The 72,089-nt window shown below is 39.2% G+C and overlaps 1 protein-coding gene and 1 pseudogene across 11 annotated transcripts; one reads left to right on the top strand and one right to left on the bottom strand.

Moving 5' to 3' along the window:
• Window positions 1–29,387: 29,387 nt before the first annotated feature.
• Window positions 29,388–41,887, bottom strand: LOC100973456 (X antigen family member 3-like; annotated as a pseudogene).
• Window positions 41,888–52,583: 10,696 nt separating this feature from the next.
• Window positions 52,584–71,183, top strand: VCF2 (VCP nuclear cofactor family member 2). Of its 11 annotated transcripts, XM_034949800.3 has the most exons (5): window positions 52,592–52,649; window positions 53,239–53,445; window positions 55,354–55,465; window positions 67,980–68,110; window positions 70,414–71,183. In XM_034949800.3, exons 1-5 carry the CDS (start codon window positions 52,612–52,614, stop codon window positions 70,508–70,510), a joined length of 585 nt encoding a protein of 194 aa, XP_034805691.2. In that variant the 5' UTR covers window positions 52,592–52,611; the 3' UTR covers window positions 70,511–71,183. The 11 variants fall into 11 exon arrangements, with proteins under 11 accessions (XP_057157072.1, XP_034805691.2, XP_008957454.4 ...); XM_057301089.2 differs by lacking the exon at window positions 70,414–71,183 and having other exon boundaries at window positions 52,584–52,649; window positions 55,354–55,460; window positions 67,980–68,395; XM_008959206.4 differs by lacking the exon at window positions 52,592–52,649 and having other exon boundaries at window positions 53,241–53,445; window positions 55,354–55,456.
• Window positions 71,184–72,089: the final 906 nt, after the last annotated feature.

The following is a 72,089-nucleotide window of genomic DNA, read 5'->3' as shown; positions in this document are numbered from 1 at the left end:
TGTAACATGGAAAAAAATGATATAATCAGAGTGAATGACTAAACCAAAACTAAAACTAGGCATAGAGCAGAGCCTGAGAGGTTGAACAGTGCTGTAGAAACCAGAGGCTCCTCATTCACAGTGGTAAATATAGGCTTTTTGTAACTTCTGCCCTTAGTTGAGATACTTCTGATGCCGGTCCTTGTGTGCACACACTCCTTTGTGTGATTGTATGAATACCATTTTCACACTTGCTGCATAGGAATTAGAGCACATGCAAAGTATGTTGGCATTCAGATGTGTATCTTTATTTTTCATGATGCATAGTGGTTTATATTGAATACCTAGCTCTTAGTAGAGTCCTCTGACAGGCACTCAACACAGATCATAACATTCTTCTGATGGGACAATTCTGCAGAGTCAATATCCTTATGATGTAATTTCCAACACTGTGTTTTTAGTGACTCATACTACTTTTGTCCCAAAATAAATTATAAAGCTAATTTAACATGGGCTGGAAAGCACCCTTGTGACTTCACCAGAGAAAATGAGACTTAAAATTTACATCCGTCCGTGCATGCAAGAAGTCATGACTCCACCCATCCATCAGTTCAAGAGATATGGTTTGAGATCCTCCATAAGTCATGAACTGAACTAGAGTTCACATCCCATTAAAGGACTACAAAATTACAGTTAGATAGGGAGAATAACTTTAAGAGACCTTGAAAAACGCTGAGAATGGATGTTAAGTGTTCTCACCACAAAACGATAACTATGTGAGGTAATACGATGTTAATTAACTATATTTAACCATTCCATAACATATATGTACTTCAAAATATTATGTTGTGCACAATAAATACATACAATTTTATCTGTCAATTTAAAAATAAATAAATTCACTTGAAAAAAAAAGTCTTCAGCATCAGGGCAAGGGACTCTCTGAAGGGACCTTCTTTCCTAATTTTGAAACTCTGATCCTCTCTTGCCTTCTCTGAGCCCAGTTACTTCCTTTGGATGTTGTTTGACACATTTATCTCCAGCTCATACATAAAATTTCTCAGAGACAACCATGGTTTTTATGCATCTTTTTAGATGGTGTAACAATGAGGTTCTCCCCACTAGCCAAGAGCAAATTACTACAAAATAACCAAAAGACGAAAGTGCTACATATCCACTTGAATGGTGCTTTTCAAACCATAGGCATCCCAGAGCAGGAACTGCAACATCTAAACCCTTGTTTACAATGTAAAATTTTGAGATCAACTTTTTTAATATGTAGGTTGAGCATTTGACTTATTACTAAGCAAATTTCTAGCCCAATTTATCAGAAGACAGGAAATGTCTGTGATTCTTTTTGTTCCTAAATTGCTAGAAATATGGCTGAACTTCTTTCAGGTGAAGTAGGTTTATGGTAGAATTTGCTCTAAATAACTAGTTGTAGATATAGCTCTAAACATAATGTAAATGTCACAATGAGCCTTGGTGGATATCCACATATAAAAAAAATCAATCCAGACACAGTCCTTATACCTTTCATTAAAATGAACTCAAAATGGATCTTAGATTCAAATGGAAAACTGTAAAACTTCTAAAAGACAATGTAGGAGAAAATCTAGGTGACTTTGGGTTTGGTGAGATATATATATACATATATATATCACCAATAAATATATATATATCACCAATAAATATATATATCAACAATAAATATATATATCACCAATAAATATATATATATCACATATATATAAACATATATATATATATATTTTTTTTTTTTTTTAGAGGGAGTCTTGCCCTGTTCCCCAGGCTGGAGTGCAATGGTGCGATCTCAGCTCACTGCAACCTCCGCTTCCCGGGTCCAAACATTCTCCTGCCTCAGCCTCCCGAGTAGCTAGGATTACAGGCGCCTGCCACCACGCCCAGCTAAGTTTTGTATTTTTAGTAGAGACGGGGTTTCACAATGTTGGCCAGGCTGGTCTCGAACTCCTGACTTCGTGATCCACCTGCCTCGGCCTCCCAAAGTGCTGGGATTACAGGCATAAGCCACCACGCCCGGCCTGGTAATGACTTCTTAAAAATAACACAAAAAATACAATCCGTGAAAGAAAAAATACGATAAATTGGACTTTAATACAATTAAATGCTTCTGCTTTCTGAAAGATACTGTTCAGAGAATGAAACAAAATACAGAAGACTGGGAGAAAGTATTTGTAAAACACATGTAATGAAGGACAGGTATCCAAATACACAAAGAATTCTGAAAACTCAACGATAAAAAAAGGAAGAACCCAATTTAAAAATAGGCAAGAGATTTGAACAGACACCTGACCAAAGAGGATATACAGATGGCAAATATGTGCATGAAAAGATGTTCAACATCACGTGTCATTAAGGTACTGCAAATTAAAACAACAATGAGATACAAATACACACCTAGTAGAATAACTAAAATTTAAAATACTGACTATATCAAATTGTCACCGGTAGAGGGTAGTGACAGCAAGTTGTCCAGGTTCTTGGCATTTTGAAAAAAGAATTGGACAAAACGCCCAGCAAAGCACAGAAACAATGAAGAACAAAAAAACGAAAGCAGGGCTTTATTGAAAAAGAAAGTACACTCCACAGTGTGGGAGCAGAGCCGAGCAGTGGCTCAAGGGCCTGAATACGGAATCTTCTTGGGTCCGAATGCCCCCTAAAGTTTCCCATTGGCCACTTCATGCTCACCTTGTAACGAAAGTGGTAGCCCGCAATCAGTCTGATTGGTTGCAGAAAGCAGCCAACCAGAGGCTGAAGTGAAGTTACAAAGGTCACACTCCTGTGCAAACTTCAGAGGCTAGGGTGAAGTTATAAAGTTACACTTCTATGCAAAAGAAGACTCTGCCCGCAATCAGTGTGATTGGTTGTGGACAGCAACCATTCAGAAGCTGGAGTTACAAAGTTGCAAACGAAGACTCGGCCCGCACTCAGTATGATTTGTTGCCGGCAACCAGTTTCCCATCTGCCACGCAGAAAAGGTGAAAGGGAGTAGCCTCTGGTCCTTTTGTTACTTAGGTGTGGAAAGTTAGGGTTTTCCTTTCAATTTAGTTCTAGAAAGTCGGAGTGAAATAGCCTTAGGTTCCCTGCCTCCAGACCCTATTCTCCTGCCTCAAAATGCTGGCAAGGATGTGGAAATTGAAACATCAATGAGATACCAATACACACCTAGTAGAATAACTAAAATCTAAAATACTGATTATACCAAATGATGGTAAGGATGTGGACCAACAGGAACTCTCATTCATTGCTGGTGGAAATGCAAAATGGTACAGCCACTTTGGAAGACAGTTTGGCGTCTTTTTAACAAAACTAAGCAATACAACCCAGAAATCCTGCTCCTTGGTATTTACCCAAATGAGTTGAAAACAATATGTGAGCCAGGCGCGGTGCTCATGCATGTAATCCCAGCACTTTGAGAGGCAAAGGCAGGTGGATCACCTGAGGTCAAGAGTTCAAGACCAGCCTGGCCAACATGGCAAAACCCCATCTCTACTAAAAATACAAAAATATAGTGGGTGTGGTGGCTCACACCTGTAATCCCAGCACTTTGGGAGGCTGAGGTGGGTGGATCACCAGGTCAAGAGATCGAGACCATCCTGGCCAACATGATGAAACCCCTTCTGTACTAAAAATACAAAAAATTAGCCGGACGTGGTAGCAGGTGCCTGTAGTCCTAGCTACTCGGGAGGCTGAGGCAGGAGAATCACTTGAACCCGCGAGGCAGAGCTTACAGTGAGTTGAGATTGCACCACTGCACTCCAGCCTGGTGACTGAGCAAGACTCCGTCTCAAAAAAAATAAAATTAGCCAGGTGTGGTGGTGTGGGCCTGTAGTCCCAGCTACTCGGGAGGCTGAGGCAGAAGAATCGGTTGAACCTGGGAGATGGCAGTTGCAGTGAGCCAAGATTGTGTCATTGCACTCCAGCCTGGGTGACAGAGCGAGACTCCATCTCAAGGAAAAAAAAAAACTTAATATGTGCACAAAACCTACACATAAATGTTTATAGCAACTTTATTAATAATTGCTAAAACTCAGAAGCATTGAAGATATCCCCCAGTGGGTGAATGGATAAACAAACTCTGGTATGTCTGTACAATGGAATATTATTCAATGATAAGAAGAAATGAGCTCTTAAGCCAAAAAAAGATATGGACAAACATTAAGTGTATACTGTTAAGAGAAAAAAAGCCAATCTGAAAAGGCTATATACTGCACCAATCCAACTGTATGACATTCTGGAAAAGGAACAATTTTGGAGACAGTCAAATGATTAGTAGTTGCCAGGGATTTGGAGGAGAAAGACAGGGATAAATGATGATGCACATGAGATGTTTAGGGCAGTGACACTATCCTGTAAGATACTGTAATGGTAGCTACATCTTACATATTTGCCAAAACGCATAGGCTATACAACTTAAAGAGTGAAAACTTAACTATAGACTTTTGTTAATAATTACATATTATTGGCTTATCAATTGTAACAGATTTACCACACTAATGCAAGATGTTGATAACAGAAGAAACTTTGAGGCTGGGGCAAGATGGAATATGGGAAGCATCTGTACCTTCCCTTCATTTTCCTATAAATCTAAAACCACTAAAAATAAGTCTTTAAAAAGAAAGCCTTGGAATAAACAGTACGCAATAATTTTAAAAGATAAGCAGTGCCTCTCTTCCTTTCATGATCTGGCATCTGCCTACATTCGCACATCATCCCTGCCTCTCGCACTTATACCTCATGCCCCAATCAAAGTGCTCCTCTGGGCTGGAAGGAATGTTATGTACATGCTTCTGTGCATTCACAAGGACCCCTGCGACAAGCAAATTTATTGATCCAGCACTGAGGCCTTCCTCCCACCATCTGCCCACTTAGACCTCAGGTGAGACTGGGAATGTGCTTTGCTAATAGCAAGAGGATAAATGTGTGGTAGATGGTTCCAGCAGAGAGGTGAAATCTTGGAACTCCCTAAGAAGGGACTGGGGGAGGGACCCGATTCACCAAGAAAGCCTTCTGTCTAGCATTGAGATCCTAAGAGACAATGATGACAATGAAAGTGCAATAGTTATAACATGTTCTGTGTTTTTCTCCAGCAGTACTCAGTGCTACAACCCAGGCCCTGGGAAATGCAGTCTGTGTTGTTAAAGAACACTGGAGCCTAGCATCACTTGTAAAGGGCAATGATGAGCCTCTAGGAGGCCCTGCTCACTCAGTGACAATGCTCATCAGTTTCTTCATTCTGTGTGTCAGTCTTCTGGTCCTCCCCTCTTTCTGTGCTCTTTTCTGGGGGGTCTTTTATGGGTGGTTAAAATTGTCCTGGGTTAACAGAAAACCATATACTGCATGTTCTCACTTATAAGTGTGAGATAAGCATTGGGTACACATGGACATAAAGATGGGAAAAATACACACTGTGTACTACTAGAGCAGGGGAGACAGGGAGGCGAGCAAGGGCTGAAAAACTACCTATTGGGTACTATGCACACTACCTTAATGACAGAAGCATTCATACCCCAAACTTTAGTATCACCCAATATACCCAGGTAACAAACCTGTACATGTACCCCCTGAGTCTAAAACGAAAGTTGAAATTATTTTTAAAAATTGTCCTGGGAGAATGAATTGATTACTAACTCCATCTCCCATGTGGCATGGCCAGCCTCGTGTCTATTAAACTGTTTCTCTATTACAACATCATGGTCTTTCTTTGTGCAGCAGGCAGGGGAAAAACCCTCAGGTGGTTACAAATTTGGAGGCTCCTTCAGGATCCCCTGCCTATGGCTCATCAGCCCTCTGTCTGCCAGTATGATTGACCCGGAGGTGAGCTCCGCTTATTTAACTGAAGGCCATCTCTGGTACTGTCCCTATTGATGACGTGATATTGACCCATAGTGCTTGGGATTGATTGCAGTGGAGAAATAGTTCCCGGAAAAATACCTTTAAACTGGTCTGGTGGGTATTCTAGGCACTGGCAACACCTCCTGCCTTCCCCACCGCGCCCCCCCCCCCCGCCCCGATCAGTTCATCTCCTTTCTTAGGGCTTGGTTTGGCTCCTTTGGGAGTCTTGGCTGGCTCTCCCTAATTAGTAGGAAGAGTCTTGGTTTGAGAGATTTCTCCTCAACTGGCAGGATTTCAAGGAGATTTCTCAGATGGAGACTAGGAGGTTAGTTTGGAAGAAATACTCTTGAAAATTCTTGGTTAGGAATATTGGTTTGGAAGGCCTTCCATTTGTCTTCTCTTGGTTGTGTGTATTTGTGGAGGGGATCTCTGAAGGAATTGCTGACAGACGTCCAGCAGGCCTAACTCCGAGAACCTTCCTTATTCGTCTGGTCACATTCAGTGAGCTCTGAAGGAATTGTCAGCAGAAAGCTCAACAAGCCTGACTCAGGGTGACTGTCTGCTCATTACCTTGCCCAGAGACCACCTATTGAATTCCTGGTCAGAGGTCATCCCTCCCTACCTTGAGTGGGTCAAAGATGACAAGGACCAACACAGGCAGGTCGATATTGGGTGCAGTGTCTGTTTTGTTATGTGTATTTTGTGTCAGCTGGGATGGAAAATGTTAACTCAGTTCCCCCATGCAGCCCGTTGGGCGGCATCTTGCAAGATTGAGAAGCTTTTGCCTATGCTTCCATGAAACAGAAAAAGGTGATTTTTCTTTGTGATTATGGTGCGGCAAGCAGGGTCACCAGAGCCACTCAGGGAAAGGGACTCCAGGAACCTGGCATGCTGGCAAAAGGGTAAGAATTTCTTACCAGAAAGTCTTTTGGTCTCTCTCTCTCTCTCTCTCTCTCTCTGTGCAAACTGGTAAACCGTAAAAATTCCTGTCTCTAAAAAGGATTTGTGAGGCTAGTCTTAGGCTGTAGCAAATCTGGTGCAATTTGTGCTATGAATTTGTCTTTCTGTGTCGTTCTGTCATAAAGAGAGATACTGCATGATACAGCATGGGCCTAGGACCCTTATCAGCCCACTGTTCAAACCCACCCAGCAGACTGGTCACAAACGTGGCTGTGGGTCCCTGAAACAAAAACCAAATGAGGTTTCCCTCTCATCTTGTTTTATGTCCTTGAGAGCATGACTTTGTGACCATGTGGAGGCACTCTCTCTTGGTCTCCTCCATCCAGTAGGCAGGAATTTTCGAGTTCATGTCAGGTGGCCAGTCCAAGAAGACCTGGAGTCTGAGATGAGTCAGCATATTCTGCCTTCCGAATGTCAAGCCCTTGGGTGACTTTTGTCTTAAAAGGTCTCATCCCTTCGGGGCTTTCGTAGTATTTTGCTATCTTAAGCTCATTTCTGAGAGTGAATTCTTCGGGATCATAAAGATGCCTCCTCTACCCCCTTTCTGGAAATACCTCGTGCTTATATGGTAAAAACCTAGAAAATTACCATCTGGACTTTAACAAGCTTCTTGGATTGAGTTATTATTAGAACTGAGTATACCACTAAAAGAAAAAGGTTAAAAGGAGGACGCATAATAATGACATGGCTAGTGTTAGAAAATTCTCTTGAGCACTTAAAATCTTTTGCATGCTTGAAAATGCTCTATGCTCCTTCTGGGAATGACAATAGCAGTCACCTTTTATCTTAGGTCAGCTGCTAAGGTTTTGCCCTCTCACAATGGTGGCCCAGGGTTCAATTCCTGGCTTTGAGAGTGAATCATTTGTGGTTTAATACCTTTGGAATTTTGCCATTTATTGATTCTTTTCCACTCCATGGACAGCTTCTGATTTCATGCCTTGAATTCTCTTTCCTCTAAACTACCTTTGGGGAGATTCTAGATCTTGTAAAAATCACTTAATATCGCTTTGGAGACACCTTGTGCGTCTGTGGTTGTCATCCCCTTAGTTAAGGCTTATTAATTTCACATAGGAAGTTACTTTAGTACAAAAATATTCAAAAGCCGTAAATATTGACCATTTGTCCTGGCTGAAATCCGGTAATAAAAGATTTTTAAATAATTTTTCTTTTGAGAGCTCTGTAGTTAGAAATCAACTTATTTAAAGCTGATATTTGGCTGTGTACATATGTTGTTTTAAAACTCCTGCTCTCCCTCTAAAAACTTCTCAGTTGACGGAATTTTTTTCATGATTCTGTTTCTCTGTCTCTCTGTGTATCTGTATGTGTTATGTGTGTGATGTTTATATGAAAGAGCTCTAGTTAATTGGCTTAAACAAATATAAGCACTTGAATCAAACATAATGTCGGAAAAATAGAAACATTAATGCCTTTAGTTCACGTGATTCTGATAATCTTTGAAAAATAAAGAAAGTTTAAAGATAATTGGTAAAGTAAAATAAAAACGTCTTCAAAGTTCACACATTTGGTCTACATTAGGCAAGTCAGATACTGTTTGGTAGATGTTTTAAGGGCATAAAATGCTATGACTTTTAGTAATTGTTTGACTTGTCTGTTTTAAAGCCATTAGATTCTAGGTAAGGCCTGGGGTATATGGAGTTAGCCAACTACCTTGGCTAAGCCGAGAAAAGTCATGGGCTCTGCAATCTTATACATTGTTAAAACTGCTTACCTACCAGGTTTTTCACTAAAAGTAAAAGCTGCTAAGAGTTAACATTGTAACACGTGTATCTGAGACTACTGGAAAAACAGGTTTACATGCAAGGTATAGAAGGAAAGTAGAATGTTTTTGGTGGGAGGTTATAAGATGGCATGGGAATATGGTTTTTGTTAAAGGGAATGTAATTTTGTCTAGTTCAGATGTTTTAAAGCATTGTCCTAGCCTAAAAGAGCACTGAGGCAAAACTAAAGGTTGAAGCAAGCTGCAAAGTGTTTGTGAAGGGTTGATCTTGTAAAAGAAGCTCTGTGGGTATGGGCAAGTTAGCTAAGATTTGAAGGGGATTATTTAGTTTTTCTGTAGGTTGAATATTGAAATAAAAGCACATACATGCTGGGTCAGAACCTGGGCCCATGTGACTGAATAACAGGGTTTTCTTAGAGAATTGATTGGCTGTTTAATAGAAAATTGTAAAAGGTTCTAAGAGGTTTATGAAAATTTTACCTCATGGTCAAACCAAGTAAGATTGTGTAGATTTTATTATACGGGGTTTTTTTGGTCTTTTTTTTTTTTTTTTAGACAGGGTCTCGCTCTGTCACCCAGGCTGGAGCGCAGTGGTATGATAGCTCACTGCAGCCTCTGCCTGCTGGGTTCAAGCAATTCTCGTGCCTCAGCCTCCCAAATACCTAGGATTACAGGCATGTGCCACCACGCCTAGCTAATTTTTGTATGTTTGTAGAGATGTGTTTTGCCATGTTGCCCAGGCTGGTCTCAAACTCCTGGACTCAAGCGATCCACCCACCTCAGCCTCCCAAAGTGCTGGGATTACAGGTGTGAGCCACTGCACCCATCCTATAGGGTTTTATTAAGAATCGGGTTTAAGATTAATAATATACTAATGCAAAGGAGAAATTTGATTTTCTCTTTTAAACAAGATTTTCATGTAATGTTAAAATGTAATAAAAGATTTTTGTTTGCCTTTTGAATAAGTGACAGAAAAAAAAAGGAGGGGAGGAACAAAGAGACAGATTTATTTGGCCTCTTGCTGTCTTTATTGGGTCCTGTTTGGAAAACTGAGTCTCGCCTCTATCCATGAGTAAAGATTTTTGCCTTTAAAAATGTTTTGAGTTATCATTTTGGCTAAATAAATGACTTACAGTAATCTGGGATCTTATCTTGTAATAGCAAGTGTTTAAACCTTTGATATTTGACAAGCTTTCCAAAGTTAAATTCTAAATTAAGCCTTTTTAAAAATCTGGTTAACCTTTTAGATATTAGTTACCCCAAAGTCCAAAAGACACATATTTGGCTTATTTGGTATATTAAAATAGTACAAGAAACATTGTCAAGTATGAAATGGTATCAGGTTTTCTTTAGAGTGTATTTATATGAATGTGTTATTGGTATGTGTTCCATAACAATGTAAGATTTTTGTAATTCTGTTATGTCTCAGTATATGTTATCAGTAATAATCATGATCATTATGTTAAACTACAGTGTGCCACAGAGATGACTAGACTTTATCATGGCTGTTCTGAGGCTTTTGTCATCTGCAATTGTTTCGCTTTGGTTATTTTCAAGGTGGTTTCATAACCAGCTATACAACTATGACAGGTGCTCCCGAATGCATGTTTCTGATAACTTTGGAGATTGTGACACTAGAATAGAGGAAAAAAACTTCCAAGACTCCCATAGAGAGCTAATGTGTTCATGAATATCAAGCAGAACAGGAGTTAATTACATAGACTGAACTAATGGAAGACTAAAATAATCCTTTTATGGCTTTTTGTTGGAAACATTGCTAATTTTTTGTTTTTCAGAGTTCAGAAAACCTTTATCTCCTTTTAACTATTTATAGATTTTAACAATTGGCTAAAGTAAACTCCTGTGAGCAAACTTTGAAGCATATTTCTTTCGATCTAGCTGATTTCTCCAGAATTTGGAAACTATTCATAAGTATACTTAATTTATGGTGGTAAAGTTATTTGCATATGTTCAATAAATACCTGTTTTCTTTTGTAACAGGACACAATTGGAGACACTGGCTATTTTACCCAGGCTTTGACTGGAATAGCATACTTTCAGACATAAATAGATTGAAACAAAGTTGATCTATAGAGCCAATAAAAACCCTTTGGGAAAGCTGGCCTCATATCTTGTCTACACAGTCCCTGTACAGGGTTCCTGACCTGTGGTAAGTAAAGAGTGTCACTTTCTGACAGGCCCAGGAGTTCCAAATTACCTTGGGACTACAAGGTGTGGAATTTACCCAATTAATACAAGTATTTGTAGGCACAGATAAATCCATGGCTGGGCTCAAGGTTTTGAAGTCTAATCTGCAAGCAAAGCCAAATTTTAAAACAGCCTATAATGGCAAATAATATGCTGACTTTATGCAAATACTCAGGCCAAGTATAATAAAACTAAAACTTATTTTGCAAATGAATTTGTCCTACTGTGATTTGTCTTTAGTAAAAGCAGGAACTGGAGAGAGAAAAATTATGTTTCAGAAAAAAACTGTAGTATACCTGTTGGTAGATTTTAGTCTCATCCACTGTTTTTGAGTTTTTATTATTTTCTGCAACTGAAGCCACCATTGCAAAATTATAACTGAGACAGTGACAGAGATCTGACCTAAGCAACTCCGTCTTGCTTCTAACTTCTAAGCTGTCCTTGTTCATTCCTGAGTGTAGGCTGAACTAACTGGGAGGAACTTAGTTTACAGTTTAGCTTTGAAACAAAGGGGATAACAGTCCCTTCCCAAAACAAATCCCCTTCCTGCCTGGGGACTAGACTGCCTTTGCAGGACTAACAAATTAGCCACAAGATTAGAAATTATGGTTTAGGAGTCATGCAGCTGGAGATTGCAAGATTCTAAACCTCCCCAAGTTGCTCCTGGGGATAACATCACTATTGTCAAACCTAAGATCAGAGCTTGAGATATTTTGCAGACCCTGTACTCGATGGACCAGTTAGCACCACCCAGATAAACTGGCTCATCTGGTTTTGTGGGCCCCATCCAGGAATTGACTCAGCACAACAGGACAGCTTCAACTCCCTGTGATTTAATCTCTGACCCCACCAATCAGAACTCCTGATTCACTGACCTCCTACCCACCAAATTATCCTTAAACTTTGATCCCCAAATTATCAGGAAAACTGATGTGAGTAATAATAAAACTCCAGTCTCCCACATAGCCAGCTCTGCGTGAATTACTCTTTTACTATTGCAATTCCTCTGTCTTGATAAATTGGCTCTGTCTAGGCAGTGGGCAAGTTACACAATTTGGAATTGTGTAATTTGGACAAGTAATTTGGACTTGTAATTTGGGCAAGAACCCATTGGGTGGTTACACAATTTGGACTGAATCCTGAATTCTTTCAGGGCTACAATCCCCATCCTAATGCTTTCAAATGTTTCTTTTATTTTTCTGACTTTTCCTCAATGAAATTGCTACTCCCTCTTTACTGAGGCCCTGCAAGCTGAAGCTTGTGCCTTGTAATATAGGCCAGAAAAAAAGTGTCAGATTGTCACTGCCTTTGTTATGCCCAGACCGTTAGTCCCCCAAAAAAGACCACCAGAGTCCAGAGTCAAAGCCAAGCGGCAAGGATCTTTACTACAAGTTCGAACCTGGTCCCTCCATTCCACAGCATACAAGAGGGCCCCGAACAATGCGAGTGTTTGCTTTTGTATAGCCTGAAAGTTACAGGGGAACAAAGGAATTCTTTTGGTTCCCGCTCTTTCAGTAAACCTTTGAACGGCTGTCCCCTCATCTGTCCCCTTATCGGAGACTTTCCTGGTGGTGTTTGTACTGGGCTTGTTTGTTTTGAGCCCGGGGGAAGTTTAAGAGATATATGGTGATATGTGGTGGGATGGGAGGATGGGATGTGTTTGTACTGGGCTTGTTTGTTTTGAGCCCGGGGCTGAGGAATGTGCCTGGCTCTTTTCACCTTCCTCCTCTATGACTAAAGATGTCTGGATAAATTGTGCTCAACATTAATGTTTGTTTTTCTTCTGTCTCTATAGAAATGCCTCTTATTAAAAGTATGTTTGTCTTCATGACATATAGAAGCCTTGTCCATTTGCAATGTCACCTCCTAATGGATATAGCTATTTAACTGGACTGATCTAGTCTCAGGACTACAACACTGACTGAAAAGATATGGAACAGTATATTCAAATTTGCCTGTTCCTGTTTATCTTATAAACCAAAAAGTGTCTGAGACAAATCTCAATCAATTTAGAAAATTTATTTTGCCAAGGTTAAGGATACACCCATGACACAGCCTCAGGAGGTCCTGACGACATGTGCCCAAGGTGGGCAGGGCACAGCTTGGTTTTATACTGTGAAAGGAAAATCTTGGGGCCCCCAAATTACTAAGCTAAGGGAAAAGTCAAGCTGGGAGTTGCTCAGGACAAACCTGCCTCCCACTCTATTCAAAGTCATCCCTCTGCTCACTGAGATAGATGTGTATTCTGATTCCCTCGTTTGGAAAAGCTTATCCGAAACTCAAAAGAATGCAACCATTTGTCTCTCACCTACCTGTGACCTGGAAGCCCCCTCCATGCTTCAAGTTGTCCCCGCCTTTCTAGATGGAACCAATGTACTTCTTACATATATTGATTGATGTCTCATGTGTCCCTAAAATGTATAAAAAGAAGCCATGCCCTAACCACCTTGGGCACATGTTGCCAGGACTTTCTGAGGCTGTGTCACTGGCACACATCCTCAACCTTAGCAAAACAAACTTTCTAAATTAACTGAGACCTGTCTCCAGTATTCGGGGTTTACATTTGGTAACTATGGAAGGATTGTGAGTAGAGATGCCCCTGACCTTTGACAAATCTCCTGTTGTTGCTTGGTACTAGCATGAGCTAACTTTATGGCTCAAACTAAGAGGACAATTTTCTGAGGTCTGAGAGCACCATCTCCAGAGAATCCCTCATCTCCCAAAATTTGGTTGAGATCTAAAGTTTATTTTGCTGTACAACTCCTCTTTTTTGGAGTTTTACTTGCTTCCCATGACGAAGGCAAGATTTCCTCTTTCCATAACTATGGAAGGCAGGTAACTCATTTATGGAGTTTGAGCTCGATTCCAACATGGAAGATGAGGTTTTGTTTTTCCTTCTTCTAGGATGGTAGACAGCAGTCTACAGCCTGAGACCCATCCCTAAGTAAGTAACTGAATTGGGGTTTGTCTTGGCTAAAGTTAAGATTAACAACCAGCTGGTCTTAATTTCTCCTTACCATTAGAGCACTCAAGTCATCATATAATTTGTTTCATTCATTTGTTTGCTTAAATGTTTTTCTGTTGCTGTTTGTTTGTTTCTGTTTTTGATGTTGTTTCCATCTTTTTCCTACTGGGTTTGGCCAACTCTACCTGACTTGATCAAATCTGAAGAAAAGTTCCAAAGGATGGGGAACAAGGCCTCTAAAGTGGCTAAATTCCTACTAAATGAAAGGTAGTATACTGCAGGGAGAAAAACAGCCAGCAAAAGAAAAATAAAAACAAAAGGAAAGATTTTTGATTTTGACTATTTAAGGGGCTTTATTACCATAACAAAGCCACATTTTTTTGCTAACCATGCCAAACTGAAAGCAATGGCTGTCCCCTCTCTCCCCCAACCATGCTGCAGTTCAATAGCTAAGGTTCTGCCTTCTTTTTTTCCCCACCATGACAACCTAGGTTTGGTTCTAAATCAAATCCTTTCTGGTTTGATACTTGGTAATTCTGAAACAGCAGCAATTTGTTCTAGCTGAAATACAGTAATGAGATTTTAAAAGATTTTTTGAAAGGAGCTCAATGGTTAAAAGCTTAATTAAAAACTAACATCCAAGATGTGTATGTGTATGTGTGCATGTGTGCCTGTTTGTATTTAAAGGCCTTCATTTTTTTTTTGTAATACCATATGAAGTAAATTTTTTTTGCTAGAATAAATTTTAAATTGTAGTAAATGACAGCAGGAAAGACATTATGTATGTCTCCTGAACACTATATATATGTTCTTGTAATTACTTTAAAATATGTCATACTATACTTATATAAGATATTACCATTGGAGGAGACTGAGTGTGCCTCAAGTGAACATTGTATACAAGGTGTTGTTGAAAGGCGTGGTTGAGTACCTAAAAAAATGGAGAACTTGGAACCGCATTACTTGTTATAGAACAAGTTGTATAAACTATATTCAAAAAAATGAATTTTTATTTTTAAAAATGTGTTGCAAATTTGATCTAAGACTCACTTTTATTAAAACCAGTTATCCATGTATGGTGACTGAGTTGGGAGGAAAGCAAGTAGGTAACTGTTTCCCTACTTAACTTTCTTGAGCAGTTACTGTTATCTTCCAAAAAGAACCTAAGTTCTGTGCATGACCAGGTCAGTCTGCAATTATCCTGACCGATTGACAATCCGTGAATAAAATAACCTCCCTGTCTCTGTCCCCTTCCTTTGTAATCAGAAGATCACTGGAAAACACACATCCTCAAGGCAGGTCAAGACTGACTGAATCAAAAAGTAAATTAATTAATTAATTTTTAAAAGACTGACTGAATCTTCTCCAATGGCTTCCCTTTGCTCTCAGGATAAAGCCAAACTCCCTAATGTAGTATTTTTTTTTTTTAATCAAAGCCACAATGAGATACCATCTCACACCAGTTAGAATGGCAATCATTAAAAAGTCAGGAAACAACAGGTGCTGGAGAGGATGTGGAGAAATAGGAACACTTTTACACTGTTGGTGGGACTGGAAACTAGTTCAACCATTGTGGAAGTCAGTGTGGCGATTCCTCAGGGATCTAGAACTAGAAATACCATTTGACCGAGCCATCCCATTACTGGATATATACCCAAAGGTTTATAAAACATGCTGCTATAAAGACACATGCACACGTATGTTTATTGCAGTACTATTCACAATAGCAAAGACTTGGAACCAACCCAAATGTCCAACAATGATAGACTGGATTAAGAAAATGTGGCACATATACACCATGGAATACTATGCAGCCATAAAAAATGATGAGTTCATATCCTTTGTAGGGACATGGATGAAATTGGAAATCATCATTCTCAGTAAACTATCTCAAGGACAAAAAACCAAACACCGCATGTCCCCACTCATAGGTGGGAATTGAACGATGAGAACACATGGACACAGGAAGGGGAACATCACACTCTGGGGACTGTTGTGGAGTGGGGGGAGGGGGGGAGATAGCATTAGGAGATATACCTAATGCTAAATGAGGAGTTAATGGGTGCAGCACACCAGCATGTCACCTGTATACATATGTAACTAACCTGCACATTGTGCACATGTACCCTAAAACTTAAAGTATAATAATTATAAAATTTAAAAAAAGGCCTTCATGTTTTTGTGTTTGTTTGTTTTTTCTCTCCTAGGACCTTGTTTTTCTGAGCAAAAGTGTTTTTTTTTTATTTTCTCAGTTGACCGAATTCTGTTTTCTTCATTAATAGCTAGTGCAACAGAGACTACTCCTGAGTTTTTAAGGAAGAGTGCAGTTTAGACTCTTAGAAATGTCTTTGTTAAAAAAAATTAAGTGCACTGTAAAAGCATCATGTGGTCTAACCTCAAAATTATTCTCTCTTTCTTTGGAGACCCAGGATTCAGACTGGTGGGCTCTGCCCAAAGCTGAGATCCAGTTAACAGATAGGTAATCCTTACCTAAATAAAATTGATCTCCCTATACAATCCTATGATAAATTTCTGTAATTCTATGTTTAATTTGGCTCAAAGAAAAATAAAAGTGTCTCCCTCTAGCACCACCAGACTTTTTTTCTCTGTACCATATGATGTAAATTTTGCTATCTGATTTTCACATGAGTTGTTTCCTTTAATATACAAATTTAAAGCTATTTAGCTAATAACTGCCTAGGGTTGGAAAACAGGTTATTAAGAATCTGAAAGTCTAAGATAGGAAAAAAGAAGGGGGGCCCTTTATTAATCTATAAGATGTATTTCCATCAGCATGCCTAATATGTCTCTGTATTTATGTGCTGTTTACACAATGTTTCACTACTTTTTGGTTGCATTTATTAATCAACCAATTTCACACTTATCCCTGCCAAATACTACAAAGTGTCAAAATTTAGCGTAGCAGTTACAAAAGAATAAATCCAGCCCAAACCAGAATAATCTTTACTTTTTTAATTTTTAATAAATCAGACATTGATATTGGTTTAATAAAAATAGCTGCATCTTGAATTTAGTAAAATTACCATAATTTCTAATCCTGTGGCTTTAGGCAGTTGAGTCCACAGGCAGTAAGGAGGTTTGTTTTGGAAAAGGACTGTTATTGTATTTGTTTCAAAGTGAAACTATAAACTATCCTCCCAAAGTCCAGCAATGAACAAGGACAGCTTGGAGGTTAGAAGCAAGATGGAGTTAGTTAGGTCATATCTTTTTCACTGTCTCAGTTATAATTTTGCAATGGTGGTTTCAGAACTTTAAATCATGACTATCACAGTTTTCATAAATAATCCAGGTAAACAATTAAAATAATTTGGTAAATGTAATGAGGTAAATACTTGTAAACAAATGATATAATTTAGAATATAAAGTTATATTAAATTAAATAATAAATATTTCATTATTTGGGTATTTTCCAATAAAAATATATTGTAGGAAAAGATTCTTGACAAAAAAAGTGTGTCCTTTTTTAAAAAGGTGAACAAGTTATGTCTAATTCAAAGCTTATTTAAAGGTTATGTGTAAAAGAAGGTAAAGGAACCAGGAAGTAAAAAAGATGTAAAGAAAGTTATAAAAATAAAGTAGTTTTTTTTGTCATAAGAAAGATTAAAGAGAAATAATTTTATGTGAGAAAGACTCTTGCATGGTAAATTTAGTCCTAAAATAAAATGACTGGTTGTTTAAGAGGAGGGATGCTCAGAACAAACCAGAAAATCAAAGCATGTCATGAATGGTCTGTGTAAGTCGCAATAAGAGGATTTATTTAAACAACTATATTATCAAATTATTTATAATTAAAGGAAAATTAAAATGCTCTTTCTAGAGATTGGGCTTAATGTAAAACAACACTTATACACTAAATAATTAGTTAAAACAATAAAACTTTCTTAATGGGTTAATTTACTCTTTTTTTTTGAGACAGAGTCTCACTCTGTTGCCCAGGCTGGAGTTCAATGGTGCGATCTTGGCTCATTGCAACCTTTGCCTCCCAGGTTTAAGTGATTCTCCTGCCTCAGCCTCCCAAGTAGCTGGGATTACAGACCCATGCCACCACACCCAGCTAATTTTTTTATTTTTTTAAGTAGACACGGGGTTTTCCCATGTTGGCCAGGCTGGTCTCAAACTCCTGACCTCAGATGATCCACTCTCCTCAGCCTCCCAAAGTGCTGGGATTACAGACCCGTGGCACCACACCCAGCTAATTTTTGTATTTTTTTAGTAGACATGGGGTTTTCCCATGTTGGCCAGGCTGGTCTCAAACTCCTGACCTCAGATGATCCACCCTCCTCAGCCTCCCAAAGTGCTGGGATTACAGACCCGTGGCACCACACCCAGCTAATTTTTGTATTTTTTTAGTAGACATGGGGTTTTCCCATGTTGGCCAGGCTGGTCTCAAACTCCTGACCTCAGATGATCCACCCTGCTCAGCCTCCCAAAGTGCTGGGATTACAGACCCGTGGCACCACACCCAGCTAATTTTTGTATTTTTTTAGTAGACATGGGGTTTTCCCATGTTGGCCAGGCTGGTCTCAAACTCCTGACCTCAGATGATCCACCCTCCTCAGCCTCCCAAAGTGCTGGGATTACAGGCATGAGCCAACTTTACTCTTAATGAATTATAAGAGATTTTAACTTTTTTAACCCAAAGTTCAACTTTTATTGCATCTCGCCACTTTTCAGCTTTCTCTTCCCTTTTAAAAGGCATGTTTTCTTAAAGGTCTAAAGGAAATGTTTTCTTCCAACATAACAATCTGTGCACTGCTGAAGGTTTTTTCTTTTGCCCGTTGGAAACTGGCCTAACAGATTTTATGTTTTATTGAAATAGTTTGTATGCCATTATTATTAAGTTTGATTTTGCTTAGGAAAAAACTGAGATTTAAAATTTTTTAAGTTAAGGTTATTACATCCCTGTATCTTTCTGTATGTGCTTTTAAAGTACTTGTGACATTAAGTTATAGGGCTTTAACTCCTGGTTCTAAAAAGAACACCAAGTCCTGATAAATCTTAAACACTGACAGCAATTACAGCCTAATCTTCAGGCCCTGTAGAAGACGCCAATCAAAATAAACGGCATTCCTGAGACACAATGCCAGAAATTAAAGCCATTCAACTCCTCAAGGCCCAGGGACTATTGCAGAAGAGGTGGGCATGTGAGATTGTAAGAGTCAATTTTAAAAGATAAAATAAGTTCATTTTCTCTAAATTAATCATTAATGTCAAAGGCACACTGATGTAAGACCAGCATATGGACCCCTGTGTCAGATTAACAAGGTTTTCTTTTTTTTTTTTTTTTGAGACAGAGTCTCGCTCTGTTGCCCAGGCTGGAGTGCAGTGGGGCGATCTCAGCTCACTGCAAGCTCCGCCTCCTGGGTTCACGCCATTCTCCTGCCTCAGCCTCCACAGTAGCTGGGACTACAGGCGCCCACCACTACACCCGGCTAATTTTTGTATTTTTAGTAGAGATGGGTTTTCACCATTTTAGCCAGGATGGTCTCAATCTCCTGATCTTGTGATCCACCCGCCTCAGCCTCCCAAAGTGCTGGGATTACAGGCGTGAGCCACCGTGCCCGGCCAACAAGGTTTTCTTGAAGCATTAACCAACTCCTTAATAAAGGTTATAAAAGGCTTATGGAAGTTATATTTTATAATCAAGATTAAATTTTATAAATTGTTTACAAAATTTTAAAAAACAAATTTAATTGGCTTCATGCTGTTTTTATTAGGGCTTCTTCTTTGGAAAATTGTCTCCTCTCTCAAAGAATGAAGGTTTTCACTTTTTTAAAAATCCTTGAGTTATCACTTTGGTTGAATGAATGACTTTACAATAACCTGTAATCTTATTTTGTAATATCAAGTGTTTAAAAAACCTTTAATATTTAACAAGCTTTAGAAAATCAAATTATGAATTATATCTTTTTCTGACCTAATTAATCCTTTAAGATATTGGGTTCCCTAAGGTCCAAAAACTACATAATTTGGCTTATTCGGTGTAAAAATTATACAGGAAGCACTGTCAAATATGAAATGGTGTTTGGTTTTCTTCGGGCTGTATTTGTATAAATGTTATTGGTATGTGTTCTAAAATTATGGGAAACTCCTATAATTCTAATATGACTTAGTGTACATTACCAGTAATAATTGTAATTGTTTTGTTAAAATTATTGTGTGCCACAGAGGTAACAAATGTCCTTGTCAATTATGTCTTTGACTATGGCTGCCCTAAAACTTTTGGTCATCCATGGGCAATTATGTTGTTTTGGTCTTCTTTAGAAGGTGGTTTTATAATCAGCTATAAAACTCTAACAGGTTTTATATGCAGGTTTCTGTTAACTTTGGAGACTGTGACATCAAAGTAGAGGAAAAACTTTGAGGACTCATAGATAAAATGTTCATGAGTGTCAAACAGAACAGGAATTAACTGCATGGACTGAACTAATCTTTTGACTTTTTGCTTAAAATGTTGCTGATCCTTTGTTTTGTTTTTCAGAGTCTTGAAACTTCTCTTTTGAGCTATTGACAGCTTTTAACAATTTAGTATACTCCTATGAAAAAATTTGGAGCATATTTATTTCTCTCTACCTGATCTCCATATTTGTTTTTCTCTACCTGATTTGGGACTATTTGTAAGTATTCTTAACTTACAGCAATTCAGTATTTGCAAAAGTGCAGTAAGAATCTGTTTCCATTTGTAACAGCATACAGTTGGAGAAACTGATTACTTTACCAAGGCTTTAACTGGAATGGTGTGCTTTCCTTTAAGGAGTCAAACTTGACTTATGGAGCCAATAAAGCTCTTGGAAAAATTGGCCTCATATTTTGCATATACAGTCCCTGTACAGAGTTTCTGACCTGTGGTTAAGTAAAGAATGTCACTTTCTGACAGGCCCAGAAGCCCCAGGTTTATCTTGGAACCTCAAGAGGGAAGGAAATGTACCCAACTCATAGATATTTGATGGTGCAAATTCACGGCTGGGCTTAGCTTTAAAAAAGTCTTACCTGAAATTCCTTCTATGGAGCAAAGTTCCATCAAAGCCAATTTAAAAGCCTATGTAAAAATTAATTATTCTTGCTGTGCTATATACAAATAATTAGGTCAACTGTAATAAAGTAAACCAGTCTTACCATGATTTGTCCTTAGCAAAAATGGGAAACTGGAGAAGGAAAAATTACGTTTCAAAAAAACTATAGTACACCTATTGTTAGTTTCTATTCTTGCCCAGTGTTTTTCAATTTTTATTGTTCTCTACAGTTTGGACCAAATTCTAATTTTCTCTTGGCTACAAGTCTTCAAAATAATGTTTTCAATTTTTTTCCTTCTTTTTTTCCCATTTTTTCCTAATTTTTAGTCACCAAAAACTAAGCTGTGCTTTCATAAAGCCCTGCAAATTGAAGCCAGACAACCTAAACGTGAGAAGAAATTAACAGCACCCTATTTACTTACATAAGCCACTTTTATACCTGCCTACTGATGTATGGACTTCAGAGTAATGTGGCCTATATCAATTTTCTAGAGTTGTTCTTTTGTTTGTTGTTTTTCTCCCTTCCTCCCCCTATTTTTTTTTCCATAGGACATGAGACCTCACAACCTTCTAGAAATGAGCTTTCCTGATAACTCTAGACCTACCTGTACAGAAATAAACCATCCTGGCCATGAGAGATCAGACAAAACCTGGGACCAGAGACTCATTTCCTTTTAAAATGCTTTCTCCAAAAGACTTTAAAAAAGAAGTCGGTGGGTGGGGAAATGTTAAAGGAAATTAAATCTTGGAACCCCAAACTCATTAAGCCAAACGGAAAATTCAAGCTGGGAACTGGGTCATGCAGACCTGCCTCCCACTTTTGGTTCCTAAATAAGATGGCTACAAGATGAAAAGCTACCTGCCTCTCCCATATTTTGCCCACAAGGAAATTCCTAGTAAGCTGCAAAATCTTTCAAGGTGTTTCTGTTAAAATTTCACCATGGCAATGTAAATTGATAGCTTATTTTACAGGTGCAGTCACCCCCAGCCCACAAGACACAAATGCATTTCTGGTTGTTCCCTTGCCCCATTTTTATCTATGTTATCTTATGTAAAATGCAGATTCCCTGCATTTTTCCTCTGTCCCATTTGTCTATGTCATCTTATATAAAAAATGCAGATTCAGTGAGCCACAAAAAAGCATGAATGGCTATTTTTGCCTACCCCCCTTTTTCATGAAATTGTGTACTTCTCAGTATCCTGCCCTTTCCTCTTCAAATTTGGGAGCCCTCAAAATCATCTTCGAAGAAAGGCATAGACCTGTTTCCCAGGCATGCAAATAAATCTCCTAAAATGATTGAGATTTATCTCATCATTTTTCTCAATTGACAGTCTTTTTAATTTCACAGATGAAGCAACATAGAAGCCTCCCTCAGTTTACAGGGACTGACGTGTATTGAAAGTCCAGTTGTTTTAAGACTCTGGAAAAAGACATTTGCCTCCCTGTAACCTTATGCCCCCATTGCTGGTAGCCCCTGCCAATCATTCCAACAACCAAAGCTGTCCTTGGCAACTTCCAAAATGTCCCAAAGTGGGCGATGATATTCTGCCTATAAACCACAAGTTTACGATTTAAAAGAAGTACCCTCAAACTTTTTATTTACATTGAAAGAATAGAAATGTTTCCATCAGAACAGAAGAAATAACATGGCACCAGGAAGATGGAATTAAGCCAATCAGGCAAAAATTTAAAAAAAAGAATAGAAATAAATAAACCAAGTCTCCAAGAAATAAGGGATTATGTAAAATGGTCAATCCTAAGAATAACTGATGTTCCTGAGGGAGAAGAGAAAATAATGTCTGGAAAACTTATTTGAGGGAATAATTGAGGAAAACTTCCTGGGCCTGGCTAGAGATCTAGATATCCAAATCTAAGAAGCTCAAAGAAATCATGTGAAAGTCACTGCAAAAAGATCTTCACCAAACTATACAGTCATCAGGCTATCTAAAGTCAGCATGAAGGAAAGAATTCTAAGAGCACCAAGACAAAAGTAGCAAGTAATCTTCAAAGGAAAACCTATCAGACTAACAGTAGACTTCTCAGCAGAAACCTTACGAGCCAGAAGGGATTAGGGCCCTGTCTTCAACCTCCTTAAACAGAACAGCTATCAGCCAAGAATTTTATATCCCACAAAACTAGTGTATAAATGAAGGAGAAGTATAGTCATTTTCAGACAAACAAATGCTGAAGGAATTTGTCACCAGCACTACAAGCACTATCACTGCAAGAAATGCTAAAAGGAGTTCTTAACCTTGAAAGAAAAGTCCAAAACACACCAAAATAGGACCTCTTGAAAGCTTAAAACTCACAGGGCATATAAAACAATAACACAAGGATAAAAAAAATCTAGGTAATAATTAACATGATGAAGAAAACAGTACCTCACATCTCAATATTAACATTGAATGTAAATGGTCTAAACCCTCCACTTAAAAGATACAGAATGGCAGAATTGATAATAGATCACAATATAAATATCTACTGTCTTCAAGAGACTCACCTAAAACAGAATGATTCATATAAATTCAAGGTAAAAGGGTGGAAAAGGTACTCCATGCAAATGGAAACCAAAAGCAAGCAGGAGTAGGTTTTTTTTTTTTTTTTGAGATGGAGCTTCACTCTTATTGCCCAGGCTGGAGTGCAACAGTGTGATCTTGGCTCACTGCAACCTCTGCCTCCCAGGTTCAAGCAATTCTCCTGCCTCAGCCTCCTGAGTAGCTGGGTTTACAGGCGTCCGCCATCACACTCAGCTAATTTTTTTTTTATTTTTAGTAGAGATGGGGTTTCACCATGTTGGCCAGGCTGGTCTTGAACTCTTGAACTCAGGTAATCCACCCGCCTGGCCTCCCAAGTGCTGGGATTACAGGCGTCAGCCACTGTGACTGGCCGGGAGTAGCTATTCTTATATCAGACAAAACAGACTTCAAAGCAACAACAGAAAAAAATAAATAAATAAGACAAAGATGGTCACCATATAATGACAAAAGGATTAAATCAACGAGAAGATAATAGAATCCTAAAGTTATATGCATCAAACACTGGAGCTTCTAGATTCATAAAACAATTACTACTAGACCTAAGAAATGAGACAGACAGCAAAACAAAACAATAATAGTGGGAGACTTGAAGACACCACTGATAGCACCAGACAGATTTTAGGGGCAGAAAGTCAACAGACACAATGGACTTAAATGACACACTAGAACAAAGGGACTTAACAAATATTTACAGAAAATTCTGCCAAAGATCTGCAGAATATACGTTATTTTCATCAGCACATGGAACATTCTCCAAAATAGACCATATGGTAGGTTACAAAACAAGTCTCAATAAATTTTTAAAAATCAAAATTATATCAAGTATCTTCTCAGACCACAGTGGAATCAAACCAGAAATCAACTCCAAAGAGGAACCCTAAAAACTACATGAATACATAAAAATTAAATAATCTGCTCTTAAATGATATGTGAGTTAATAATAAAATCAAGATGAAAATTTAAAAATTCCTGGAATTGAATGATAATATTGAAACAAGTTATCAAAACCTCTGGGATACAGCAAAAGCACTGCTAAGAGAAAAGTTTACAGTGCTAAATGCCTACATTAAAAAGTCTGAAAGAGCACAAATTGACAACTTAATGTCACACCTCCAGGCACTGGAGAAACAAGAACAAACTAAACCTAAATCTAGAAGAAGAAAAGCAATAACAAAGATCAATCTATGGATACTTCTGACCCATACACTGTCTAAATGACCTACAGGTAGCTCTAGAATGGGGATTAGAGGGTTGGAACTTTCAGCCCCACCCCCAACCCTCAGGGAAGGGAGAGGGGCTGAAGGTTAAGTTGATCACCAATGGCAGGCCAACGGTTTAATCAATCACGCCTACATAATGAAAACCTACATCAAAACCCAAAAGGACAGGGTTGAGAGAGCTTCCAGCTAGCTGAACACATGAAGGGTACCATGCCCACAGAGGGCATGGAAGCTCCTTGCCCCTTCCAACATACCTTACCCTATGTGTCTCCTCATCTGCATCCTTTCTCGGGGTAACCCATTTGCCACAAAATATGTGAGAAGTCCCTAGGCTGTAAAGCTGGGTGAAAGAATTAGGGCCTAGGTAGAAGAAACGGGAAAGTAACCAGGGCAACTTGCTGAGGCAAGATGCCTTGGGTCTACCTACACTGTTGCTTTACAGGCTATGGCATGAAGTAGCCATGGGTTTCCCTCCTGCCTCTCACACACTGGCATTGAAGTGTCGGGCAAGATACTTATATTCTTTGGGACAGTTTCCCCATTTCTAAATTAGAAATGAGAATATTTACACTAAATTATTCCTATGAAGAATCAATGAAATAACATACCAAGTAGGCATTACATTGTAGATAAATTTGGTTTACTAGTTATATTTCCTTTTTTCCTTTAAAATTTCAAATTTTTTTCATTCCAGTTTTCTTTACAATTACATCTCTAGTATATGATAACTGCTTTTGAATGTCAAGCAGGGATATCTACTTACCTTTTTAAATGAATATCAGTTCAGAAACTTATTCGATTTAAATAAGTTATGTTAATTAAATAGCAGTGTAGCTGATGTCAGACATGGCATCAATTCTAAAGTTCATTTGTAAATAACCAAGGTGTGACAAGGCCAACCCTAAGTCAATAGTACATGCTGAAAACTTGTTTGCTGTGTGTGATGCCATGAAGAATAGGCCAATATTCTGGTCAGGCGATACCACACACAACTGAATACAATACTGTGTCAAGTGCTCAAGCATTCCCTAAGCAGCCCTGTGGTGGTGGACAGGGCCACAAGGATCACCACTGCAGCTGTTAGTTTGGCTTGTCACATATCCATAGATTTGGCCAATAGGGAGACAATGAGCCCAAATGGATCCCAGTGGTTGACTGCTTGAAGACACAGCAAAAGCAAGAACAGCATCATGTCCCATAGTATGATGCTAATTTGGAGGTACTCAGTGACAGCACAGATGGTCGATCTCTCTGCCTATGAGGAGCCCACAGACATACCCTAAGACAGTGAGCACTTTTATACTTTACAACTGTACCCTAAGACGAGGAAAGGCCTGTGGTTAACTGAAACTATGAAGAAGAATGAAGAATGGCCTTGTGTTGGCCTTCAAGAAGATAGGCAGCTGGTGAGAAAGTACCTGTGGCAGCTCCCACCATGCTGCATATCTCCCTTTGCTCCAACGAGATTCGAGGTATTCTGCCAAGACTCAGGTTAGCCTGCAGCCTGGCTTTGCCTATGTGATCTATATGGTGACCTGCAAGAGCTCCAGGACACCATGGCAGAGCCATTACCCTAGAGTGTCTGGCACAAAACCAAACACCATATGTAAGGTGCCTAGAAACACACCATCTCCAATAATGAGTCCAAAACAGAGGAGGTGATTTTCTGTTAAGATCATTACAGAAGATTGATTAATCAATTCAATAGACAATGATTGATGCCTGCCACATTACAGGAAATATCTGGGATGCTGGAAATGGGAAGACCAACAACACGTGGTACTTGCTGTGGGGGCTGTCACACTGTGGTGGGACAGACAGACCTTTAAACAGAAGAGCAGTTGAAGTGCAAAGGATAAACAAAGGGAAGGGACACAGGGGAATAAAAAAACAATGAATGTAGTGGCCAAGAAGCACGAGGAAAACAACACAATTTCTTGAAAAGACAATTTTTGTCCATTGCCTTTGCACCTTTTCTGAAAATCAGTTTTACTATGTCTGTGAGTCTGTTGCTGAACTCTATTCTGATCTGTTCATTTTTTTCTCCAATAGCACACTGTCTTGATTCCTATAGAATTAACATAATTGACATATGGGGCTGGATAATTAAAAATCATATTAATAAAATAATAAATAAATAAGATAATTAATGTGAATCTTGACATTATGCAGCATGAGTTCCCCAAAGTTATCCTTCAGAATTGTTTTGGCTGTTCTGATTCGTTTTCCTTTCCAGATAATTTTGAAAATTGATTCCAATGCAGTCAGTTGTTTATGTTGATGCAGTTTTGCTTTCAATGGCAGCAGATAAATATGTTAGTAACTACACAAGGACATGGGGGAAGAAGGTGAATTTCACCTTAGCTTGGGGAATGATCCAACATAGAGGGAGCAGTTGATGGTTCAGGAGAAAGAAGTGATCGTTGCAGGAACAAAGCCCCTGAGAAGGTGGGAGGCATGGGATCCTGAGCTGAGGTGAGGGGGCTGGCTTCGGTTATGAGCATTGTATGCAGAAGGGCAGCAGAGAATGCCAGGGAATCACTGAAAGTGAGGGTGGCCTTGGGGATCCCTGACACAGTGGCAGCAACAGTATGAGTCACCAGCAAGACCCTGACTCACTAAAATATGGTGAAAGCCTTCTTCCAATAAAGGAAGAGTGAAGGGATAGACATGATGAAGCTGTCACACCTGGGAGACTATGGATTTCCCCATAATGTGAAGCAGCAGCTGACCTGCTGTCTGTTATGAGAAATACATGTATTCCCAGCATTTAACAATAATCCCTCCAACTGCAAGAGAGCTGGCTCACTGGATCCCTTAACCGCTGTTCTGTGCTGGATAACGGAAGGGGGAAAACTGCAGCCAGATGCTGACTCTGGTTTTGTCTTCTCCTGCAGGAAGGTAGAGAAAGGACCCAAATGTCAAAGAGCTTTGAGTAGCCAAAAATTCCTGAATGTTTGAATTGCTCTTTCCTCCAAGTGGGAGGGAAAAAAATCAGTTTCCTTGGCTTGAGCAAGCCTTAGATCAACTTTAAGCCTTAAAGGAAAAAAAACAGGGAAAACAAGCCAGGTGTAGTGACTCCCACCTGTAATCTCAGCACTTTGGGAGGATGAGACAGGAGATCACTTGAGGCCAGGAGTTCAAGACCAGCCTGGGCAACACAGTGAGACCCACCTGCTCTACAAAATTTTAAAAAGTTGTTGGGCGAGGTGACACGTGCCTGTAGTCCCATATACTCAGGAAGGTGAGGCTGGAGGATCACTAGAGCCCAGGAGTCTGAGGTTGCAGTGAGCTGTGAGCCCTCCAGTGTACTCCAACCTGGGCAAAAGAGCAAAACCCTGTCTCAGAAAGGGGAGTTGGGGGTGTGAAGACACATTCCAGCCTTGTTTTCAGCTGGGCTGCGGCTACTGCAGCCACCTCCCCACATTTGAGCCAGGATCTCTCTTGTCCATGATACTTTTAATTCTGTGAGTGCTGAATTTACTGCAAGGAGCTTGAAGGAAATTTCTTGGAGATGAAAAAAGGGGGGAGTTTTAAAACAGCCTTCCATTTCTTGGTTAATACATCTGGATGTGTGACTATATTGACAGAAGAGGTCCAGCAGTTTGGCTACTCAATGCAGCAGCCACAAGCCAGGGATTGCAGTTTTCCATGCTTCTCTGGATAAATGACAGAGACAAAAGGGATAGAGGTTCTGTAAACCCATTTTTTAATTTTTTCAAAATTCGGAATTTTATCCTGACTATTTCTTAAACATGATGAAAATTTTTACTTAAATTATACTAAAATGTGGTTTCTGAAAATGCTTTTGTCCCTCTTGCATACAACCCTTCCAGAAAAGAAAAGTCTGGAGGAGAAAGAGGATGATTAAAGAGATAAAAAGTTTTCATCACAGAAAAGGCCCTCTCCTTTCCCTGAAGTTTGGGGGTGGGGCTGAAAGTCCCAACCCTCTAATTCCCCATGGTAGAACTACCTAGGGGCTGCCAGCCTCAGTCAACTCACTAACATATAAAAGATGCCACTTCCTTTGGGAGGCCAAGGCGGGTGGATCACAAGGTCAAGAGATCGAGACCATCCTGGCCAACATGGTGAAGCTCCATCTCTACTAAAAATACAAAAATTAGCTGTGCATGGTCGCAGACACCTGTAATCCCAGCTATTTGGGAGGCTGAGGCAGGAGAATCGCTTGAACCCGGGAGGCGGAGGTTGCAGTGAGCTGAGATCACGCTATTGCACTGCAGCCTGGTGACAGAGCGAGACTCTGTCTCAAAAAAAAAAAGTCACTTCTTGGAGATTCTAAAATTTTTAGGAGTTGTATGCCAGTAAACAGGATGGAGGACCAAATACGTATTTCACAATATCACACTTGCTTACACTAGTTCAATCAGAACACAAAATTTCAAAATACTCTTCCCCCCCCCTTTTTTTAAAAAAAACCAAAGTTTCCCTCTGTCACCCAGACTGAAGTTGCAGTGACCTGAACATGATTAACCTCATCCTCATGTTCGACCTCCTGGGCTTAAGGGATCCTTCCACCTCAGCATCCGGAGTAGCTGGGACTACAGTTACATACATACATGCATACATTCATGCATTCCTTCATTCATTTTCGTAGAGCCTATGTTGCCCAGGCTAGTGTCAGTCTCCTGAGCTCAAGCAATCCTCCTGCTTCAGCATCTCAAATGCTGGGATTACAGGCATGAGCCACTACACCCAGCCACAATTTTCAATAGTCTCAAATACTTGGAAATAAAATTAACAAAAGATGTGCAAGAATTCTTTGGAAAAAACTGTAAAACTTTATTGAGATCTTTTTAAGTCAAACATCTTAGATAAAACCAGTTTACGTTGTTTCAGCTTATTTTCATTCAAAGCTGTGGTTGCCCTTCACCTATGATAGAAACATAAGAGGAGGGGACATTACTAGCAGAACTGTATTCAGATGACATTAAAGGTTTGCAAACAACACCAAAGTTTCACTTTTATGCAATGGACTAAAACCAGAAGTCTAAGAGTTGCCCTTCAGCTTACATTCCGTTAGACCTCGTAGAGACTTTGGAGATAGACTTGCAAGCGTATACATTAAAAAAATTTTTTAAACACACCCTACTTTCTAGTGCTACAAGAAAACCAAAAGACAGTCCGAAGTCAGAACACATTAAATCAAGTGAACCTATTAAAAGAGGGGTTAAAATAGAAAACAAAAGTTGTGTATAATTTTACTAAAAATAAAACCAACACTCAAAAAAACCTAAGAAACAAATGGAATTTACAAAAAAAAAGAATAATTTAATGTTCTGGCTTGAAACTATGGTCTGGATGTCAAATAGGCTCCTGGAAGTAGTTTGAAAGCTATCTTTTAAGAAAACAGTTAATGTCACATTAAGAACTGCATAACTGAAGTGAATAGAAAGGCCAGTATTTGATTTTTCCCTCTTGTGCAAAAGTACAAAAAAAAAAACTTGCTTTAAGCTAGTTTATCTTTATGTCGTTTTTCAGGTATGGTAAACATTTGTCCCCAGTTTTCACCTAACAGTGCTGATGTCAACATGAATAATGACTCTTTTTTCACTGGAAAAATCGTACACTCATGCATGTATGATTTCAAGAACTATCTCCGATTGAATCCGCAAATCCCTCCTCCCCCTATCTCTGACTTTACCATCAACCTAGGTAAATGTACCCTTGCCAAACCCCAAAAACAAGAGACTAAAATGCAACCCAGTCGGAGCCGAGAAATCGTGTTTTAACGACGAACACCCCAACAGCTACCCCTCAATTGATGTAATTTTTCTAAAAAATCTAAGACCCTCCCACCAAATTTATCCTCCATTTCATACAATAAATGCAATAACTATACTTCTGCCCTAATACTAACATGATACTTTGAGCATATCCCTCTGAAAACACTGCCCCGTATATTATGTCCTAAATCAATTATACTCTAATTATAAGTAACCCTCTCGGCCAAACCTCTGCCAATTCAATTTTAAGACCCTGAATTTCCAGAACTGTAAACAACCATTCGTACTTATTTCTTTTTCATATTTTAATTTTACATTTAAGTATTTATATAGTTAATGTAGCTTAACTATTCAAAGCAAGACACTGAAAATACCTAGATGGGTCCACATGACACCATAAACAGATAGGTTTGGTCCTGGCCTTTTTATTAGCTCTTAGTAAGATTACGCATGTAAGCATCCTTGCCCCAGTGAAAATGCCCTCTAGATCACCCGGATCAAAAGGAGCAGGTATCAAGCACGCACGAGTGCAGCTCAAAACACCTTGCTCAACCACACCCCCACAGGAAACAGCAGTAATAAATCTTTAGTAATAAACGAAAGTTTAACTAAACTATACTAATATTTAGGGTTGGTCAATTTCATGCCAGCCACTGCAGCCATAGGATTAACCCGGGCTAATAGAGCTCGGTATAGTGTTTAAGGTCTGCCCTCAATAAAGCTAAACTCCAACTAAGTTGTAAAAAACTTCAGCTGAAATAAAATATACTACGAAAGTGGCTTTAATACCCTGAAGACACAATAGCTAAGACCCAAACTGGGATTAGATATCCCACTATGCTTAGCCCTAAACCCTAATAGTTACATTAACAAAACCATTCGCCAGAGTAGTACAAGCAACAGCTTAAAACTCAAAGGACTTGGCGTTGCTTTATATCCCTCTAGAGGAGCCTGTTCTATAATCAATGAACCCCAACACATCTCACCACCTCTTCCCCCCAGCCTATATACTGCCATCTTCAGCAAACCCTAAAAAGGTTATAAAGTAAGCACAAGTACACACATAAAAACGTTAGGTCAAGGTTTAGCCCATGAGGTGGCAAGAAATGGGCTACATTTTCTATGTTCAGAAACTCTCACGACAACCTTTATGAAATCCAAGGCTCAAGGAGGATTTAGCTGTAAACCAAGAGCAGAGTGCTTGGTTGAATAAGGCCATGAAACACACACACATCACCCGTCACCCTCAAGTATTACTCCAGAAATCACTACTACTAAAAATTTTCTACACACATATAGAGGAGATAAGTCATAACAAGGTAAGCGTACTGGAAAGTGTGCTTGGACAAACCAAAGTGTAGCTTAACCCAAAGCATCTGGCTTACACCCGGAAGATTTCATCACGACCTGATCACTTTGAGCCAACTCTAGCTCCAAACCTCACTAAAAATATTATTAAATTATCTTAATCAAACCATTTACCCTAGACAAAAGTATAGGCAATAGAAATTTTTACCCCGGCGCAATAGACAGAACCGTCAGGGAAAGATGAAAGAACTGTATCAAGCATCAAAAAGCAAAGACAAACCCTTATATCTTCTGCATAATGTATTAACTAGAAATAACTTTACACAGAGAATTATAGCCAAGTTCCCCAAAACCAGACGAGCTACCGAAGAACAGCTGAAAGAGCACACTTACCTATGTGACAAAATAGTGAGAAGATTCATAAGTAGCAGTGACAAGCCTACCGAGCCTGGTGATAGCTGGTTGTCCAAGATGGGATCTTAATTCAACTTTAAACTTACCCACAGAATTACTTAATCTCCCCATAAGTTTAGACAGCTCTGTAGACCCTAGGAAACAACCTTCCTACAGAGAGTAAAAAATATTTCCACCATAGTTGGCCCAAAAGCAACCACCAATTAAGAAAGCGTTTAAGCTCAACATCTATCTTAAATTCTAGTCACTCTACTGAACTCCTAACATCACATTGGACTAATCTATTACTTAATAGAAGCAATAATGTTAATATAAGTAATATGAAAACATTCTCCATTGCATAAGCTTACATCAGACTGGAATAACCCACTGACAGTTAGCCTAATATTAATAAACGATATAATAAGCTCTTTATTATTTACACTGTTAACCCAACACAGGTATGCTCTAAGGAAAGAATACAAAAAGTAAAAGGAACTCCGCAAATTTTACCCCGCCTGTTTACCAAAAACATCACCTCTATCATTACCAGTATTAGAGGCACTGCCTGCCCAGTGACATACGTTCAATGGCCGCAGTATCCTGACTGTGCAAAGGTAGCATAATCACTTGTTCCTTAAATAGGAACTTGTATGAATGACCACACGAGGGTTCAGCTGTCTCCTACTTTTAATCAGGGAAATTGACCTATCCGCGAAGAGGCGGATATAAACAAATAAGACGAGAAGACCCTATGTATGGAGCTTTAATTTATTAATGCAAATAAAAACTTAAGCCTACAGGCCCTAGCCTACTATCCCTGCATTAAAATTTTTGGTTGGGGTGACCTCAGAGCATAATTCAACCTCCGAGCAACCTAAACTAAGACTGCACTAGTCTAAGCAAGTTAATATGTATTGACCCGATAATTTGATCAACGGAGTAAGTTACCCTAGGGATAACAGCGCAATCCTATTCTAGAGTCCATATCAACAATAGGGTTTACAATCTCGATGTTGGATCAGGACATCCTAATGGTGTCGCCGCTATTAGGGGTTCGTTTGTTCAACAATTAAAGTCCTACGTGATGTGAGTTCAGACCGGAGTAATCCAGGTCGGTTTCTATCTATTTAACATTTCCCCTAGTATGAAAGGACAAGAGAAATAGGGCCCACTTCATAAAGTGCCCTCGCTCCACAGATGATGCTATCTCAATCTAACAAATCTTCACATACCCTACCCAACAACAGTGTTTGTTAAGATGGCAGAGCCCGGCAATTGCATAAGACTTAAAACTTTATAATCAGAGGTTCAACTCCTCTCATTAACAATATACCTATAATTAACCTTCTCCTACTTATTATCCCTACTTTCATCGCTATAGCATTCCTTACACTCGTCGAATGAAAAATCTTAGGCTACATACAACTACGCAAAGGACCTAACATTGTAGGTCCCTACAGGCTGCTTCAACCATTCGCTGACGCAATAAAACTTTTCACCAAAGAACCCTTACAGCCCTCAACATCTACTATTAACCTTTATATTATTGCTCCAATCCTAGCCCTTCCTATCGATCTCCTCTTATGAACTCCCCTCCCTATACCAAATCCTCTAATTAATTTTAACATAGGCCTCCTATTTATACTAGCCATATCAATCCTAGCCATTTATTCTATGATCAGGATGAGCATCTAATTCAAAATATGCACTAATTGGCGCATCACAAGCTGTGGCCCAGACAATTTCAAATGAGGTCACCCTAGCCATTATCCTGTTATCAGTTTTACTGATAAGTGGTTCATTTAACTTATATGCATTCATCACAATGCAAGAACTCCTCTGACTGCTCCTACCATCATTACCCCTAGCCATAATATGATTATCCCCACACCAGCAGAAACTAACCGAGCCCATTTTGATCTAACAGAAGGAGAGTCAGAATTGTCTCAGGCTTCAACATCAAATATGCCGCAAGCTCATTTGTCCTCTTCTTTATAGCAGAGTACATGAATATTATCATAATAAATGCCCTAACTACCACTATCTTCCTAGGAGCACTACATACCATATATTCACCAGAACTCTATACCATAAATTTCATTACCAAGACCCTTCTTTTAACCACCCTATTCTTATGAATTCTAAGAGCATACCCTTGATTCTGCTACAACCAGCTCATATATCTTCTATGAAAAAATTTCCTACAACTTACACTAGCATGCTGTATATGACATATCTCAATGCCTGTCCTAATTTCTAGCATCCCACCCCAAACATAGGAAATATGTCTGACAAAAGAACTACTTTGATAGAGTAAACAACAGAGGTTAAAATCCTCTTATTTCTAGAACTGTAGGAATTGAACCTACCCCTGAGAATCCAAAATTCTCCATGCTACCTATCACACCATGTCCTAGAGTAAGGTCAGCTATATAAGCTATCCAGCCCATACTCCGAAAATGTTGGTTACACCCTTCCCATACTAATTAAACCCTTAGCTCAACTTGCTATTTCCCTTATTATTTTTACAGGAACTCTTATCACAATGCTAGGATCACACTGATTTCTCATCTCAACAGGCCTAGAAATAAACATACTAGCCCTTATCCCAATCCTAATTAAAAATATAAGTCCCCACTCTACAGCTGTACAAAAGCAGCAACCAAATATTTCCTTACGCAAGCAACCACATCTGTAATTCTCATAATAGGTATCCTTTTCAACAACCTGTCCTCTGGACAATGAACAATAATAAACACTATTAATCAATTTTCATCATTAATAATAGTGACCCTAGTAATAAAACTAGGAATAGCCCCCTTTCAATTCTGAGTCCCAGAGGTAACCCAAGGAACCTCTCTAATACCTGGTATACTTCTCCTCACATGACATTGTGAAGAAACATCGATTATGTTTTAAATTTTCCCATCAACAAACATGAACATCCTCCTGTCTATCACAATTCTATCCATTATAGTAGGCAGCTGAGGAGGGCTTAACCAAGCACAATTGTGTAAAATCTTAGCCTACTCCTCAATCACTCACATAGGCTGAATAATAGCAGCACTACTCTATAGCCCAAACATTACCATTCTAAACCTATTTATTTTATCTTAACAATAACCATATTTTTAACACTCAACCTGAGTATAAGCACCACAACGCTGTCACTATTACACACCTGAAACAAATTAACATGGTTGACACCTATAATTCCACTAATTCTACTATCTCTAGGAGGTTTACCTCCATTAACAGGGTTCCTGCCTAAATGAATCATCATCCAAGAATTTACAAAAAACAAGAGCCTTATTGCCGAAACATTATAGCTATCATAACCCCACTCAACCTGTACTTTTACATACGCCTAATTTATTCCACCTCAGTGACATTATTCCCCACGTCTAATAATATGAAAATAAAATGACAATTCAAAAACACAAAACCCATACCATTCTTCCCCCCACTTATCTCTTCTACCCTCCTCTTACCTATCTCTCCATTAATACTAACTATAACTTAAAAATTTAGGTTAAATAAGACCAAGAGCCTTCAAAGCATGAAGATTACACTTAATTTCTGTAACAGACCTGAGGACTGCAAGACTCTATTCTGCATCAATTGAATGCAAATCAACCACCTTAATTAAGCTAAGCCCTTGCTAGATTGGTGGAATTCAAACCCACGAAAATTTCGTTAACAGCTAAACACCCTAATCAACTGGCTTCAATCTGCTTCTCCGCCGTTGGGGGAAAAGGTGGGGGAAGCCCCGGCAGGACTGAAGCTTCTCCTTTGAATTTGCAATTCAACATGAGAAATCCCCTCAGGGCTGCTAAAAAGCGGCCTTGGCCTCTGTCTTTAGATTTACAGTCTAATGCTTACCCAGCCATTTTACCTTTTTTTCCCCACTTATGTTCATTAATTGTTGATTGTTTTCAACTAACCACAAAGACATAGGAACGCTATACCTGCTATTCAGCACATGGGCAGGGATACTAGGCACCGCCTTAAGCCTTCTAATTCAAGCAGAATTAGGCCAACCAGGAACTCTGCTAGGGGATGATCAGATCTACAATGTTACTGTTACCGCCCACACATTCATTATGATCTTCTTTCTGGTAATACCAGTCATAATTGGGGGATTCAGCAACTGATTAGTCCCTCTGATAATTGGTGCACCCAACATGGCATTCCCCTGAATAAATAATATGAGTTTCTGACTTCTTCCCCCATCTTTTCTGCTTCCACTTGCATCCTCAATAGTAGAAGCTGGCACTGGAACCAGCTGAACAGTTTATCCCCCTTTAGCAGGAAATCTAGCACATGAAGAAGTCTCTGTGGATCTGACCATCTTCTTGCTCCACTTGGCAGGTGTTTCTTCTATCTTAGGGGCCATTAACTTTATTACCACAATGACTCTTTTTTCACTAGGAAAGTATTTCTGATTACATAATTAATTATATAGCCACATTAGTGTTAAGCTATCACTATTTTTGACATCAAAACATCAAATAAGTATATATCATGAACAGTGTGGCAAAAAAGGAAACAGAGATAGAGGGAAATGGAAAAGAAGAGTAAGACACGTGAAGAAGACAAATATTTGTTTCTAAAAGTAAGTGTGTTTGAGGGACAACTGGCAAATGTCACAAGTTATACAGTCTTTGTGATGTTTAGATATTCAGGTATTACAGGAATATGTTAAATAATGAGTGTGTTCTTATCATATCAATAATTTCATCCATACTTTGAAAATATTAGAGTTCAAGAATGTATTCATTTTCTATTACGCCCTATATTCAAAACCTGTGTCTTGTACATATTCCATGTTCATCTTTTTCCATTTTCTTCTAGATAGTGTAAACTACTATATACTACTGGATACTTTATTCATAGCTATTTTTCAAAAGAACAAGCTTTTAAATTTATTACTTTTGGATTAGTTTGCATTTTACTAATGATTTGTACCTGTCTTTTATTCACGACCTCTTTCCTCTTCTGTTAGGTTTATTCTGTTGCTCTTTTATTATTATTTTTGTTTTTTATTATGATTTTCTTGTATCATGTAATTTGCTATCCGCTTTAATAAGATGTGCATTTAAGGCTATGATCTTCCTAAGAATGCAATTGAGGCTTGTTCAATAGGCTCCTGGAAATAGTCTGAAAACTATCTTTTAATGCAAATAGTCTAATGAAATGGTTTAGCAGTGTAGAGTAAAAACATCTAGGTAATTTCTTCCCTAAACATGGAGTGTTTCCTTTAAATTCAGAAGCTCTTCTAATTAACAGTCAGCAATTTGGAAAATATGTGTAAACTATGCTGAATACTCAGGAATTAGTGAGTTACGGACTTTAAACTTTAGATCCTATTAACTGACATCTCAAGACAGAAATTTATAATATGTAATCTATGATACAGTTAGAGGTGATTCTATCATATGTGTCTTCAATGTAATTACACACAGTAGCTCATGAAGACTAACAGTAGGGCAAGGAGCATGCTCACTGGCCTACATGCATTCTCCCTACTTCATGGGCCACAGAAACCTGTCTCCTGCCATTTTATTATTCAGATATTCAAGGCTTCACTGCTGAAAGGATTTAAACTGCAATTATTCATTAAGAGCCACAGAATTGGTCAGGCACGGTGGCTCACGCCTGTAATCCCAGCACTTTGGGAGGCCCAGGCGGGCGGATCATGAGGTCAGGAGATCAACATCGTCCTGGCTAACACGGTGAAACCCCGTCTCTACTAAAAATACAAAAAATTAGCGGGGCGTGGTTGCAGGCACCTGTAGTCCCAGCTACTCGAGAGGCTGAGGCAGGAGAATGGCCTGAACCCGGGAGGCGAAGCTTGCAGTGAGCAGAGATCGCGCCACTGCACTCTAGCCTGGGCGACAGAGCAAGCCTCCATCTCAAAAAAAAAAAAAAAAAAGAGCCGCAGAATTCAGAATTTGACAAAATCCAAGAACAGTCATTCAGGTCTCCATATAGAGAAACAAATATCAAGCAGAGTGGTTGTTTATTTTCTTAGGAGCAATGAAGTCTCAACTCAGATATTATAATTGGACTGAAGCTGATTGTTATGATAAACAAATCATGAAAGTCAAGTGTCTTTGTATTCTATCCAACAAAACCACAGCATGTAGAAATCAGCACTGAAATGGAATTTAATCTGATGTGCATTCACTATTTTCAGTAAGAGCAAACATGGGTGTAGAATTTATAGGACTCATCCAGAATCTCACAAATTATGGTAGAGCTGGTACTAGAATCCTCTTCAGTTCTCAGCACATTTCACACAAACTGGTATTACGAATGCACAATGTATTTGTTAAAAGCAGAAATTAAAAACTAATTCGAAAATTGTGAGCTGTTGGTTATACTCAGAAGAAAATGCTTTCATATTTGATGATTCAATATGGCTTTGACCCAATTTGTTTCTGTATCTGATAGTGTTTAAGTCTTGCAGTCAGGCATTCAGGGTCTGAACTACCTTTCAAAAAAAGTCTGTATTTGAGCTCTGTTTTTAAAGGGGCACTAATGTTCTCTGCTTTTATTATCAAAAGTGTAATATTGTGGAAAACAGAAAGCACCTAATTTTGCTTCTTAATGGATAACATACCTGCGTCTGGCATTTTAAAATGCTCTAGTTTTGGCAGAATCTTCCCCTTGACATCAGGATCATCTCTGCATTCATTCCCAGTCTTTGACTGAGACAACTCCTGGAGATCAGCTTCCAGGTCAGACACTTAAAAATGCAAAAATTATCGACTGAAGCAGACCAACATAAAATATAAATAAGGAAATTATAATATTCTTTTCGTCAGCGTTATGAAATAAAAGCCTGTAGGCTAGTGTCATAACAAATGTGATGCAAAAATGTTACAATTTCGTTTTCTCATATTATGAAGTCTTATTTTATTTTATGTATTTAATTGTTTTTTGAGACAGGGTCTCACTCTGTCCAGGCTGCAGTGCAGTGGTACCACCTCGGCCCACTGCAGGCCCAACCTTCTGGGCTCAACGGATCCTCCTGTCTCAGCCTCACGAGTAGCTGAGCCTACAGGTGAATGCCACCACCAAGGATAATTTTTGTATTTTTTAGTAGTGATGGAGTTTCCCCAGGTTGCCCAGGCTGGCCTCAAACTCCCAGGCTCAAGGGATCTGCCGGCCTTGGCCTCCCAATGTTTTGGGATTATATACGTGAGGCACTGGTCCTGGCCTGAAATCTTATTTTAAATGACAATCTAAGGATAAATCACACTATACCTACATTTTCCGTAAGTATTATGAATAGCGAGTGTCAACTATCTAAGAAATCTGAAGTCTGCCACATAAATAGCATTTTAATCATAACTTAAATGTAATTTTCTGAGAGTTTACATCAATGTATTGGCTGGCCTATGACAAGTCATACAGTCGTGACACCCATCCCTTGTTGAAATAACTTGAACATTTTCTGGTAAAATTAATTAAAGTTATGCTTAGGTCCAAAGGCCCTACATGTAACTTTCCATAGATGAATCTCATTGAGAATGAAGTACCAACAACAACAGCAAAATCACTGTCCTGCAGTGAGAGTACAGGAAGTTGAGTGCAAATAAATAACTGGGTATATACCCAAAGGATTATAATTCATTCTACTATAAAGACACATGCACACATATGTTTACTGCAGCACTATTCACAATAGCAAAGACTCAGAACCAACCCAAATGCCCATTAATGACAGACTGGATAAAGAAAATGTGGCACATATACACCATGGAATACTACGCAGCCATAAAAAGGGATGAGTTCATGTCCTTTGCAGGAACATGGATGAAGCTGGAAACCATCATTCTCAGCAAACTAACACAGGAAAGGAAAACCAAACACTGCATGTTCTCACTCATAAGTAGGAGTTGAACAATGAGAACACATGGACACAGGGAGGGGAATATCACACACCAGGGCCTGTCCGGAGCTTGGGGGGCTAGGGGAGGGAGAACGTTAGGAGAAATACCCAATGTAGATTATGGGTTGATGGGTGCAGCAAACCACTATGGCATGTGTATACCTCTGTAACAAACCTGCACATTCTGCACATACATCCCAGAACTTAAAGTATAATTTAAAATAAATAAATAAACCAGGATTGTGGACAGTCATATTCTGGAAACCCCTTAACAGTGAATTGCTAAATAATCCATGGCCCAAATTCTGTCAGTGTTTACCTTGAAAATGCTACCCGTTGAGGAAACAATTTCTGTTTCATGATAATCTTACAGCACTTTAAGTTTTCTAATTATAAAAGTGTTTAAACAATTTTTAAAAGCCTCTCAAAATCATACTAATATAGCTATCCATATGCCAGTGTCCTGAATTATCCAACTTTTACCAAACATACTGTCAAAAACACCAATGAAAGGAAACAGTGGCTGTCATTCATTGAGCTCTTTTCTGGAGTTTCTATCCTGCTTCACTGAACTGTGTTTTGTCCTGAGCCAATAATGAAGTACCTTATAGTACAGCCATATTTGAGTATTACGCATCTTAAGCAAAACCAGTCACTTTCTCTTACAACATAGATGATAGGAAGAACATAAACCTTGAAACGAAATATGAATTCTGTCTCCATGACTCAAGTGTTCTTTGGTAAACCTCAACCCATGAGCCTCAGTTTTCTTATTTATAAAATGGGGCTAACATTCCTATGCAAATGGGCTTTACTCAGGGTGTTACAAGGTAGGGTGACTTGGCACTCTACGTGCTATTAAAGGGTGCATACAACACTGTGGACACCACGGTTGAGAAGATGATATAGCATTCTAAGAAGATCAAATTACACTAGTGAAATAATGTACATTTTCTTACATCAAATGGTTTCAAAAATCAAGTTTTGTTGGAATGCAGAGCCCCTCCCATTCGAACCTCCAGGGTGGAGTCGAGAAGTTGCAACACAGCGCTGGGTGCTCCTCACTGGACACCTCTACCAGGCACTCTACAGACCTCAAGGCTGTGGTCACCTAAGTCCTAATTTAGCAAGGACTGTATTTGCAAGCATACAAAGTAGATCTCAAAGAAAAAGAGAAGATTCATTATATCCAGAGACTGCACAAGACTGCAAACCATACTCTTCACTTTTCCAGCCAACTTTCAGCAAATGTTTGAGATCCTTTCCTAATGTTTTCTTTCCTCCTGTTACTGGTCATGGTATAATGTGTGATGCACACATAGGCCTCCTCCCCTTCCCACAGACATCTTTCGTTCCCTTCCCAGCACCTTGAATCTCAGCTGCACCCTGATCTTCTTCTCTTTCGTGACCAGGTGTAGGATCCCGACTTTCAGTTGGTGGTTCCTCTTCTTGAGACTCTTCATGACTGGGCTCCTGGGACCAGGAGGGATGAGTGTGTGCAAATACACTCACATACATCTCAGTAATATAAGTATACAGAATACATAGATACTTCTGATCATAAGTCTAAGACATTTCTCCAACACTATTTCATATTCTTAATGTTTCATAAAGTTACTCTTCCAACAGAGAGTTTACTCTAAGACAGTTACCCTCAAGGGCTTTGGAAGCCATTTTAATCTGTCTTGGTACAGATGTGTGCAATCAGTTATCAATAAGCATGAGAAGGAAGTCATGGGCAAAAACCGTGGAACAGAAGATCATCCATCCAGACAAAGCCAGAACATAATCCTCTTGGATTAGTCTGTCCTTCATGAGATGCCATGATCATTTTTTATCAGCATGGAAGACCTTTACCAGTGTATGTATACTATTTCAACAACACTATTACAAAAATAACTTTCTGCTAATAGAAAACATTGAATGTTAAGGCACTCACAAGCAGAGGCACAGTCAGCTCAGAAGGTCATAAACTTCGTCTTGGTATAGGCCTATATGTTGATCTTCCTTGGCACGTCATATTTCACTCTGCAAACAGAATACGGTGATTGGGAAAATGCACTTGAGAGGATAGCTATATTTGGCCACTTCTATGGACAAATGTTAACTTGTAATTTTTTTAAAATTTGGAAAAACTTTGAAAGTAAGTCCCAGGGCAAGTGTGTGTGTGTGTCTTCTGAATCGTATGCTTGCAAAGCTACTTATGTTGGTCAAGCTAGCACAGCAATGTCTTAAGGCTCCTGGCAAAGACGCAGGAAATTTCTGATGAGGTTTTTGGTGTCACAATTGGACTCTCCATCATGGAGACATTTAGGAAAATACAGCCAGAGAATTAAAATCTGAGTGGCAACGGTTTATCCCATTTGCTAGGCCCATTTGCCCCCTAAAATCAAGTTTTGTTGGAATGCAGAGCCCGGCCCATTCGAACCTCCACGGTGGAGTTCAGAAATTGTGACACAGCGCTGGGTGCTCCTCACGGGCCACCTCTGCCAGGCACTCTACAGACCTCAGGGCTGTGGTCACCAGCCCACAGCGTTCCCAGTTTCTAGCCTCCTTCCTTACCACGCACTTCGTCCCTTCACAGCCCTTCCCACCCACCCAGACTCCCCACCTAGGAGTCTGGAATCTCTCCTCTGTTGGGGGTTCCAGATGCTTCCAGGACTCAGATACCTCCAACAGCAACCCCAGCAGTCGCCCCAACTCCGCCTGACCCCCCTCCACTCCGTGGCCCTCCTTGCTCCCTAGCTGTGGCCTTGCCAAGACCAGAAGGCCCATGGCTGTGGTGCCGCATGAGAAGAACTACGACCTTGAGGCACTTCTACCTCTGAGCCAGGGACCACGCCGCCTGACCCATTCAGAAGCTTGCTGGCTCCTCCTCACACTCATTCTCACTTCACCTCCCGGGAGGACTGGCCTGCGGACCTACCCGCTATGTTTCAGTAGGGGAGAAAGAGTCCAGACAGCAGGAAAGCGACCCTCACACCCTCTCAGCCCCATAGCGTTTGCAACGTGCTGCAAAGGGGTCGACCAGAAGAAGCCTAGTGAACATGTGCACTGAGGCGGCCACCCAAGAAGCATGCACAGTGAGATCTGACTTTGTCTTGTGGGCTGAGTTGCCCCTCCTTGTCCCGCCACATCCAGTCCTCCTCTCCTTCCCAGGTCCCCACTAAGGAAGTTGGAATCCGTCCTCTGTGGGCGGATTCATATGCTTAGGGACTCAAAGACCTCAAATAGTGTACCCCTTCACAACTCACTCCAAGTGCAACTGACCCTCCTCCCCTCTAGGGCCCTCCTTCCTTCCTTGTCTGGTCCTCCCATGACAACAAGGCCATGGCAGCATCACTGCCTTTTAGTAGAAGGATGACCACCTTGCAACCCTTTTCTCTACGTGGCCATGGATCCAGTCGCCTGATGCACGCAAAGACCACCCGCCCCTCCTCACACTCACTCCCCCTTCAACTTCTGGGAGGGCTGATCTGCAGACCTGCTGGCTGGATCCTAGTTGACAGGAACGAAAGAAGTCACCATCTGTCGCCAGGCCCAGTGGCTCACACCTGTAATCCTAGCACTTTGGGAGACCGAGGCGGGCGGATTGCCTGAGCTCATGAGTTCCAGACCAGCCTGGGCAACACGTTGAAACCTTGTCTCTACTAAAATACAAAAAATTAGCAGGGCGTGGCGTCGTGCACTTGTAGTCCCAGCCACTCAGGAGGCTGAGGAAGGAGAATTGCTAGAACCGGGGAGGCGGAGTTTGCAGTGAGCCGAGATCACGCTACTGCATGCCAGCCTGGACAACAGAGCGAGAGTCCACCAAAAAAAAAAAAAAAACAGTCACCATCTGTCAGGGCTCTGCAGGGACAGGAGACAGACACCAAGGCACATGGGCAACAAAGGACTTGCGCAGCAAGGGGCATGCACACTATTAAGTCACATACATGCAGGGCCAGACAGGGTTTTCCTGCTGTCCCCAGACTCACATCCACAGGGTCTCAGGAACACCAAGAAAGGGACATGAGAGATCTTTTTGTTTTGTTTTGTTTTGTCTCTTGCCAACCATTCTCATGCATCCAGAAACTTTGGGAACAGACAGTCCCACATCACCCTTAGTGGAGGACATATCTCAGAAAGACCTTTTGTGAAAGAACTAAATTATTTTCATATCTATATTTAGAAATGCTTTTCTTCAGACAGGATGTCACTCAGACACCCAGGCTGGAGGGCAGTGGCATGACCATACCTCACTGCAACCTCGATCTCCTGGGCTCAAGCAATCCTCAAGACACAGTCCCCCCAAGTGGCACACCACACCCGGGCAATTGATTGATTTATTTTTTTAGGCAGTGGTCTCACTATGTTGCTCAGGCTGGTCTTGAATTCCTGGGCTCAAGTGATCCTCCCACCTTGGCCAATTTTTATACATGCTTTGATTAATCAATTTTTATTTGGTTCTGTGTTTTCTGTCATGCTTGCAATGAGTTTAACTAAATTCTAATGCAGACTAAATAAATACACACCTGTTTACTATTTTTAGGTTGTGTTATTACACATTTAACTCTCTGGAATAGTAACAGATTTACATGAATATAACTGTAGGTCATTCAGGCAGTGTATAGTTCAGAAATCTCCATAGATGTTGATGGTAGGATCTAGGCTCAGTCTACTGTGACATGATGTACAGCAGTGGTGACTATGCTCATCATAAACTGCACTCCCCAAATAGCAGCCAAATAACCTGTTCATAAGACAGCTCTGACATTATTTGCATAGCACTGTAAGGAAGAGCACTACCTCAAAAGAGCCACTAGTATGTCAGATGTGTACTGGCTTTAGGCACATTTATTCTGAGTTTGAAATCTGGTGTAAAGTGGGTCTTTTAAAGTCAGGGACAGTTTTGTTAGAATTGGGTAGGAATCATAATGATTTAGGATTGATGGAGCCAACAAGACAAGGATTTTTAGACTAAGGCTTCAAAGAGTTTTGGGATTGAAAAACGTCATTTGACACCTTTTATTGAGGAGTTGATAGATCTTTCAGGCAGTTGCTGAAACAACAGTAAAGTTCTTTGCAACGTTTATTTTCCTAGGCAAGAGATTCCTGTGTTAGTAAACATGTTGATGAAGCTAGTGGAGTATAAACTCACACTAACGTAGACAGTAAGCTGTGTGCATGATTCCTGTTGTCTTTACTTTTATATTACTTAGCAGTTTAATGTGGGAAATAGTACATGAAAAGGAAGCTTAGGAAGGGGGCCCTGATCAGACGTAGCTTTTTGTAAGTAAATTAGAACATCTTGTTGAGCTGACTCCTATATATTCCATCCAGCTGGGCTTCCCTTAAGGAAATACCTTGAGTAGGAAAAGAGAGGTTTCTCAATTTCTCTGTCTCTAAAAAGCAGCTTGAGTAGGAATTGTGGTTCTTCAAGGTGTTTGTTTAGATGAAGTCTCACTCTGTCACCCAGGTTGGAATGCAGTGGCACAATCTCGGCTCACTGCAACCTCCACCTCCCAGGTTCAAGTGATTCTCCTGCCTTGGCCTCCCAAGTAGCTGGGACTACAGGCATGCGCTACCACTCCCAGCTAATTTTTGTATTTTTAGTAGAGATGGGGTTTCACCATGTTGGCCAGGCTGGTCTCGAACTCTTGACCTCATGATCCACCCGCCTTGGCCTCCCGAAGTGCTGGGATTACAGGCATGAGCCACTGCACCTGGACCTTGTTTTTATTTTCGTTTTGTTTTGTTTTTGTTTTGTTTTGTTTGGAGTAAGAGCAGTCATAATCCTGACCTAATATTTAGTGTATCTTTTATCTTTCTTGTTAATTTCAGTTTTTAGTATAGTGCACTCACAAGTTCTCAAAGAATGGAAGATAGTGATTTCCGGATTTAGACTTTCTGTGAGCAACTAATTAACACATGATCAAAGTCATGGCATCAGATGGCTGCATGGTTGTTCTTCACTGAGACCTGGATTTTAATGATTGCTGAGTAGCCGCACTCCAGCTTCAAAGGGCAGTGTTTAACCTCATGCCAAATTTAAGTTTCTTCCCACCATTCTTGTGGGAGATAACCCTTGACCAGCTGGATGAGTTCAAAGAATGATAATTTTAAAGAAATGAGATAAAATAATTAGTAAATAGTATCCATTGCATACAAAATATACAAATACATGGCACATCCACATATACATACTTATATTTATTTGTGTACTGAAGTATATACAAACTGTGTATTTCTCATGCATTGTAATAAAAGAGTTTGAAGGTCACTACCTTAGAGATTATGAGACAAAATGTTTAGAGGCCCTTTCTTTAGCCATCTGTGAAGATGATGGATTAAGACTTGCTCAGAATAAATTCACTGTTGTCTGTAGCTTTCTACATAATGCTCTAAGTAGCTCTCAGTGATGTTTAAATTGGTCAGTTTTATTGTGGGCATTTGACCCTTAGCAAACTCATTTGCGAACTCCTGAGTTGGTGAGAAAAAGTCTGATTAGTGGTGGGGCTTTAGTTCCTACCATGTGTTTCTGCAGCTACAGGGTGTGTTCATGTGTGTGCTTCTGCACTCGTCTGATGGTGCTTTGATGTGTTCCCTTTCATTTCCCCCCTTTATTATTGACTGTCTCTTATGGTTCCTATTATGTACTTCATTAGCATCTAGTGACAGTGCCATCTGTGGTATTCGGATTTGATCCGTTTTACACATATTCCAAAATATTTTCAAGCATGAATATTTATTCTTACCAACTTTCCTGTAAGTAGTCGGAGGAGTCCAGTGCAATTAAATATGCATATTTGATGTTACATCTTACTGGGCAATAATTCTACTGCATTTATAATCAGACTAACAGACGTTACACTTGAGGTATATGTCACCATCATGCTTACATAAATGATACATTGACCAAGACATAGAATGAAAGATTCTGAGATATTGACATTTTTTTAAATGACCTTGAGAAATACACAATCATGGAATACTTGGAAAAATTCTCCCTTTGAAACTGATGCAGGATAGGCCAGCCCCAAAATTGAAGCTTAGCCTGAGAGGGCTCTTGGCTTTGCCCAGGAGAGATTTCAAGTGTGAGCTGGTAGTGTCAGACAGCAATCTTTTATTGAATGGAACTGCTCCTTGCAGAGCAGGGCTAACTCATAGGCACTACACTCAGAGTCACCAACTTATGGGGTCTTTGCAAACGCATTTCTATTGACTTATACCCACTTTCAATTATATGTACATTAAGGGCAGGTTAATGCAAGTTGAGGGGCGAGATATTTAGAACTTTCTATGAAAGGGGGTAACTTCCAGGCCATTGCCATGGGGAGCTGTTGTAACTTCCAGGTCATTGCCATGGCATTTGTAAACTGCGATGGTGCTGGTGGGAGTGTCTCATGCTAATAAGCAATAAGGGCAACCAGGGATCACCCTTGTGGCCATCTGCTGGTTTCTGCCAGTTTATCCACTTTATTCTGTCTGAATCAGATTCTGTTTTAGTCAGAAGGGTTATGACCAGAAACAAGTCCTGCCAGTCTCCTACCTCAGATATATGTTTCTGTATCATTTAAGCCCTAGGACAAGTTTCTCAGACTGAAAACATGGTTTGGTAAAGCTGGATGCTTTCTTAAGGGGATAGGGTAAGATCAGAAAATAATCCATACTTTTCAATCTGTGAGTAAATAAATTAAATAATGGATGAAAATGTATTTCTTAATGTGATGCAGAATGGTAGATATTAGATTAATACAGGGTCATGAATTTTTCTTTAACAGGCTTGGCAATAAATATTTTAGTCTTTGTGGGCCACATAGATTATGTGGCATATTGTTGTGTTTTTTAAAAATAAGAGTTTAAAATGTAAAAAAAAAAAAAAGTCCTTATCTTAAAGGCTATGCAAAAATGAGCCATGGGCTGGATTTAGCTACCAAGCCATAGTCAGCTATCCCCTGGATTATCTTTTAATTCAAATATTTGAATGCTGCATTTTTGTACCAGTAGTCAAAATATTAACAAAGGAGAGCTCTACCTCCACATAATATTTAGAAAGGCTCAAGAGAAAGTCACTTTAGCCCTGAAAATGAGAAAAAGCCTAATAACCTATATTATCATTTTTTTTAGATCATGAGAGAGCTGAGGTAATAAGGCAGCCATGGGAACTGATACAAGAGGATGACAAGCCCCTCTGAGGAGAGATGACACACACAAACTGTGTTACCTCTGGCAGAACATGTGTGCAAGAAGTGACAGTCATAAAAGTGGGTAAGAAGGAAACAACTGAAATGTAATAAATTCATAAAGTTCAAACGTAGGCAACTGAGAGAGCTGGAATCCCTAGAAGTCTCTGACATAAGTAGAATCCACGTTCACAGACAGATGAGACCCTGTCTCAAATAAAAAAATAGTCAAACAGTATAAGGCTAAATTAAAAAATCAAGAACAAAAATAACAGATGCTGGTGAGTTTATGGAGAAAAGGCAATGCTTATACACTATTGGTGGAAGTGTAAATTATTTCAGCCACTGTGGAAAGGAGTGTGGCAATTCCTCAAAAAGCTAAAAGCAGAACTACCATTTGACCCAGAATCCCATTACTAGGTATATAAAGACACATGCACAAGTATGTTCATTGAAGCACTATTCACAATAAAAAAGACAGAATCAACCTAAATGCCTGTCAATAGTAGACTGGATAAAGACAATGTGGTACATATACACCATGGAATACTATGCGTCTATAAGAAAAAGAGAGACATCATGACCTTTGCAGCAACATGGATGGAGTTGGAGGTGATTATCATTAGCAAACTAATGTAGGAACAGAAAACCAAATGCCACATTTACTCACTTATAAGTGGGAGCTAAATGATCAGAACACATGGACACATAGCAAGGACCAACACACTGGGGCCCATCAGAGGGTGGAGGGTAGGAGGAGGGAGAGGATATGGAAAAATAACTGATGGACGCTAGGCTTAATACCTGAGTGTCAAAATTATCTGTACAACAAACCCCTGTGACACGCATTTACCTGTATTACAAACCTGCACATGTACTCCTCAACCCAAAATTAAAGTTTCAAAAAAACTCACAAAATTTATGAAATATTCTGATATTTCTACTGAGAAGAAATAAATTCACTTATTTTTGTACAAAGAAGGAAGAAAGGAAGAAGGAAGGGAGGGAGGGAGGGAGGGAAAGAGGAAGGAAAGAGGAGAAGAAAACAGAGAAAAATAGGGCTGAACAAATGTGTCTGTCTCTACCCAAACAGCTCTTGATGAGAAGACACTTTGAGCAACTTGAGTGAGAAGTAACATAAATCAGAGGATATATTAGTCTGTTCTCATGCTGCTGATAAAGACAAACCTGAGACTGGGCAATTTACAAAAAAGAAAAAAAACAAAAAGAGGTTTAATGGAGAACTCACAGTTCCACATGGCTGGGGAGGCCTCACAATCATGGTGGAAGGCAAGGAGGAGCAAGTCGCATCTTACACGGATGGCAACAGGCAAAGGGAGGGAGGTTGTACAGGGAAACTCCCCCTTATAGAACCATCAGATCTTGTGAGACCCACTCTCTATCGTGAGAACAGCATGGGAAAGACCTGCCCCCATGATTCAATCACCTCCCACCGAGTCCCTTCCACAGGGTGGGGACACCACCAAACCATATCAGAAGATCTCAATCATCTCCATTTACAGCCTTTCAAAAGTTATTCTGGCTGTTGTTTCTGAGCAATTCAAAACTGCCCTGGGGCCCAATGAATCCATGTATTCTCCTGAAGGGCATCTTTTACCTGGATTAACAGCACAGCTGAGAACCAACACAGACCGGTTAGTTTAGGAAGAAAAAGAAAAGAAAAATACAGTAGACCAACATTTCCCTCCCCCATGATATTGTTCTCTTTTCACTTTTTCCATTCAATGTAGAGAAGGATATTTGAATCCCAAAATTTCTAAGCTGAGAGACCTCTGAAACATTATCCTATACAGCCATTTTCAAAATATTTTTAGCAACAGAACACTTTTGTGAAATGAAATTTCATCTAAAAGCCTACTGCAGAAAATGGGGTGATAAAGTAATATTTTTCATATAAATGTATCACTTTAGTTTCAAGTTATCTTTCTATAAAGGCTGTCAGTAAATTTGATTGAGGTTCTTTTGAGGAACCTAACAAATTATTCTGTGGATTTCTGCATAACACTTCAGTTCCATATTAACTTCTACATCTGATTTTTTGGTGTTTTTACTGTTACCGTTTCACGGCTGCAAGAAGATCTTGATTTTCACAATATATTTATCACTAATCTGTATCTTGGGAAAAAGAGAACCTCACTTTAAAAATAAACAAGTTACAAGTAAAGGATGGAAGAAGATATACCCTGCAAACATGAACCACATAAAAACTCAAGGTGTCAAATTAATACCTCACAAAGCACTCTTTATAGTGGAGATTATTACAAGGGACAAAATGGGACATTACATAATAATCATGAGATCTGGTCATTTAAAAGTGTGTGGCGCCTCCCTCCCCTCCTCCAACTCTCTCTCTCTCTCTTGCTCCTGCTTTTGCCACGTGAAGTGCTTGCTCCTGCTTCACCTTTTACCATGAGCAAAAGCTTCCTGAGGCCTCCCCAGAAGCTGTTACCAGAAAGGGTTCCCGATCCAGATCCCAGGAGAGGGTTCCTGGATCTCGCCCAAGAAAGAATTCAAGGTGAGTCCACAGTGCAAAGCAAAAGCAAATTTATTAAGAAAGTAAAGTGGTGAAAGTACAGCTACTCTACAGACAGAGTAGGGTATTCCCAAAAGTAAGAAAAGGAATGCATCCACCCTAGGTACAATACTCGTTTATATACAGGATAAAAAAGATTATGGGGAGATGTGCTCTGCTACAAGGGTTTGTGATAAAGGATTAATTTTCTTAATTACTATATCTTGCAAGAATTGATATTATGATCTTTAAAGCAAAATTAGGAATGCTTCTGTTCTCAAGATATTGGGATATCACGACACTCCTAAGTCTGGGTCTGTTCAGTAAAAACATCTAGAGGCTAGAAATACCTAATTTTCTGAGAATGCAGCCAAGCAAATCCCAGCCTCCTTTTTCCTAGATTTTTCCTATTTTTTCAAGATAGAATTGCTCTGGTTCGAACGCCTCTGACAAATCCGGCGCCATGCTTTCTGTACAGCCTGCAGAACCATGAGCTAATTCAAACCTCTTTTCTTTATAAATTACCCAGACTCCAGGTATTTCTTTACAGCAATGCAAGATGGCCTAATACAGGGTCTGCATTGCTTAGGAGTCTCATGTTGATTGCAGTGTCCTCAGTGGTTTCTGAAGGAAGGCTAACTTATCTCCCAAATCCTGCTGGTGATGCTGATTTGCTCACGTATGTCTGTGGCTGGTGTAACTTGCATTTTTGTCTCTCTCATCTTGGTCAGAATCTGGTACTCCCTGGCTGACTCAGCCTCAGCCCATGTGTGCTAGCTTCTGCAGACCCCTCTGAATCTGGGCTTCATCCTCCCTTCCGCCCCTGGCCAGGGTTGTCCACTCCACAGCCTCAGCTGCAAGGTAACCTAGTCCTTATCTGGCTTAAGCTTGCCTCATGGTAGCACCCCTGGCTCTTGAATCAGCCACTTTCCATACCCTCCAACCCCTCCACCTTCCTCAGAGAATGCAGCCCCTTGGGGTCTCACCTACAACACAGCAATAACCAAGATCAGCTCTTGAAAGCAAAATCCCTCATTTCTAACCATCTATTTGCCCACTTTGTAGACGATAGCATGATCCGATAGACATGGAGAACATGGTGATTCAAGTAAAAGGAATGATCATTACAAAAGCTTGTTCCTTGAGAATGTGGAAGGGCATGGGATCCAAGTGAAGGGTGTTAAGGAAAAAAATTATTCATGGCATTTGTTAAAGAACGGTAAGGCAGACTTCATTCAGGACCATCAAGATAGGTGTAGGGACCACTGCTATGGGGTTTTGCAGTGAAGGGAGAGAAACTGGGTTCCACTCCAAATACAACAACGAAAAGTGGAAATTTATAGCCAAGGAGCAGGGTGGGGAGCAATGGATGGAAAATTACTAAGAGGAAACACCACGGGTAAGGGGGTATTGTGGCTAAATTGAACTAACAGGATTGTTGGTGAAGGTGGGCCAGGGTGACCAGACATCACCTGGGGGATGAGGAACCTAACTGAGATATTGATGATGGGAAATTCTAACTAAACTGACTTAGCAGGATTCTTGTTAAAATTGCACAATGCTGCGACAAACATGGCAGTCTAAAAGTCCCCTGTCCAGGGCTATCTACTCCACAGCCTCGGCTGCAGGGTCACCTAGCCCCTAGCTGGGTTAGGCTTCCTTTATGGCATGATCTTTAGCTCTTGAATCAGCCACTTTCCACATCTTCCCTTCCATCCTCAGGGAATGCAGCCCCCTGTGAGATCACCTACTTAACAGCAAGAACCAGGATCAGCCTAAACTCTAGCACTCCCTTTGCCAACTTTTTAGATAATAAATACAGATAGAGGAACATGATAATTCAGGAGAAAGCATAACTGCAAAGGATGATCCCTTAAGAAGGTGGAAGGCATAGGATCCAGGTGAAGGGCCTGGTCTCAAGTAGGATCCTGTCTCTTCCTCCAGGGAAGCAGCCAAGATTATAAGTGCAGGTCTACTGCTGTTGGGAAGTGGTGTGAATTCTTCTCTGATTGCTTCTATTTTCTCAAGGGAATATCAGTGAATATCATGAGAAAATTGGGTGCTGGTGCTTGTGGAGGGATCTTGTAAGTAGACTAGACAGAGAAGGTACACTTGTGGAGGGTGTACATTGTTTGTCTACTTGGCGGCGGGGGGATTGCCAGGAGAGTAGGGAGGAGAGAGTTAATAGCTTTGGGTAAGCTCGCTAAGGAAGGTGAATGGTGAGGAACGCGGTTGTGGTTAGTGGAGAGGAGGCCTCCTTGAGGCTAAAGGCTGTGGATGCTGGGGCACTGGAAGAGGTAGCTGTTAGGACACGATCGGGTGCTGCCCGTTATGAGAATGGGGGATGCAAGAAATGGACATCGTGGAGGGGCGCGGTCTTTCCTGAGGCCCAGGGCATGACCGCGGGCGGAAGAGACTTAAGTGGGGGGGAGGAGACCCCCCCGAGGACGGAGAGGCGCCGGCCACGGCCTGGTCAGCCCCGGGGGCGCTGAGGTCGCCGAGGAGGATCAGCGGTGTGAGGGCTGCGAGGACAGGGCGTGTGCCACGTGAGAAGCGTGTTCAGAGGCTGGCTGGGTGGGAGGAGAATGTCCATGGGATTGGCACAGGTCTCGAACATGGGGCGGCTCGGGCAGTCGCGCAGCAGAGCCTGACCCTCAGCGGATCGTCCCTCAGGCGTCAGCTCCCAACTGCAGGGAAGGGAGCCTGCGGCGGACCCAGAGGAAACAGGAGCCGACCTCCCCGGGCTCCGATGCGCAGGCCCAGAGCCCGTCAATCCTTGGCCAGCCCCGCCCTCCGGGCTGCGTTTTTCCAGCGGCGCAGGAACTTCCTGCGCGGTTGCTATGGTTCCGAGGGCAGGACTATGGGAGGCTGCCCTGTACGGTAAGTTCGTCGGGGCCTTTCCGGCCGGTACTAGTCCGAGCTTTGGTCCCCACGGTCATCACGCTTTGCTTTCTCAGCCAAGATCTCGGGGCTCAGGGCGGAAACGCAGCGGATATGTATTTTCTTCCGGGGTTGGTGGCGCTCGGCTCTGATGACCTGCAGGTGACAGTGTTGGCCGGTGGCGCGGCCCTGCTTGCCTCGTGCCCCGCCCTTCCTGCTTGAAAAAAAATCCCGCGAAGCCTTCTCCGAAAGAAAATGCTGGTTCTTTGGTTGTCAGTGCCTTACAAGCCCTGGAGGCGGGGGTGAGGTGGGGATGTGGTCCCTCGCGAAAACTCAGTCAGTGGACAATAGCATTCTGTTTTTCAAATTGGCATTTCCTCGGTGAGGCTGCTAGGTACCCTAGCAACTGGTATTTCTGTGTCTCTGATTGGTTTTGTCATCTTTCTCCACGTGATACTGGGGTTCTATGGACCTTTATCAATGTATTCTTTCATTACAAACGTCTCTGAATCTCATGGTAGAAAACTTGGTTAGACTGTTAAAGCGTAATAAAGGAAACCAATCTTATCCACAGTCCGATCACCCAGCCGTGACCATTAATCATATTCTGTGATAAATTTCCTTAGATGTTTTTCATTCGTAAAGTTGCATTTTAAAAAATGAGATTAACATTGTTTCATGAACATTCCGCTTTTTAAACTCAGCTTCACACTTTGAAAAATCATTTTCATAGTATTACTCTGTTTTAAAAACAATGCAAACGTATTGTAAGCTGTTGAAAGTTTCAGTAAAACTTGAGCGCAAAATACTCAAATACTCAAAATACCATGATCAAAGACAAACATCACCATGCTCCCTAATGAAGGCAGAGCTGTGGCATGTGTTTGTTTCACTCTTTTATCCTGGCACCTGGAGGAGTGCCTAGCACTTAGTGGATGCTCAATAAACATTGTGAAATAAAATAATATTTACACCCGGTCATTTTTTCTTTATATATAATCAATCATTTCATAATGGAGTGTAATATAGGAGCAGTTTTCTACGTGATTTTTTATTTGGCATTTTGTACTCAGTACTCAGTCTCCTAGAGTCTCCTAGTACTCAGTCTCCTAGAGATGAGAATTGATTAAAGAGTAATGAAATTATAAAAATGAGTAAACTCAGCCATTCTTAGGAGTACCAAAAACTCAAAAGTAAGTCTCTAAGCAGATGTCTGGTTAATAATAGAGTGCTGTGAAAACTATGTCAAACGCTGCAATCTGATTACTTATTGACAAGGAACTTGAAACTGAAGATGTAATCTTACCAATCATTGAAAACAATTTTGAGAAAAGAATGTTTCAAGGAAGTAATCAGCCACAATCTCATGGTGACAATCTAGTGGAGTAACTATGTCATAATATTAGCTGGTATAGCAACAGTAAGTGCCTAACCACATTCAGCATACAAGAAATATCTCTTCAGTGTCGCTACACCACTGGCATAAGAACTTAAGAGTAGACACTGGCAGACACACATGTCTTACGATCTTATTGAAGGAGTTAAAAATCACTTACCCTGGAATTGTAACTTCATGGAGTCAAAACAATGAAACTAATTAGGTAGATTTTGAAAACTTAGCTATTAAATTCCTGATATTCTTTATTTTCAAGGATCATTTAAAGTTATGAAAATTATTTCTAGAAATGAAATGCACAGCTTGGCTTTACTTAGAGTTCTTGCATTACATTTTTTTATCTTCGTGCCTGGTAATGGAGTACTTATATGACTTTTATATCTTGGGATAGCAGATAGTGACATTTTTTCAGACAAGTTCTCATATATGTATGTTGTCACTGCTTTACAATTTAAGCATCCAAAAGATCAGTTGTTTCATGTAACAACTCTCTCTTTACAATTTTTTTTCAGGAAAAGAAGAAGAAATGGCAGTAAAGAGGGCAACCATCATTCCACCCAGCCCAAAAGGAATAAGAGAAACCCTATCTTTCAGGATTCTCAAGACACAGAGGTAGCAAGTATGGTCAGATAGCCTCTATTTCATTCATTGCCTACACTAAATTATCCAATTTGTGCTCCATAATGAAAAGAAATGTATTATTCCAAGAAACCTTCATAAAAGTTTTCTTGCTTGATTACAGTGGCTTTTGAGCTGGAGCTTTAAATTATGATATAGTATCTCACAGAAAATGGAAAAGAAGCACAGAAAAACTTTGCTAAACATAATCAGGAGGAATTAGCCCCTGTAATTTTGTCCCCTCATATGAGCAGGGAATAGTAGTCTTACTTCCCTTCTTTTTATATGGAAAACATATTTTCTAGTACATAGTGATATGTTATTAGCTGGAAGGCAAGTCTTGCTTTCTCAGTGAAAAAAAGTGAAAAATTTGGGGCAGTCTCATGATTTTTGCAAAACTTTAATGGTGCTGGAAAAAGAGTTTGAAGTTTTTAATTTTTTATTGATATAGAATAGTTGTACATATTTTGGGGGTACATGTGATATTTTGATACCTGTATATAATGTGTAATGATCAAATCAGGGTAATTGGGCTACCCATCACCTCAAGCATACATCTTTTCTTTGTGTTGGGAACTTATAAATCTTCTCTTCTATTTTGAAATATACAATAAATTATTGTTAACTGTAATTTTCCTACTGTACTGTTGAATTCTATAACTTATTCCTTCTATCTAACTGTATTTTATACCCCTTAGCCAACTTCTTTTCATCCCCCCTTCCTCTCTTCTAAACTTCTAGTAACCACCATTCTAAGGAGCTTGAATTTTAACTTCAAGGTGCTTCACTTTAATAACTTGTATTCATTAGCATAATATAGCTTTGAGATATAATTACTAGTGGAGTGTTAAAGGAACCTCATAAAGTCTTTCTGAGTTAATCCTCTTAGTTAATAACTAAGTATGGCTCACCTTGCCCTCTTTTGAGCAAGATGAGAAAAGATTATCAATCCAGGTCCTCTTCTTGGTACCTACCTATACACAGGTATGATTATCCAAGATTGTGGGCAGCTACTTGGATGGGTAAAACGTAACTAGATTTAACTTATATAATTTGTTCTCTTAGGTGCTGGGGGATTTTTGTTGGATATGTTTGCACATATAGGAATATTTTCTTTCAACCATACATCTTACAAATTATACCACCACTTTCCCTGTAAAAACCCTAGTACATAGGTATAAGACTTACAGAAAGTACAAACACAAAGAGCCGAACATTTCTGTACAAGTGTGTCTAACTTGCCAGGAACATTCATTTTACCTTGCAGATTACTGAGTAGTACAAGAAATTAAGAGTGGAAAATTATGTAGATATACACACAAGTGGCTTATCTGGAGCAGATCTCTGCCTTTTTCTCTTCCCTACTGTATAGAGTAGGAAAAGATTTTGTGCCCTAATGCTACAATTCCAAGGGGGCAGCAGAAATAAGACAAATGAGAGAAAAACAGAACCAGGAGGCCCCAGATACATTTAAAATTAGAGGTCTATGAATCCTGTTATTTTTCAGCTGATAGGAAATCTCCCCTTGTCAGGTTATCATTTTAAGTAATATCAATTCAGATGACAACTGGGGCATTTTTGTTTTTTTGAGACAGTCTCACTGGGTCACCCAGGCTAGAGTGCTAGAGTGCAGTGGCACGATCTCGGCTCACTGCACCCCCACCTCCCGGGTTCAAGCGATTCTCGTGCTTCAGCCTCCGGAACAGCTGGGATTACAGGCATGCACCACCATGGCCGGCTAGTTTTCGTATTTTTAGTAGAGATGGGGTTTTTCCATGTTGGCCGGGCTGTTCTCGAACTCCTGGCCTCAAGTGATCCGCCCGCCTCGGCCTCCCAAAGTGCTGGGATTACAGGCATCAGCCACCACGCCCCGGCTTTGGTGAAATTTTTTGAAGAACATTTTCTCTTAGGTTCTTAGTAGTTTGGAGTCATTCTCATCACGTTTGATCACATAAATTCTAAGAGACAGAACTACTTTGGGAAACATTTTTGGGGATGAAATCGTTGTTGAACAACATAATGGTCATCAGATGTGGTTTTAAACCCTATGGCAAAATGGGAACCTTCTGAAATTAGCTTCTACTTAAAGATACATTCAAAATGGAGGAACAAGCTTTTTCAAAGATGGCCTAATCTATTTTGTACATTTTAAGAAGCCGTGTTCATGGAGCATACTAAACATCCCAAGCACTTTCATATTGCAATTGAATCTTACAATCTCAGTTGTTTTAATGAATTGAATATGTCCACATGTTTTTCTGCAGGTGAGGATTACCTATCAGTCTTTTTTTTTCATTTTTGTTTGTTCAAATCCCATTTACTGAATTGAAACAAGGTGAGTTGTATAGATTTTTAAATAGTTGTATAGATTCTATTATAAATTTAATTTTTGAGCTGGAAAATAACTTACAACTCAGTGTCTGTTCTAACTTCATCTTAGGAGGGAAACTGAGCTACAAAAAGCATTGATTATTTACCCCATCAGCACAGAGAAGTTAACACATGAATATCATTACCTTGCTAATTTGGAAAGTGGTTGTAATTCAACAACCTAATTAATTTGGTATTTTACAATTCATAAGATTCCACAATGTTTCTAATATTAGAGAATGTGTACACGTCATTTTAAATGCCTTGGAACTTTGGGAGCACATATTTTAAGTGCCCTCTGATGGATTTGGTTAGGATCATCTGTTTTACTTACTTAAGTTTCTACAGGTGCCTTTGAATAAACATCATATTATTATTCCAGGGATAGACTATGTATTAGGAGTGAATGTTTTGTTGTGGAGGTTCACATAAAGGAAAAGCTGTAAGGCATGGAGGGATGGAATTGAGAGGAAAGCTAGGGCTTGAAAGAAAGTAAAATACTGGGCCAGGCGCAGTGGCTCACGCCTGTAATCCCAGCACTTTGGGAGGCCAAGGCGGGTGGATCATGAGGTCAGGAGTTCAAGACTAGCCTGGCCAATATGGTGAAACCCCACCTCTACTAAAGAAATACAAAAATTAGCCAGGCTTGGTGGCGCGCACCTGTAGTCCCAGCTACTCGGGAGGCTGAGGCAGGAGAATCGCTTGAACCCGGGAGGCGGAGGTTTCAGTGAGCCAAGATCGTGCCACTGCACTCTAGCACTCCAGCCTGGGTGACAGAGTGAGACTTCCTCTCAAAAAAAAAAAAAAAAAGAAGAAGAAGAAAGTAAAATACTGGGTTCATCTGCTTTTATCATTAAAAAGTGTTATATAATTTTATATCATGAATACATGCATGAATTTCTGCTCTGTTTTTGTGAAGATATTCTGTAACTAATATTCCTCCTCATCTCCTCAGTTCTATTTATCCTTCATTAGCCTGCTAAGGTTCTCTTTTCACTCCCTAACTAATCTTGTGTCTAGTTTATTTTTCTCTCAAGTACTGTGTCTTTTCCCTCTCTTTTAAATCCAAACTGTAATCTACATTCACTCCCTTTTGTTTCTCACCTCCATTCGTGCTCAGTAAACCTTAGCTCCTCCATCCCTTCCCTATTCCTTTTCTGTAACATATGTCAGGAAACATCTGAGACTTCCTAAATTGCATTACCAAATATTTACTGAGCACCTACCATTTGCCAATCATTGTCCTGGGTGCCTGGCATCAACTTAGTGTCTCTGTCATTTCCTCAATGATTCCTTTCTATTCTACCTCTGCGTGTATCAAATATATCCCTTTCTTTACATTTCCACCATCCTAATTCAGGCTTGCATTGCCTCTTGCTTGATACATTGCAAAATTTCCCAGTGATTTTTGTGGTCTCATCCACCCCCTATTTTATTCATCCATTAAAATGCTCTTCCTAAATATACATCTGAGCATTTATCTTATGCTCAAATACCTGTTTGTACAGACTTCTTAGAGTAACATTCAAGGCCCCTGATAACCTAGCCATATCTTCTCTTGCATATTTTAGCTCTCACTAACTCTTCTCTGGGAGATAGCAGCCACATCATCTGTGGCTTTGTCTCCTCAAGAACTCTTCTTCAGCTTGCTTGTGCTCTTATTGCTCTCTCCATTTGTCACACCCTTCCTATTAATATTCTCTGTATCTTTGAAGGCCTAGCTCAGATGCATTTCATTTTAAGAAGCCTCCTCTATTTCCCCAGTCAGCATTCATTGCTACATTCTTGTCATTGCAATAGCTTGATGCTGTCATTCTCAGAGTACTGTATGCTTCTTGATTAGGCTCAAGAATTACCTGTTGAATCCCTAAGTAGCCCAGGCAAAGTGCCTTCTTATACATTGTATAATAGACATGCGAATATTTGTTTAGATACTGCTTGGGCATCAGAACAATCTGTGCCTACTTGACAGCCTCTCAGAGGTTGGGCCCCAGCATATGCACACGAGTCAAAGTGTCAGAAAACCACACGGTGATTTTGATGCCTATTCTGAAACAGAATGTATTATAGCAAATCCCTGCTGGCCTCAAAGTTTCTTTGGTTACAGGTAAGTATGCAGATTTCTTTATGGCCCAAACTAACCTAAATCCTGCTTTTTCACACAGACCTGGACCCCAGGAGTTTTGTAAAGTGCCTTTGTGAATTTTGCATAATGAGATCCCCTTCTTTAGAGTCTTCATAAATATAATTTTATTTTGCTATGTGTGTGAATTTGCAAGGGCTCTATTCTTCATTTGCCTTGCACAGATATCAAGCATTAAACCTATATTGAAAATTCAGACAAAAAAGAATGAGCTTTGTAACTGTCAGATAGTATAAGCATTCTGGTAAGACATTTGTATGAGGATTCAGGAGGATGGTGAAGATGTTTTATATATTATGAGCCTTTCCAAATACTAAAGTGCTTAAAATCTCATTTATTCTCTGATAAAAGAATTTGCACTTTGGGAGGCTGAGGCAGGAGGATCCCTTGAGCCCAGGAGTTCAAGGCCACAGTGAGCTGCAATTGCATCACAGCAATCCAGCCTGGGTGATGGAGCAAGAGCTTGTCTCTAAAAAAATAATAAAATAAAGTGTATTAAGGTTAATGCTTCTGTACTAAGATAGCAGTTTCAAGTGTCAAAACCATACACCATCAAAAGCAAATTTTCCTCTTAATCATTCTGATAAACGGTCCATTAAGTGGGATATCTCACATGAAACAGATTCACAGGGTAAGTGTGACAAAGCCCAGGTTGCATAATATAGGCTATGTTTATTAAATAAACAGTATTATTAGCCTAGAAAATGCTAGTGTATATGACTTTGTAGATGCTCTTTACTAGGCTAAAGGAGGTTAAACCCTCTTCCCAAAATCTCAGTTATGGAATCACAGTGCTTTTTAAGTCTTTGCTTTGAAGTCAGAAGTAACTGAATCCATAAGCAGGAGATTTTACTTGGTTTTGTAGTAGCATTCTTTAGTTTGCCTACTTAAAAATAAAATGTTTCTTTTTCACAAAATAAATATATTTGTAGTGGATGAGTTAGAAAGTGAAGATACAAGCCGGGCGCGGTGGCTCATGCCTGTAACCCCAGCACTTTGGGAGGCCGAGGCAGGCAGATCACAAGGTCAGGAGATCAAGACCATCCTGGCTAACATGGTGAAACCCCATCTCTACTAAAAATACAAAAAAAAAAAATTACCTGGGCGTGGCGGCATGCGCCTGTAGTCCCAGCTACTTGGGAGGCTGAGGCAGGAGAATGGCATGAACCCGGGAGGCAGAGCTTACAGTGAGCTGAGATCGCGCCACTGCACTCCAGCCTGGGTGACAGAGCGAGACTCCGTCTCAAAAAAAAAAAAAAATTAATAAATAAAAATTTAAAAAAAGAAAGTGAAAATACAAAACTAAAATTAAAAAAAAATTATTTAAAGTCCCAACTCTGTATATGTGAACTCAAAATATCTGAGACAGGTCTCAATATAGAAAGTTTATTTTGCCAAGGTTAAGCACGCACCTGTGACACAGCCTCAGGAGGTCCTGACAACATGTGCTCAAGGTGGTCGGGGTATAGCTTGCTTTTATACATTTTAGGGAGACAGAAGACACCAATCCATATGTGTATGATGTACATTGATTCAGTCTAGAAAGAGGAGACAATTTGAAGCTGGGGCTTCCAGGTCATAGGTAGATAAGAGACAAGAGGTTGCAATCTTTTGAGTCCTTGATCTGCCTTTCACTGAATATACAATTTAGTCTGGCTTGGTGAATCTGCATTTTTACACAAACAATAGGGTAGAGGGAGTAATCAGATATGCATTTGTCTCAGGTGAGCAGAGGGGTGACTTTCTGTCTGACACCTGTGAAGATAAGTTATCAGTTTACATTGCCAGGGTAAAATTCAACAGAACTGTTTTAGGGTAAAGACCTTGAGTCCCACAAGGAATTTCTTTGTGGGCAAATTGTGAGAAAGGTATGTCGCTTTAAAAAGAATCTTTATAGCTATCTGATTTAGGAATAAAATGGGAAGTGGGTTTGCCTGATGTAGTTCCCTTGGCTTTGTCTTTAGTGAAAATGTTTTTCACTAATTTTCCCTTGGCCTAATGATTTTAGGGCCCTGAGATTTATTTTCCTTTCACATTTTCCCCACTTTCTTTCTTAAATCTTTTGGAGAAAGCATTTAAGAAGAAAATGAATCTCTGGTCTCAGATTTTGTTTGATCTCTTGTGGCAAAGATGGTTTGTTTCTAGATGGGTAGGTCACACATTATTAGGAAACCTTATTTTTAGCAGGTTGTGAAGTATCATGTTCTATGACAAAAAAAGTAGGGGGAGGAAGAGAGAAAGAAAACAACAAACAAAAAGATGGAGAACAATCCTGGAAAATCAATATAGGCCATATTACTCTGAAGTCCATACATCAGTAGGCAGGTCTGAAAGTATTTTATGTATGTAAATAGGTTGCTGTTATTTTTTTCTGAAGCTGAAGTTGTCTAGCTTCAGTTCTCAGGGTTTTAAGAAAGCACAGCTTAATTTTTAGTGATTTCAAATAAGGAAAAATGGAAAAAAGGAAAGGAAAGAAAGAAAAAAAATGAAAACATTATTTTTGGAGACTTGTAGCCAGGAAAAATTTTAGAATCCAGCCTAAACTAGAAAATAAGAAAAATTGAGAAAACATTAGGCAAGACTAGAATCTAACAACAGGTGTACTGTAGTTCATTTTGAAACATATTTTTTCTCTCTCCAAGCCCCATTTTCACTAAAGACAAATCATAGGACAAATTTATGTGTAAAATAAGCGTTAGTTTTATTATACTTTGCCTGAGTATTTGTATAAAGTCAGCAAGAATAACTATTTGCCATGCACACTCTTTTGTTTTTAAATTGGCTTTGCTGGAACTTTATTCCATAAGGAATCTCAGATTACACTTCAACGCCTTGGGCGCAGCCATGGATTTATCTGTGCCTGTAAATACCCACATTAATTGGGTAAATTACTTACTGAGGTCCCAAGATAATCTGGGACTCCTTGGGCCTGTCAGAAAGTGCCATTCTTTACTTACCACAGGTCAGGAACCTGTACATGTACTGTGTGGACAATATATGAGGCCAGCTTTCTCAAGGGGATTTTATTGGCTCTATAAGTCAACTTTGATTACTTAAAGTAATCTGTTTGGATCTGCCATTCCAATCAAAGCCTCAGTAAAATCAGTGCCTTCAATTGTGTCCTGTTACAAAAGAAAACAGAGTCTTATCAATTTTTTGCAAATAACTATACTACCATAAACTATACTACCATAAATTTGAAAACTTGCAAATAGTTTTCAAATTCTGGAAAAATCAGGTAGAAATATGCTTCAGATTTTTCTCACACTAACATAGTTAACCCAATATTAAAAGCTGTAAAATAGCTCAAAGAAAAATGGTTTTCTGGACTCAGAAACAAAAGTTAGAAAAAGAAACAATGTTACAAATTCAGAAACAAAAGTTTCTGAGTTTCAAACAATGTTTCGAAGTCACAAAAAGATTATTTCAGTTTTCCATTAATTTCATCTGGGTAATTAACTCCTGTTCTGCTCAATGTTTATGAACACATTAGCTCTCTATGGGAGTCTTGGAAGTTTTTCCTCTATTCTAGTATCACAGTCTCCAAAGTTATCAGAAGCCTGCATTCAAGAGTACCTGTCAGAGTCCTATAGCTGATTATAAAACCACCTTTTGAAAGTGATAAAAGTAAAACAACTATGAATGACAAGAGTCTTAGAACAGTCATAAAGACATAATTGACAAGGAAATTTGGTTACTTCTGTGGCTTACAACTATTTTACATAATCATTATTACTACTGATAACATATACCAGAGGTTCCCAATCCCTGGGCTGCAGACTGGTACTGGTCCACGGCCTCTTAGGAACCAGGCCGCACAGCAGGAGGTGAGTGGTGGGCAAGCGAGAAATACTGCCTGAGCTCTGCCTCCTGTCAGGTCAGCAGCAGCATTAGATTCTCATAGGAGCGCAAACTCTGTTGTAAACTGCACATGTGAGGGATCTAGGCTGTGTGTTCCTTATGAGAATCTAATACCTAATGATCTGAGTGGAACAGTTTCATCCTGAAACCATCCCTTCCTTCCCCCATCTGTGGAAAAATTGTCTTCTACAAAACCGGTCCCAAGTGCCAAAAAGGTTGGGGACTGCTGACATGCACCAAGACATATCAGAATCACAGGAATTTCATACAATTCTGAAACACATACTAATAACACATTTATATAAATATAATCCAAGGGTTAAATGCCATTTTATATTTGACAATACTTCTTGTATGATTGTATTATATCAAATAACCCAAATATGTCTCTTTTGGACGTCAGGGGACCTAATATTAAAAGATTAATGAGGACCAAATTTAGAATTTTATTTTGGAAAGTTTGTCAACTAGAAAAAGTTAAAAACACTTGATATCACAAAATAGGATCAAAAGTCATTGTAAAATAAGTCATTCATTTAGCTGAGTGATAGATTTCAAAGAAAGACAAAAGTTTTTATTTTTTTGAGACAGGAGACTTAATTTCCCAAACCATAAGCTTTCATAAAGACAACATGAGGCCCATTAAATCTGTCTTTTAAATTTTTCCAAACAAATTTATTCAGTTTTGGTCATCTTGACCATAAGATATAATTTCAATAAATTTTTTCATAACCTTTATTTTTCTTTAATTAAGAAATGGGTTAATGCGCCAAGAAAACCTTGTTACTCTGACATCGGGGCCCAGATGCTGGTCTTGCATCAGTGTGCCTTCAATATTAATAGTTAATTTATAGAGAAACTGAACTAATTTTCTCTCTCAAAATTGGCCGTTACAATCTCACACACCCACCTCTTCCATGATAGTCCCTGGGCCTTGAGGAATTTAATAGTTTTAATTTCTGGCCTTGTGCCTTATGAACACAGTGTATTTTGATTGGTATCTTCTACTGGGTCTGAAGATAAGGCTTTAACTGCTGTCATTGTTTAAGATTTAGCAAGACTTGGTGTTCTTTTTATATCCAGGAGTCAACGCCCTGTAACTTAAAGGCACAAGGACTTTAAAAGCAAGAAAGTTACGTGGATATAGTAACCTTGATTTAAAAAAAAAATTTAACCTCAGTTTTTTTCTAAGCAAATTAAAACTTAATAACAATGACATAGGAGTTATTTTGATAAAATGTAAAATTTGTTAGACCAGTTACCAAAAGGCAAAAAAAAAAAAACAAAAAAAAACCTCCTGCAGTACAATTGATATTCCCTATGGAAACTCCATTTAGGTAAGCTGCAAATCAAAACTAATGAAAATGATACTTGAATTAGTTAGACATAGGCAGAGTGTTTCCTGGGTAATAAATGAAAATTTTCAGATTCATAGACGAATTTAAAGCCAAGAGCACAGAATGTTATGTTGGAAGAAAACATTTTCTTTAGACCTTTAAGATAAAACATTTTTAGCATCAGGCTATGACAAACAGTTAGAACCTGAGGAGAAAAATTACAGAAGCTGAAAATGAGTTGAAGGAGAGGGTTATTATCTCAGGCCTTTTCAAAGGGGAGAGAAAGCTGAAAATACAAGATAATAAAAGTTGAAAATTGGGTTAAACAAATTAAAATCCGTTGTAATTTTATTAAGAGTAAATCAATACCTTAAGAAAATTTTGTTGCTCTAACCGATTCTTTAGTGTATGTTTTTTAAAAAATCAAAACCCAATCTCTAAAAAGACTATTATAAATAATTTCCCTTTAATTATAGACAACTTGATACAAATCATTAATGAGATGCTTGGACTTCCTGTTTTATCGCAGACATCTTTCTTTCTTAAATAACCAGTTATTTTAGGACAGAAATTTACCATACAAGATTTTTTCTCATATAAAATTATTTTCCTTTTAACGTTTCTTGCCAAAAATACCCCTTTATATTTATAAAGAGGTAAATATATAGTATGTAAAGAAAGAGACATTTCTTTACATTGCTCTTATTTACTGGTTTCTTTCACCTTGTTTCATAAATAACTTTTAAGTAACCTTTGAATTAGACAAAAATTATTTTCTTTTAAATAAGAAAATATTTTTTAGAAAAATATTTTCCTATAATTTTTTAAAAATTAGAAATCATCCAGATGTTTAATGAGTATTTATTATTTAACTTAATATAACTTTAGATTTTAAATTATATGACAAGTTTATTTACAGGCATTTATTCTATTACATTTACCTAATTAATTTTTTAAATGGTTTACTCAGATGAAAGCTGTGAATGTCATCATTTAGTTATTTCTCTGTTAACTATTTTCATAGCCTATAAATTTAGGTTTTTCTAAGAACCTGAAGTATAAAGACTTCTGATATAGAATGATATATCATTATTGTTAATGGCTGATGAGATTCTGTTGTATGAATGCATGCACTATAATTTAAATACTTCTTTGTTTTTAAACATTTAGTTATTTCTGATTTTCAGCTAATAAAAATATTGATAGTATAAAAATGTCTTAATGAGCATTTCTATCTGTACACAATTGAGTTTAAAAACTTTTAAAATGAAACAAAGGTAGATTTTTTTCTTAATAATTATTCTAAAGAAATCCCTTCTAGCCTATGAATTTTTAATGTACACAGCATAGCATCACCCTAGTGTTGCACTACAGTGTAAAATCAATATGTTGTCATTGGAGATGAAAATTTGATTCATCAGAAATGATTTCTAGTTCTTACCTTATTTTTCAGGCAGTACTGTAACAAAAAAAAAAAAAAAAAAACAAGGAAAGCCAACTAAGAGGAACCGAATTGTCGGCTGTGGGTTTCTTATCCAATGTAATAGCTTACTTAATTTTGGAATATTCATAACTTCATTACTTTGTGACAGTGGGCGTTCTATATTTTTATACTCAGGCCTAGGAAAAATTTTTTTTTAATTTTCTTTTTGAATTGGCCTTGACATTTAATCCTTAAATCAATTTGATTGCTATTGCTAACTCTCACATCTGGCTTCATTTGACCACTTCTATCTCTTTTCCTGCACAAGTTCTTTTAACATGTTTCTAGTTGGATAAAGATGAGCATAGGTTGTCTCTTGGTACCTGTGGGCAGTGTACTGTGTGACCTAAGTTGAACAGCTGCAAATGACCTATGGACTATGACCATTCTTGGTTTAAATCTTGCTAATGTTACCTTTGGAAAAAACTTACTTAGAAGAAATATAATACCAGCATTGTTAAATATTGTAATTTGAATAAGAGTCCCTGCCATTACCTTCTTCTTTTGGGAATTGTAACATTGGAAGGCAGGAAATTCTTGGAAACGACTGTTTACAGGGATCCCTGAGTAGCTTCTCCAACATAAAAAAGACACTGAATCATGTTAGTTTAATGAAAAAAAAAAAGAGATCTTAAGAGGAAAATACACACCCTATTAAATTCATAAATACAGAAGAACAATGAATACTAGTCATAAAATGCTAATAAGTAACATATAACTTTAACTAAAAGTATGTCAAATGCCTTTCAGGATATGTATGTAGCACTGAATTGATATAGGAAGACCATACATGTCCACCATCAGGATATGTGTACAAAATCATTGTTTATTTGTATCTATGTGTGTATGCATGTATGTATAAATGTGTGTGTCTTATTTGCTTCATTGTAACTTTTACCCATAGTCCAACTTACTTGTTATGGTCATTATTTCTACTACATCCTCAGCATTAATTGATACTTCAGGTGGAGGATGAGTACTTACTTCTCTGATGCAGTTATTGGAATAAATCGTACAAGCAAGGGTAGAGAATGTGTGAAGGGATTTGGAATTGCAAGGCCTGTGTTTGAATCCTCACCCTGCCACTTCGTAGATATGTGACTTTGGACAAGGCAGTGATCTGTTTCCTCATCTGTAAAATGGGGGCTGTTAATCCCAACTTCATTAAAGGGCTATTGTGAGGATAGAATGAACTATCTTAAATGGCTCTACTTTGTAAAAACCATTAAGCCCATTATAGAGTTTTATGCTGCTATTCTCCAAGCCAAGTAGGAAAAATGTTGTAATAGCATAATAGCAATCCCCTTTCTGTCTTTTTCCTTCCAGTTTTCATGGAGTGATAATGAAAGGAGCAGCAGCCGCATTAATATCCCAGAGAGAGCAAGTGGACCAGAAGGCAACTTAAACCAGATTGTTACTGAACCCGATGCAAACTTTCCCCAGTTCTTGCATGAGGGGTATGTACCATGCCAAGGTCTTTACTCCCATATCAACCAGACCTTGAAGGAGGCTCACTTCAACAGCCTGCAGCAGCGAGGGCAAGCTCCAACATGATGAATTAGGACTTCCTTATTCCAACCTAAACTGCGTTTATAAAAGCAATTGCATACACACCAAAAAAAGTCTATTGGTTTTTAAGTCTACATTTTAAGTAACAAGTTAATGGGCAGTTGTTTAATTGGAGTTTTACTTCACTGTTGTACTTTTAAAGGGGCTGTGAATAAATGTTTATGAAATTTTTATTTTTATTTTTATTTTACTCTTTCTACATAGAGTTTTCAAGTTGAGTGTCAATTTCATGTTAAGGTAGCAATATGAGGAAACTTCTCCTGTGCATTGAAGCCATATGTCCAATTCAGATTGATTTCCAGATCTGTCAGTTAGAAACTCTATGTTAAACATCTTTTTAAATACAAGTAAGTCTTCATTTTTAAAAATACAGTAGCCTAGTAAAGAGGTATGTAGCTTTCATTTAAAAAACAAACAAAAAATCCACACTCAAAAAACCATAAGTTAGTATTCCCAAATATGCAAAGCCAGATTCAGTCTTGCACTGAAATGAACTGCCATACTCCCCTCAGAAGGTAGATGTTCTGTTGAAATTGCTCTCTAGTTGTAATGGCAGCAATCAGACCCAGTTTAGACTATGAACATGAAAATCTCTCTCTAATAACTGTCCCTACACTTTGTATTTCCAGGGAGAATGTTTCTAAGGCTCTTGTATACTTAGATACCTTCTGTATCATTTATCCTCTAGAGTGTGCACTTCAGACTTAGTAGGAAACACTGCACAATTCTGTCAGATAAGAAATATGTAATAACGTTTTGTCTTAAACAAAAATTTATTACGTTAGCACATTATGTGATCTCATAATTCCATCTATTATGTATAGAGTTAATGTTAATACAGCGTAAGCTACTAAACTGATGTTTAAAGTAACAAGAATTATGGAAGTGGGTTGGACAACTGTCCACTTTATGCTACATAGACCCTTTCCCAGAGATTAGGGGGCTAGCTTCCATTATTAAAATTGCAAAGATTCACATGGCTTAGAAACAATAAGCTGAGATGCCATTAGAAGAAACAGGCAGTACTATTTATTTAGAGATGGGGGGGTCCCCATGTTTTAGTCATACTAAAGAGCCAACCAAATTTGAATGGGGAATTCATAGATGTGCTTCCTCAGTGGTGAGCTGTGTGAACAAAGGACCAGGATGCATCAGGTTATCTGCCCTGGACTATGCAAAGGGTACAACCTGTTGCTAGATTTAAACAAAAATGCGTTAGAGTCTAACAATCCTCTCCTCCCTGGTCACATTATCTTTTCCACTATATTTGGAGGTCCACAGAGTGTAAACTAGCAGATCTGAGAACTATGGATAGCTCTACAAAGAGGTGTTTGTCAATTGGCAAGGTTTGGAAAAGACGTTAAGGTTACAGTTTTACTGAAAGAAGAATGAGATTTTATTAAATGACAGAATTAACATATGAAAATGAACACTATCTTAGGAAAAGAATACATACCTACACACACACACACACACATTTTCATGGTTGTTTCCTTGAATATGGGTAGGATTTTAAGGAAGATACTTGCAGTAGAATTTTAGTGTTATGGGGAAAAAATTACAGCACCACATTGGCCTCAAACTTAGGGAGTAGGCATGAGTCAATTATTTCTTAATTAGATGGTTTGAGTAAGAACATTTTTTCTATGGCCAGTGCTTCCAAAGTCAATACCAGATGTATGGTGAGAAGAAATTTAAATTCTAAAAGGTTTTATGGCAGAAAATAGAGAAAGGATACCTAGCCACCAGTTTCTCTAACAATAAAGTGAGCAACTAAGTACTAAAGAAGATTAGATATTTGAATTTTCAACCCACATGTACACAACAGGATTCAGAAATACCCAGGAAGAATTCTGCATGCTTAAATACATAGCATCCTACTGAAAGAAAGTGTCTATTAAAAACACAGTGTAGTTGAACAGCTGAGAAAGCAAATTTCCATTCATTCCCCCTATTTAAAGATATGAAAGATAAAACTGTCACCATGACAAAGCATTATTTTTTCAAAGTAAAAAAAAAATAATAATAATAAAGCAATTACATACACATAGAAAAAGTGTTGGCTTTTCAGTCTCTATAGACTTTTCAGTACTTAGTTGAACTAAGTAAGCACAGTCTTATTCCACAGTGGTCAGTGTAAATCTCTTGTCCTAGTAAATACAATATGCAATCTCTGTCCTGTCTTTTGCAGATTGTCTAAACCTGTTTATGTCATAAACTGGTTTATGTCCTTTGGTCCTGAAATAAAACTCAATACTTCACAGCAGGGAAGGAACCAAGCTGTTTAAAACTACTTATCTCCGCTATGAAGGAGAAGTATTTTCAAGGAATATCAGAAGAAAGTAGAAAGTGAGAGGAGGTTCCAGCTGGGCTTCCTGGGTCAAGTAGGGGCTCAGAAAGCTGTGAAACTCACTCATTTCCTGCATGCGGACTTACTTTGGTCCTGGATGAATAATATTGAAGATATGTGCTTAAAACATTCCTAACATCAGAATTTGCGCCTGTGTTTTCTTCCCCAAGAAAGCTATAAACAGCGAAAATTTTGTTGTAAGCTTCCCTGTGTCCTCTCTCCCTCTCTCCCTTCCCCCTCCCCTGAAACTAAAAGGAATGTTAAAAGCCCACTTTTCTGTGACCAGCAGACCTTATCTATGGTCCCAATTCCAATTCCTTGTAAACACAATTTGTAAAATCCCGTGAGATCCTGTCTCCTTTGCCATCCCGCTGCAAGGTTATAAGTAGAGAAAACTTAAGTTACAATTCCAGTTTTCCTCAAGATCTGAGACATGTTAATTGTCTTTGTTTCTCCCTCTGGTAACATCTTCCCACCACACATATTTCCTGCCTTAGAGAGTTTAAAAGGTGATAAAAAAATCTAACACTGGCTACCCCGCTCGGGACCCCTTCCACGCTGTGAAAGGTTTGTGCTGTCACTCTGCTTAATAAAGCCTACAGCTTTTTTTCTCTCGGTCTGATCTGTGTCTCTCTCTTTGGCGTGGCTAAGGCAAGAACCTTTGGCGTTACAAAAGGACTTGTCTGGATTTTTTTTTTTTCAAAATTAGGAGTTTGAAAAAAGGGAGCCAGATTAGTTTAAGAGGTGAAATTAGACCCTGTTATATATTTTAAATGAGAATATAAAGCAAGAGCAGAATGCTGCACCAATAATGAGGTGTGGTGGTGCTTGGGGAAAGAAACTGCCCTTAAATTCAAACCCACCCTGTGCCACACTCTGTGCGAGTTACTCATTAACCCCTGAGGTAGGTGGTGTGGGCTCTCCATTTCATAGGTGAGGAGTGGGAGGCTGACAGTAAGTTATCCCTATGACTACATACAATCCTGAGAAAACTGAGAGTGGTTAATGATTTGCTAAAAGAAACACAGTGGCCAAGCAGCAGTGCCAGGGTATCTCTGCTTTTATAGTGAAGACCAGGGCTGCCAGGACACATTTTCTCTAGGGAGTAGTTCTCTGTTTACATAACCAAAGAAACAGTAGAATGAAACAAAGTTTACTCTAAGCTCTTCATCAGAGTCTACATGTTGAATGATTTTCTAAATTCATTTCTTTTTATATAGCAGCATTTTCAAATGAATGCTCTGTAATATTGTCACTTAAATCCCTACAAAGTGAGTCAGATCTTAAAGCTGACACTGTTACCAGACTCTGTCTCCTCCTCGATTTCTTGTTCCTCCTGGCTGGAGGCTGTGGTCAGAGTATAACCTATATCATCTGAATGGAACAACTGGTTGAATACATGAACCGAGGCTGGGCAAAACAGGCAAATATTCTGACCAGGAAGCCATTGAGATCTATTTTATATTTTGTTTAAGACAATTTCTTGAGATCAACTGTACAAAGATGGTGCACCTGCC

Source organism: Pan paniscus, chromosome X, assembly GCF_029289425.2.
Source record: "Pan paniscus chromosome X, NHGRI_mPanPan1-v2.0_pri, whole genome shotgun sequence".
Lineage (NCBI taxonomy): Eukaryota > Metazoa > Chordata > Mammalia > Primates > Hominidae > Pan > Pan paniscus.
The sequence above is the reverse complement of the archived record's forward strand: the minus strand, read 5'-3'. Positions and strand labels throughout refer to the sequence as shown.

Excerpts from the sequence above, each read along its gene's own strand:
- VCF2 (XM_034949800.3), top strand. The coding sequence starts at position 52,612 with ATGAGAAAATTGGGTGCTGGTGCTTGTGGAGGGATCTT. Across the intron at positions 53,446-55,353 it reads ATGGGAGGCTGCCCTGTACG|GAAAAGAAGAAGAAATGGCA; the intron begins GTAAGTTCGTCG and ends ATTTTTTTTCAG. Across the intron at positions 55,466-67,979 it reads ACACAGAGGTAGCAAGTATG|TTTTCATGGAGTGATAATGA; the intron begins GTCAGATAGCCT and ends TTTTCCTTCCAG.